General features: G+C 39.3%; 2 protein-coding genes across 2 annotated transcripts; one reads left to right on the forward strand and one right to left on the reverse strand.

Moving 5' to 3' along the window:
• Window positions 1-10,513: 10,513 nt before the first annotated feature.
• On the reverse strand, window positions 10,514-11,740 carry LOC138893910 (uncharacterized). Its single transcript, XM_070178576.1, has one exon. It carries the CDS (start codon window positions 11,738-11,740, stop codon window positions 10,514-10,516), a length of 1,227 nt encoding a protein of 408 aa, XP_070034677.1.
• A 22,374-nt stretch (window positions 11,741-34,114) lies between these two features.
• LOC138893911 (uncharacterized) lies at window positions 34,115-41,875 on the forward strand. The gene is made up of 6 exons (XM_070178577.1): window positions 34,115-34,493; window positions 34,610-34,694; window positions 36,010-36,349; window positions 36,472-36,926; window positions 40,595-40,687; window positions 41,809-41,875. Exons 1-6 carry the CDS (start codon window positions 34,115-34,117, stop codon window positions 41,873-41,875), a joined length of 1,419 nt encoding a protein of 472 aa, XP_070034678.1.
• The last annotated feature ends 30,214 nt before the right edge of the window (window positions 41,876-72,089 follow it).

Consider the following 72,089-nt stretch of genomic DNA (forward strand, 5'->3'; position numbering starts at 1 on the left):
GAAAACTAAGGGTCTCGTGGCCAGCTGTGGCATCGATCATACGGTCGATGTTGGGCAAAGGAAAAGAGTCTTTGGGGCATGCTTTATTCAAAATTTATAGTCTACACATTCTTAATTTATTCCCTTTCTAGGGACTACCACTACGTTTACTAACCAATCCGGGTATTTGACCTCCCGAATAAACCCTATTTTGAAGAAGTTTAGATACCTTATCCTTGATGAAAACATGTTTGATCTCTGACTGAGGTCTCCTCTTTTGTTTGACCGGATGAAACTTCGGGTCCAGGCTCAGCTTGTGAGTGGTTATCTCCGGTGGGATACCTTTCATATCGAGGTGGGACCAAGCGAAATAGTCTTCGTTAGTTATAAAAATTGAATGAGCTTTTCCCTGAGCTCGGAGCTTAGCTCCGTGCCCAGGTATACCTTTCAATCGGGAAAGTGTTCTCGCAATATAACTTGTTGCAGTTCCTCGACCGTAGATTTAGTGGCGTCGAAATCATCGGGGGCTATAAAAGATCTGGGAATCCCATAATCATCATCCTCGACTTCCTCTTGTTTGTCCGAATCTGCTGAAGATGGTATCTGTGATTGCTATTTTTCCCCGTTTTGGACCACTTGGTTTGGGCCCTTCGATGTTGAAACTGTAGATGTCGGTGTCACTTTTTCAACCGCGAACATTTCTTTTGCAGCCGGTTGTTCCCCGTAGACTGTTTTAACTCTGTCAGGTGTTGGGAATTTTAATTCTTGGTGCAGCGTCGAAGGCACCACCCTCATGTTGTGGATCCATGGCCTTCCCAATAGAGCGTGGTATCTCATGTCCCCTTCGCACATAAAATTTGGTCTCCTGGATGGTCCTGGCGGTGTTTACTGGTAATGTTATTTCGCCTTTAGTGGTCTCACAAGCCATGTTGAATCCGTTTAGAACTGGAACTGCAGACATGACTTGGTCTTGCAAACCTAGCTGTTCCACGACCCTTGATCGAATGATGTTGGCCGAGCTACCTGGATCAATTAACACACGTTTAACTCGAATTTTATTTATGAGTACAGATATTACCAGTGCATCATTGTGGGGTTGCACGATCCCTTCCGCATCTTCATCGTTGAAAGATAAAGTTCCTTCCGGTATATAGTCCCGAATTCGTTTCTCCATAGTGATGGATACTTTGGTGCGTTTCAACATCGGCCCCTGTGGGATATTGATATTTGGATATAATTATGTATTTTTAGTGCATTACTTACCTTACATTTTGGGGCTTTAATACTAAACTATACTATATTTATGCTTAATTGAGTTTATTTTATGTGTAGGTACGTTGAAGACGAAATTGGGAGCAAAGTAGAAATATTATGTGTATTTTATGCACTATAAGAATGACTTGTGATTATTTGATGATGGAAAATATTATGATATCATGATTATATAATGATTGAAGACAAAATTTTAAAGGATAATGTGTGCAAATTGACGTGAGATGAAATTGGAAAGCAAAGGAAAGAAATGAGAGTGTTAGGCAACTAGCACTAACAAAAGACCTCAAAATTGAATTGAAGCAGAGAAGCATCAGGCGAAGCGAGCTAACAAGCTCGCGTTAGAGCAGGCGAAGCAAGGGATTTTGCTCGCGACAGAGCTCACGCCGCACGGTCTGTAGCGAGGGTGTTCCGAGTTTTAAAGACTATTTTGTCTCCTTTTTGGTTTTGGACTTGGTTATTTCGTCTAGGCTTTTTCCCTACACATATAAATAGTCATTAAACATCATTTTTAAGGGAGATAGACTTTGAGACCGAGATTAGACCTAGGGAGAGCACGGAGCCACCATGGAGGCTGAAATCTATCAGATTCCATCTTTCTTCCATCAAACTGAGCAGTCTTTACTTTTTCTCGATGTTTTGTTATTTTGCTACCATGTCTATGTGGAGCTAAACTTTATGTTTTAGGGTTGTGGTTGTCATGAATATTGAAGCTTATTAATTATATTACCGTTAATTCGAGTTATCATCTTTGATTGTTTCTCTAATTCTGTGCATAATTGCTTAATTGTTTGGTCAGCAGTTGAGTTCTATTTACTATCTATGCTATGCTTGGGAAAGTCGTGCTTAGATTAGAGTAGAATTAGAGAGAGCTTGTTTCTGAACTCGTGGCTCGGGAAAAGATTTTGCGGTTAGGATAAGAATATACCTAATAGTCTTGCTTAGTTGAATACCGTATTATATTTATTCATGATAGATTAAAGACCATAGGAATATATGGTTGATATATTATGGATAAACAGATAGTATTGTGGGAACATGCTATTTATATAAACGATCTGGTCAACTAGCAATCATAGATAATTTGGATTAATAGGTGTAATTACGAACTCAATAGGATTGATAAACCGACCACAACCTTGGAATCTATATCTCCCTTGGTTACGTGTTTGAATTTCGCAATAGTAGTTATAATAGAAAAGTTAAACTTTTGATCATCTTGGACAGTAAGTTGATTTTAGTTTGCTTAGCTGACCATTGATCTAAGTCTCTGTGGGTTCGGCATCTGACTTTCGAGTCACTTTATTACTTGACGACCACGTATACTTGCGTATACTTGGGGAACCAACAAGTTTTTGGCGTTGTTGCCGGGGACTTAGTTATTGATTGTTTATCTAAGTTAAGCTTTTAATTAATTTCTGTTCAAGTTTTTAATTTTCCTATTTAGTTATTTTTCTAGATTAGACTTTTTTTTGGCAAATTATACTACTAGGCGTGCCCAGTAATTATTTTATTAATAATAGAAAAGAAAAGCGCAACACATAGGAAAAGTACAAATAAGGGGGACAATAGCACCAGTAGTGTTGCCTGTATGCTTTGGCTATATAATCACTCATCTGCGCCTCACATTACCTTATGATGGCAGCCTCATGTAGAGGATCATGGATCTGCCGACAAAGTCTCACGAGGGCATATAATCTCATAGCCAATTGGATGTCTTTCCAAAGGCATAGGACATGAGCAACCACATACTGGGCCTAACCTTACCTTACTAATCCTATTGAGGCATAAATATCCCCGCCTACTAACAAGCATGTAAAAAGAAAGAGCTAGATAGCACTAAATATTCTATGATCATCACAGAGTTTATAACATACTCCGTGATGATATTACAAATGACTATACTAATAAAATGGTTAAAATAAGATGTAGTAGGAATTTGTTTCTTGTCTCTTGTTGCCCAAACTTGTAACTTCTTCAATTTGTAGTTCTTGATCATCTTCATCAAACCTCTTCAGAATGTCTTCAAAATTCATGACTTTTTTATTGAACGTTTGGACCTTGTAGATGTAGTTGGGGTTGCCTGTTTTTGTTTGGCAACTCTCATTTGGAGTCACCTATCGTTTACTTCTAGGAATGAACTCTGGAGCATCCAAATTAAGCTTGCTCTTTAGTTTTTCAGTCGAAGTACTTTTAGTTTTTGGCATCAGATGGGCATCCTTGATAATTTCTTGTCCTACCCTGTTAGCAGCAGTAGGTTTAGAAGCTACTTGAGTAACCTGTTGATATTTAGCTTTTCCTTGGCCATTAGAAGTTTGGCCAACACCTTCAACACCTGATCCAATAACAACAGCAGTATCTAAACGAGCTGCTTGCACAGTTGTGTTTGCTTGTTGGTTGTTGCCCGTTGACAGTAGCTGCTGTCCAAAATCATCTGCATGCTCACCAAAAGACGCCATCAATTGGGAGGGGACCTCAAAGACTAAAGTATTCAGCGTGACAAGAGGTGCCTTAATCTTTGGAGTTGTATTCATCAACATGGCTGCCTGGGCATCCTTTACCATTTTAGATAATTCCGGATTGGAGATATGTAGTGTTGGTGTGGCTTCAGTAGCTGGCGCTGCATTTTGATCATCCATAAGAACAATGTCCTTTGAGACGTATGCGGAAACTCCTGTGTGTTTGGGTAATTGCTGTTATTTTCCGTCACTTGGTAATTGCCCAGATTTTTGTTCTGCCTCAAGACTACCCTGCTGCCACTTCTTCCCAGAATCCTCCTCATATTCATTCATCAATGCATCAAAGGAATTAGAAACTCTAAAGTTCTTGATTCACTATTCTGATTTTTGTTAACTGGAGCCTTCTTGTTGCTAGTTGACTGCTGTGCAAGATTAACTACTGTCCAGTCCCCATCTTTATTATTTTTCACTCCTTTAGAACGTGATTCATTACCCCCAAGAGAATCCAAACGATCTGTTTGCGCGCCTGCTTCAATCTTACCAATTGCATCAGATTGTACACCTGCTTGATGAGCTAATCCTACATCTGCCACCCTTTATTGATTAGCATCTGTACCACCTGTATTATCCATAGTTTGTTGCTGCACAACATTAGTTTGTATAGGTGAATTCAAAGCTTTACACAACCTCCCCAAAGCTGTTGTTGCAGGTACATCATAAGTATCTTTCATTGCTGGTTTGTCACCTAAATTAATTGGTACAGCAGTAGGTTCGACAACCATAGCAGTAGGTCGATCACCAGCTGCAGTCTATGCAATATTAGGCTCCAACTCCGAACCTACAGCAATCGGTATAACAGGTTTTTCAAACACTGCTACTGCTGCATGGTTCTTAACTGTTGTTGCTCGTTCAATCCCAATTATTGAACTGTCATCCACCCTATACTGAAGATTGGCAGCTTCATTAGTTTGCCTAACATCTGAACCTTTAGGATCTCCATCTGAAACTCGATCACCCACAGGATTAGCAACCTTTAGCTCCTGATCAACCCTAGCTGCTGCAACTGGAACATCAACAACACCAGTAACACCTGCTGTAAGTTTGACCTTAACAGCATCTGATCGTGGACAATCAACATGAGATTTTCCACCATTATTTTCTGATAAGTCCAAGCCCATTCCACCTGCACCTTGTTGCTCAGTCACACGATCACCTCCATTAGAAGAAGATGACACATCAACAGCCTTTTTCTTTTCATCCAACAACTTCCTCAAATCACCTTGATACTTCTCAATTGTTTGGCCATCATCCAGTTCTTCTTCCTGCTGCATATTGCCGTTCCCTCTAGTTCTTTTGATCAATGAACGACACTCATCATCAGCATGTCCTTGTCTTTTGCAAATTTTGCAGTATAATGGAAGATTATCAAAGACAAACTCTTGTACATGTTCAATAACTTTTCCAGATCGTTCATCTATAAATTGTAACTTCATATTATTGGGCTGCTTGTCAAGAAGATCAAGTATTACCTTAACCCTAGCTGTGCTAGGTCTTGTCCTAGCCTGTGTGGCTTTGTCTATAGCAATAGGTTTCCCAACAGCCGAAGCGATTGACAGTAAAGGTTTCTTGGCGAACAGGTTCGTCGGCAAATCTGGAAACGATACCCATGCCACTGTTTTTGACGTTTCCACCTTAGGGTTGTAATCTTGAGTCCATGGGAATGTACGATATTGATGTTGTTGCCCTTTGTACTTCAAATATCCAACCTGCTTTGAGAGGACAGTAACAAAATCCTCATACGCGTCACAACGAACCAGAAGCTGTCTAAAGGCGAGCACACCAATTAAACAGCGACCTTTGATTCCAATCTGTGCTGGAATCATATTCCGCAGTTCTTGCACATCTGGCGCTTCATATGAAAGCTTCATCACCATAGCTTGATGAAGACCTTCTTCAATAGCATACTCCTCCAGTTCTTTAAACGTAAACTGTATCGCAAGTTCACCATGAATGTACTGGATTGGTTTTAGGACAGTTTTGGTTACTAGTCGTGATTTTGACGTGATTAATGAAGCATAAGTACTGGTTTTATGGGTAGGGTTCATCTCTCCCACAGCTTGAAGCTGGGGAGAGGGCTGCACGTCCATGGCAGCAACTAAGTCGCCATATCGCCCTAGAGAGGAGAGAGAACAGAGCAAAAACAGAGAGGCGGCTCTTAGATTAGACTTTTACTTTTATCTTTATAGGTTTTGTTTATCTTTTTTTCTTTTTGTAATTTTTTTTATTTTTATAACAATTTGATCTTTCTCTTAATGTGTTCATAGTTCTCTCAACATAACATCAGGGGATGAAATATCCGGAGGTAAGGCTATTGATGAAGACGCTTGGTTGACGAAAGACTTTTATGGCCCGTCTTTTTGGGCTTGTCATGACCTGAACTCTGGGAGGTCTGAATTTGAATATGGGAGTAAGAGTTGGTATTGGAACGAATATTCACAATTAAGGGAATATGAGAAACGATGTTATCTTCTAACAAAGTTGGTGAATGACTGGTCGAAGGAGAGAGTTGATCTTGCACAAGAAATTGACAAGTTTGGCTTGACTTTGCACAACTTGGATGCAGATTTGAGTGCAAAGGTTGATGCGTTCAACGCCCAACAATTTAATGATGAGTTGTGTGAAACTGAAAAAAATCTTCTAGACCAAATTGAGGAGATAAAACGAGAATACCAAGCATTAGACCATATTTTTCTTGAGGATGCCAATGTTGAGAGGAGTGTTCTAGAGTCATGTGAGAAAGTAGATAATATTATATTTGAAGACTCTAGTGTGTGTACATATGAGGATGTAAAGAGTAATGCAATTCTAGAGTTATGGCGTGTTGGTCCTCATTCCATACATTTTTCAACATTGTTTTTGGATGATGACATGGAAATCGAGTCATCTGAGCCTTTGGAGGAGCCAATGGACGAGGAACGGGGTGCCTATATTCTTGAATTTGTTGTGCCAAAAAGCAAAAATTACATTCCTCATCTAAAAGTCAAGAGGTGTAGAGCAAAAATTTTATTGCTTGGCTTGGTTTTCTTTGTAGCCCCACCGAAGGAGCATAGCCACAGACTGGATGCCCTATTGGGGGCTCAATTCATAAGTTCGAGATGGAGATAAAAAGTGCTTCAGGTCGTGCCGCGACGTTAAATCAGGTGCTTGTTGGGAGGCAACCCAGCTTTACTGCTTCCTTTTATTTTTATTTTTATCTTATTATTGTTGTAGTGTCTGTTTTTATTTTATAGGATTATAAGCATAGGAGGCAAAACTATTGGAAGAGTGCAAAAGCGAGCTAGATGGTGAGAACTAAGTGTGGGGCGACCACACAAAGGACCATGCTTGGGGGAAGTCTGAGTACCCATGAGACTCTATTGCTTCGGCCTTTGTCCTTTCAGGGAGTTTCTTTTCCTCCCTCGTTATTGTTTTGCTTTATTTATGCATTGGGGACACTGCGCTCTTTTAAGTGTGGGGTGGGAGAATTCTCTAAATAATTAGTAGTAGGATGTTAGAAAAATGTTAACTTCGTATTTTTGTTTTCGTAGTTGTGTAGTATTTTAGTAGCTATGAAAAATCGAAAAAAAAAGGTAAAAAAATTAGATTTTTCCCGACAACGGATCTCCCAGATAGTTTTCTTGAGGGATTTAAGTCTAAAAAAAAAAGGACAAAAAGATGTTCTTTGTAGGTAGTGTAGTAATTCCTCCTTGGTTTTTCTTTGTGCGATTCTTTTCCAAAGGTTTTGTTTGAACCGTGTAGTAGTTTTTCTTTTTATTTTTTTCTATTTTTAGAGTAGATTAGAAATTAGGAAATAAATGGAGGAAGAAAGATGAGATTCCTAGGCGCCTTTGACTTGTTTGATAGTGGCATATTTAGGCCTTGACATGCGTAGTATCTTCCCTATGTGCTAAAAGTGCTTATGATGCCTTGGTTATTTGGATAGCATATTTTGTGACGCCTATGTCTCATTTTCTTGACTTATGTTCATTTTGTGCTTAATGCTTAACATCTCATGGCTCCGTGAATACTTGCATTAGTTTGAGAGTCGGAATGAAACCGTCCTTAGTGAGTCATGTGCCATGTGTGGTGAGATTTTTGTATAGTACATGTTATTGTGCTTGTGTCTAGAACTTGCCCGGTATGAGAGTCGAAGGGAAATTTTAGGTGATACTCGGTTTGAAAAATAATTTTAGGCTATCTTTGTTCTTTTTGAGTCTAATGCTTATCACAAATAAAATATATCTCTAGTTAATCATTTTGAGCTTATACACTTTTATTTGGCACCCACATTACAAGCCTAAACCTTTTTTGTTCTAAATTGATATTGTTTTGATCCTTTTACCTCTTAAAGCACTTTAATTATGAAATGAGCGCTAAAAGGAGTAAAAAGGGACTGAGTGTGGGGTAGCTTTTGAGTTGAACCAGTGAAAGGAAGAAAGGTGCACTTATTTTGTAAAAGAATACACTAAGTGAAAATTGCAAAAGAGAAAAAATAAATTTAGATGAATAAATTGATATTTTGTTCTTGCTAGTGAGAATGAATTAAAGTAGTGCTTAAAGAAAGAGGGAACATTGTTAGGGATGATTTTAGTTGTGAAATTAAAATTGCGATTGAAGAATTTGCGCTTACAGTTGATTATGTGATGTGTTAAAGTATTTAGGAGGGTTATAGCCACTATTCATAAATATATCCTTCCTGTCCCTCAGCTCACATTACAACCATAAAAAAAGGCCTAATTGATTTAAGACTGAGTGAGCCTACATTAGTAGAGATTTACATTAAGGGCAAGCCTATGGTGCCAATTGCATGCATGTGATTTCTTTTGTGAGAGTGAGAGATTTTCTTTGATATATATGTGTCCTTAAAATATATTTGAGCATTTGATTTGAATATATGGATTCAACTTACTCTCTTGTTCTTGTTGTAACGGCACATGGTTTCACAAGGGATATGTAACATTATTAGATTTATCTCTATGATGTTGGGTGTTCAAGCCATGAGTGCATTGTGACATTGAGTTGGTTTTTGAGGCTAGTATTGTTAGGAGCATGTTGTCTTTGTTGTGAATATTAGTGAAGTATGGCATAAGAAAAGGAAAGTATGTATATGATTGTATATGCTCTAGTTTAATTGTTGCTATAAATCATGGTAATTGGTGTAGTGTGCCTCAATTGTGTAAAAACAAAGTGCTCAAGGGTAGTGTGAATTCTTGGTTGACTCGAGGACGAGCAACATTTAAGTATGAGGTAGTGATATTTGGCTATAATTATATATTTTTAGTGCATTACTTACCTTATATTTTGGGATTTTAATGCTAAACTATACTATATTTATGCTTAATTGAGTTTATTTTATGTGTAGGTACTTTGAAGATGAAATTGGGAGCAAAATAGAGATTTTATGTGTATTTTATGCACTACAAGAATAAATTGTGATTATTTGATGATGGAAAATATTATGATATCATGATTAGAATATGATTGAAGACAAATTTGTTAAAGGATAATGTGTGCAAATTGACGTGAGATAAAATTGGAAAGCAAAGGAAAGAAATGAGAGTGTTAGGCAACTACCACGAACAAAAGACCTCAAAATTGAATTGAAGCAGAGAAGCATCAGGCGAAGCGAGCCAACAAGCTCGCATTAGAACATGCGAAGTGAGGGATTTTGCTCGCGCCGCACGGTCTGTAGCGAGGGTGTTTCGGGTTTTAAAGCCTATTTTGTCTCCTTTTTGGTTTTGGACTTGGTTATTTCGTCTAGGCTTTTTTCCTATACATATAAATAGTCATTAAACACCATTTTAAGGGAGACGGACTTTGAGACCGAGATTAGACCTAGGGAGAGAACGGAGCCGCCGTGGAGGCCGAAATTCATCAGATTCCATCTTTCTTCCATCAAACTGAGTAGTCTTTACTTTTTCTTGATGATTTGTTATTTTGCTACCATGTCTATGTAGAGATAAACTTAACGTTCTAGGGTTGTGGTTGTCATGAATATTAAAATTTATTAATTATATTACCGTTAATTCGAGTTATCATCTTTGGTTGTTTCTCTAATTCTGTGCATAATTGCTTAATTGTTTGGTCAGCAGTTGAGTTCTATTTACTATCTATGCTATGCTTGGGAAAGCCGTGCTTAGATTAGAGTAGAATTAGAGAGATCTTGTTTCTAAACCCGTGGCTCGGGAAAAGATTTCACGGTTAGGATAGGAATATACCTAACAATCTTGCTTAGTTGAATACCGTATTATATTCATTCATGATAGATTAAAAACCATAGGAATATATGGTTGATATATTATGGATAGACGGATAGAATTGTGGGAACATGCTATTTATATAAACAATCCGGTCAACTAGAAATTATAGATAATTTGGATTAATAGGTGTAATTACGAACTCAATAGGATTATTAAACCGACCACAACCCTGGAATCTATATCTCCCTTGGTTACGTGTTTGAATTTCACAAAAGTAGTTGTAATAGAAAAGTTAAACTTTTGATCTTCTTGGACAGTAAGTTGATTTTAGTTTGCTTAGTTGACCATTGATCTAAGTCTCTGTGGGTTCGAAATCCGACTTTCGAGTCTCTGGGGTTGCACGATCCCTTCCTCATCTTCATCGTTGAAAGATAAAGTTCCTTCCGGTATGTTGTCCCGAATTCGTTCCTCCCTAGTGATGGATACTTTGGTGCGTTTCAACATCGGCCCCTGTGGGATATCAACTCCTCCGATGATCATGTTAATGACGTGTTGAGGTTATTCTTATTCTGCATATTTGTTAGAATCCATGTTCCTGAAATAATTCTTGGCTAGGTCGCTCAAGAACTCCCGAAGGTGCCAATTGTTGAATAGACGAGCTACTTCCTCTCTCAACTGTCGACAATCCTCCGTTCTGTGACCATGAGTGCCATGATATTTGCATATCTGGTTAGGATCCCTTTGGGTTGGATCGAACTGTAGGGGTCGATGACATTTGGTATTTTTGATGCGCCCGATAACCAATACAATAGCGGCAACATCGACATTAAAGTTGTATTTCGATAGCCTTGGTGCGTCTTTAGACCTGTGGAGGCCATTTTTGGTCATAAGTCCCCAGATTCTTTGACCTCGGTCGTTCCTCCTTTCGTTTTCCATGGGGTTTCGCCCGGACCTGCTGCTTTTTCGATCTTCGTTATATAGTTGATACCTATCCCTAGTTTGCCTCGGTTCACGATCAATCTCTCTCTTGACGCTGTCGAAGGTTCTGACCGGATAAACAAACCCCGAAGGTCCCCTGAGTTGATCATCTTCGACTCTAATTTTCGACTGATACCGGTTATGCACGTTAGCCCATGTAACAACCGGATGTTCTATTAAGTTCTGCTTCAGCTGCTGTGAAGCCACTGAGCTTTGAATATTAAGTCCCTGAGTAAAAGCTTGAACAACCCAATCATCAGCGATCGGTGGCAGGTCCATCCGTTCCATTTGAAATCGAGATACAAATTCTTTGAGCATTTCATTATCATTTTGCCTCACTTTGAAGAGGTTCGATTTCCTGGTTTCGACCTTGATAGCCCCAGCGTGTTCTTTCACAAAAGAGTCCACAGGCATAACAAATGAGTTAATAGAATTAGGGGGTAAGTTGTGATACCATATCATGGCTCTCTTTGACAAGGTTTCTCCAAATTTCTTCAGTAAGACGGACTCGATCTCATTATCCTCCAAGTCGTTTCCTTTGATAGCGCATGTGTATGTAGTGATTTGCTCGTTTGGGTCAGTCGTTTTATTGTACTTAGGAATCTCAAGCATGCAGAATATTTTGGGGATCGGCTTCGGAGCTGCACTCGGAGGAAAGGGTTTTTGTACGAACTTCCTAGAATCCAGACCCTTCAATATCGGAGGTGCTCTTGGGATTTGGTCTACCCTGGAATTGTAAGTTTTCACCTTTTTGTCGTTAGCCTCGATCTTCTTCTCCCCTGATTCTATCTGTTTTGTCAGCTCCTCAAGCATCTTTATAATTTTGTAGCTAGCCCCTGATTCATGTCCGTTTGACCTTTCTACAACCGATTCATCCTTGCACGTGACTTCCCGGGGAGGATCGGGTGCATGGCTTTGGTTCTGTAACTGAGCTATCGCCGCATGTTAAGCCTGCAACATTTCAAAGATTATTCGTAGGTTGATCCCGTCTCCTTCAACATTTTGTGTGTTCCGAGTTGCCGATCGGGCTCCACCACGAACGCTATTTTCGGGGTCGGTAGGCAAATTTGCATCGATAGCCACATACGAATTAGAGTCAATCGGATCTGCGATCGGAAATCCAGCGGGATCCGCAGGCGGTATCTCGTTACCGGGCGCTATGTTGTTATTTTTACCTTGGTGACCAGACTCGTTGTCAACATGCAGAGGTGCGGATTGAGAGTTTGATATTTTTGTATTTTAGCGTGGAATCAAATACACTTCAAAGAACAAGTGAAAAATAGTGTGTGTTATGCAAATTTGTATCAAATAACCACTATTATCCTTAGCCCCACGGTGGGCGCCGAACTGTTTACCCTCAAAATTGCATAAGAATTGAATTTATAAGTGCTTTTAAGGATAGGTGGATTAATTTGTCACAAAGCGATAGATTGAACTATAAGTAAAGTAAATAATAATAAAGTAAATTCAAACCGTGTGACTTGAACAGTTATATCCTTGAGAAATAGACCTCACTCGAACTGAATATGATCCAAATAATGTCAAATACAGAAGAACATTAGCTTGCAGAAAGAAAATAATATTATAACGCTTTTAGGATGCGTGTTACCATGTGTTTTACAAATAATCAGACTCCCTTTATATAGTAGGGGAGTCCTACTTTAGGTGCAACTCTATATAAGGTAAAAAATCTCATGATTTGCTAATTAAGAGGTTTTATTGATACGTGCTGAGATTCCCGCCGTGATGCGCGACCGGTTACAGATATTTTGGCCTTCTGTTATTTTGGTTTGATGATATTTTCTCGAGCTAATTCGGAGTCGGAGTTAGTTCCGGGGTCACGGACTCGGTAATCTTTGAAGGCGCATGTTCTAACCTCGTACCTAGGTTCAATGGAATCCAGGGTCAATCTTCAATCCATTATGTTTTACCCCCGGTCAGTCATGCAATAGGCGAGCTCGGTTTCTACCGTATACAGGATTCAAAGACAAAATTCACAAACTTAAATGGCTAAAGCAAGTAATTCTCTTTTAAGAAACGAAAAGAAAAAAGTAACCAAAAAAATATAATCTAATCATAAATCAGTGTAATGCCAAAAAAAGGAAAAAAAAACTTTTAATAAGAAATCAAATTTTCTTCAAATAAAAAACTAACAAATGCCCACTAAAAAGGAATTAAATGGTTCAGTCCAAAAATTCATTAAATATATGAGGAAAATACCTTTTTAATAAATATTCAAATTATCTTCCATTCCTAAAATTCACAATATAAGTAAAAAAAATCATCTTAAAGAGAAATCAGATTATCTTCCATTCTTAAAAATATATATATAATATTGTCACGACCCAAAATCCACTATAGGTCGTGATTGCGCCCAATGTCGCCGTTAGGTAAGCCAACGGTGAACTACCAACTTAATTATTTATTTTATTAATTTTGAAATCATGAATCTTATTAGATAAATAAATTAATGCATTAAAAATTGTAGATACATACAATTTAAATAAAATATAAAGTAAAAGTGTGTTAATGTTAAGCAAAACCATAAATGAATTCAAGAACATCCCAAAAACCCGGTGTCACGAGTGCATGAGCGTCTACTAAAAAGTGCAATAATAATACAACATATGTCTAGAATATAAAATAGATAGGATAAAGTAAATAAATAAGATGAAGACTCTGAGGGCTGCAGTGCGTAGCATAGGAAGCAACTCACCATAAAGTCCCCTCAGAAGTTGCGCCTACGCGCCATGATGACCACCAAATGAATCTGTCAGATCCTGCATGTGTAGTGCATAAATGTAGCATGAGTACGTAAATCAACGCGTACACAGTAAGTATCTAGCCTAACTCCGGAGAAGTAGTAATGAGGGGTCAACATCGACACTTACTAGTGGTCCAATAAATAAAATGCAGGAATCGTAAGTAGTCATGAAATACAACAGGATCAATAGGACAAGGAACAGTAGATAACGAAATTCGTTAGCAAAATATCATCAGTTTAAAAATCCCCAAGTACCACATGCCATCTCAATAGTTAAGAACCATCAACTAAATATCCGATCATAGGTTATAAAGAGAGTATTATGAAATTTTCAAGTTCAACCAAGAGGGTAATCTCATGGGTATTCGGACTCCTAGCGATTTTACGCACGAATTATGCCGAGGTCGTTCGGCCCGATCTATATAGTCGTGTACATACACTGCCGAGGTCATATGACCCGATCCATGGATGCATCTCATATATACATATATTGCTGAGGCATTCGGCTCGATCCCAAGGAAGAGAAGAAACTTATCGAATTACGGGCTACGTGTTTGCAATATAAGAACGGGAACGTAAAGTAATCATGACTTTTACCAATTTTTGAATATCTTGCCAACAACTCAAGGTAATGAGATTCGATCAAAACATGATCTCTAATAACATTTCATTTATAAGTCTTAGGTAATTAAACTAACAAGTTGAATTCAGATAATACAAATATTGCATGATAAAATTCTAAATCTACCCGGACATAAACATGATAATAGCTACGTACGAACTCTCGTTACCTCGTGCGTACATGGCCCCTACAATAAGTAGTACATAACAAATACACACCTACGGGGTAGCAAAATTTGCACATCCATGGCTACCAATCATACTATTAGTGTGATGCAAATCAAGAATCTGTAAATAAACACACAATGCCTATTCCACAGAACACCATTCTCAGGAAAGACAAAAATAATGCCAGCATACTCTAAACATCTGAAATCTCTCCCCAACTCTTCCGAGCTCGTGACATTCCTGTCAAAGCTGGGTCGCAACCTTGGATCCTCAATTCCAATCCCATACCGCTCACTGCACTTATCATGCTGCTAGACGAGAGTTCAAGAATTTCATCATATCTCCGGAACCACCAGTAGAATAAACACTTCATTGGCTAGAGCCTTTCACTTAACTCATCTCAATATAAGAATTGCAACACACAACCAACTCCCCATATCCGCAAAAGACGCGGAACTCAAGTTGTGGTCTGAACTGCCATAACTCTTCTGAGACCCATTTACACATGACAGAACCATAAGAATCAAATACCTCCAAATCAATCAAATCACGGAGGCTGTCAAGAGCACACGTACAGCCACAAATCATCTCTGTAGTCTTACCACACCGAAGGAACTGACCATTCCCTTAACCATGCGGATTCAAACCACTACTAACTGACTCAACTTTTTTCCAATTTACACTTGACTTGATTTTGAAATAATAATTCTATTCAAACACATAACAGACCTCAAATAACACTCATCCCGAGTGACCCAAATCACAAGACCACATCGTCTCAATACCCATAAGCCATCTCATACCCTCCTCGTGCACTCAATAGTACCCCCAACTGATACACCCATTCTGAAGGACCTCCTGCGACTCCGTAGCTGTTTCTCCCTTTTCTCCAATACTGCACCGCAAACCCAATGATAACATAGAATTCCCCAAGTATCCTTCACACTCTGCTGTAAAACCAATCCTCACCCTTAGACACCCTACTTTAATTCTTGAACCCACTAGAACCATTTTTGAAAGTCACCCACTCTGACCTGGTCCCGAATATAACCAAACTCTAGTGTTCTGTTAGCACATGAACACTCCTAAAGAAGTAAACAAATGCATTCTTTTCCTTGTATATCACATCCTCAAAAAGCATAAACTCCGAGTCATCCCAACATCTGCACATGAACCGATAAGGTGAAATGTAGCACACGTACATCAAATTTCCTGCCCGAAATACCCTATATGTTTCTCCCTTTAGTCATAACTGATCCACCAACGTACCGATAACCAAAACTGTAAGGCACATAACCACGTGACCCATTCATAGGCGGTAGACTCCCCCTCTTAGCTTTATGCTACAATCACACAAATCAAGAACCCACATTAACTCCTCCTTCTCAGTTACCATGATCTTGCACCGTCAAGCTGCCAAATTTCTCGCATTCTCCTGTCAAACTTTTCATAAAACATTCCGAGTTATTAGCCACAATCTCACATTCGACCTCCTGACAGTCGTACCATCTTCTTCAAGTGATCCAAGCTCATATCACAGTACATGCCTCCCACTGGGTAGCAAGTAAAACTTTTTGTAGAAACTTCATCAAAATCACGCAACCGCTAACCTGCTTAAAAAAGATAGCCCATATGTGTAATTCCACATCGACATCTTCCAACGACATTGCTCTTGTTACAACTACAAAAAAATCAGAAAACCCTCTTGAGCCCATGCCCGTCCACCAGCTGTAAGAGTCCATTCATTCCCCATTAGCATCAACTGCAGGTCCAACAATACGTTCCAAAACTCGATGTCATGTTGCATCCCAAAACGGTAATCAAGCTTTCACACCCCTCTTTATTCAACACAAACTCCTTTATGTCATATTCAACCTCCCTCAGTACAGTAGCCACCATCCAAAATAACATTTATAGACTTAGTCATCGTCCACCATGATCCCCAAATCTCTCTAATCTTTCTCGAAACATGTGGCTATCCAACCACAGAATCCATACGCTACTCAGCCACTCCTATTTCGATTAAACCATGTCCTTAAGCAACTTCTCGACCTCTATTTCTCATACTTGACATGCTAAAATAATAATGATTATTACCAATTTTCGAATATCTTGCCAACCACTCAAGGTAACGAGATTCTATCTAACATGATCTCTAATCACATTTAATTTATAAGTCTTAGGTAATTAAACTAACAAGTTAAATTCCAGATAATACAAATATTGCATGATAAAGTCCTAAGTCTACCCGAACATAAACATGATATTAGCTACGTACGGAATCTCGTCACCTCATGCGTACATGGCCCCCACAATAAGTAGCACATAACAAATACACACCTATGAGGTAGTTTCCCCCACACAAGGTTATACAGGAGACTTTCCTCGCTCTGAAGTTCCATAACTGGCTCCAATGCCCCTCTAACACCTCAAACCAATGCCCGTCAATCCCAAACTAGTCAATCAATGTGAAATCAATCAAAATATACTCCAAATGCTTATGATTTAACAATTTATAACAATTTCCAACTCTACTCGAAAAGTCAACATAATCAACACTCGGGCCCACGTGCCCGGATTCCAAAAATATTCGAGAATAAATATTACCCATAACAGTACTAACTCAAATATATAATTTATTCTTAATTCCATGGCCAATTTCGTGGTCAAAATCCCAAAATACCAAATTCTAGGTTTTCTTTCAAAATCTCACAATTTCTACCAATTTCCATGTTTAAATCCTTGTAGAATCCATGTAATGTAACTTACAATATGTGGGAATTACTTACCTTGCCATAGATGATGAAAATCTACCCTTGAAGAGCTTCAAAAATTGCCCAAACCATGTGAGAAGGGGAAGAAATGAGCCAAAACCCGAAATAAATTGAACTTTGCCCAGGCAATCGCGATCTCGGAAGCCCCATCGCGATCGCGAAGTTTAAAATTACTGCTGCCCAAATTTAATCTATGTGTTCCGACAACCAGGTCGCGTTTGCTAAGCCTTCAGATCCTACTGCTTTGCATTCGCGGTAAAAGCGCCGCATTTGCGAAGAATTAACGGCTCCAGGTCCCCTGGCTTCCTATATTTCTATGCGTTCGCGACTCCCTGTTGCGTTCGCAAAGGGTAACCCAACTCTTTCTCCGTGTTCGCGACCTCTTCGTCGCGTTCACAATGAACACTTCCCAACAGACCAAAAATTCTTCTTCGCGATCGCGAAGCACGACGCCAGCACAAGCAACCATCAACATCAAAACACCCAAACTTGGTCCGAAACCACCCCGAATCACACCTGAGGCCCCCGGGACCCCGTCCAATCACATCAACAAGTCCCAATACCCTATACAAACTTATCCATAGGCTCGAAACACACGAATAAAATCAAAATCATGAATCGACGATCAAAGTCCTTCTTTCAACTTTTAAATATTCAAACTTCGACGAACGCGTTCGAATCATATCTAAACATTGCAGAATGACGCCAAACTTTACGTACAAGTCATAAATCATGATACAAACCTATTACAAGGCTCGAAATCCCATAAGCATTGCAACACACGACCAACTCCCCATATCCGAAAAAGACGCGGAACTCAAGTTGTGGTCTAAACTGCCATAACTCTTCCGGGACTCATTTACACATGACGGAACATCAGAATAAAATACCTCCTAATCAATCAAATCATGAAGGCTGTCAAGCCCGCACGTAGCCACAAATCATCTGTATAGTGTTAGCACACTGAAGGAACTGACCCTTCCCTTAACAATGCTAATTCAAACCACTACTAACTAACTCAACTTCTTCCAATTTACTCTTGACTTGCCTTTGAAATAATAAATCTATTCAAACACATAACGGACCTCAAAAAACACTCATCCCGAGTGACCCATATCACAAGACCACATCGTCTCAATAGCCATAAGCCATCTTATACCCTCCTTGTGCACTCAATAGTACCCCCAACTAATACACCCGTTCTGAAGGACCTCGTGCGAATCCGAAGCTGTTTCTCCCATTTCTCCAATACCGCACCATAACCCCGATAATAACATAGAAATTCCCCAAGTATCCTTCACACTCTGCTGTAAACCCAGTCCTCACCCTTAGAAACCGCACTTTAATTCTTGAACCCTCTAGAACCATTTTTGAGAGTCACCCACTCTGACCTGGTCCCGAATATAACCAAACTCTAGCGCTTTGTTAGCACATGAACACTCCCAAAGAAGCAACCAGATGCATTCTTTTTCTTGTACATCACATCCCCAAGAAGCATAAACTCTGAGTCATCCCAACATCTCCACACGAACCAATAAGGTGAAATGTAGCACACGTACATCAAATTTCCTGCCCGAAATACCCTTGATGTTTCTCCCCTTAGTCATAACTGATCCACCAATGTACCGATAATCGAAACTGCAAGGCACATAACCATGTGACACATTCATAGGAGGTAGACTCCCCCACTTAGGTTTACACTACAATCACACAAATCTAGAACCCATATTAACTCCTCCTTCTCAGTTACCATGATCTAGAACCGTTAACCCACCAAATTTCTCGCAATCTCCTATCAAACTTTTCATAAAACATTATGAGTTATTAGCCACAATCGCACATTAGACCTCCTGGTAGTCGTACCATCTTCTTTAAGCGATCAAAGCTCACATCACAGTACATGCCTCCCACCGGGTAGAAAGTAGAACTCTTCGTAGGAACTTTATCAAAATCACGCAACCGCTAACCTGCTCACAGGAGATATCCCACCTGTGTAATTCCACATCGACATCTTACAACGACATTGCTCTGGTTACAACTACCACAAAATCAGTAAACCCTCTTGAGCCCATGCTCGTCCACTAGCTGTAAGAGTCCATTCATTCCTCATTAGCATCAACTGCAGGTCCAGCAATACGTTCCAAAACTCAAAGTCATGTTGCATCCCAAAATGGTAATCAAGCTTTCACACCCCTCTTTATTCCAAGCAAACTCCTTTCCGTCATATTCAACCTCCCTCAGTACAGTAGCCACCATCCAAAATGAGATTTACAGACTTAGTCATTGTCCACCATGATCCCCAAATCGCTTTAAACTTTCTCAAAGCACGTGGCTATCCTACCATAAAATCCATACGCTACTTTGTCACTCCCACTACGGTTAAACCATCTCCTTAAGCAACTTCTCGGCCTCTACTGCTCATACTTGACTTGCTAGCAATTCAACCACCGCGAGACACCTCCCACCATGTCCCTCCTACTCCTTCGCTGCCAAAATACTACCTCAATTCATAATTCATCTTTGTAGCTCCTGAATGGATAAACTGCCACCAACTCTGAGCCTCCATAAAGATCATCTCTCTCAAGCCATGAACATTAGAAACAACAATTTGACTCTGAAGCTGCCCTATACCGCCATCTCTAATAACCGCTGCTCAGGCACCATCCCATAACACCCTGCCCCAGAGGTAATTCAAAGAAGACCATAACACCAAGGAGACTTAATGCGTTCCAACAAGGACGATGACACTACATCACAAATGAGAATTCCGCAATGTCCGAAAATATCAAGTCTCACTACATCGTCAAACAAGGCCTGAACACCCATAGTCCGATTGCCTTTCCTCCACTGGAATTAAATGCCGAACCTCTAAACCATGAACCGAATAATCCTCCTTTCGAGTCATTCATTGCTGTGGCACGTAAATAAGCACTCTACCATATACACCAATACTGCGCGATAACAACGCATGAGCATCATAATACACTATGCATAGCCTCAAAACCGTAGGCAACACTAACAGTAGGCTGAAACAACTGAACACTCTTCCATAAGGCGACGATAATAGCCTTCCCGAATATACAAGGAGAAATATCCTGCACCACATCTGCAGTACCACTACCACTACCACTCCTCGATACCCAATTGATAACAAGCACTCATCATCGTATAAGAATGAGTAGGAAAGAAATGAAGGTATAAGCTTCAATGGAATCAAATTACACGACGAGGAATCAAAAAGGGAAGTGCTCCTAATAGCCTTGTAGCCTCTCGAAGATAAGTACAGACGTCTCCGTACTGATTCGCAAGACTCTACTAGACTCGCTCATGACTCGTGAGACCCAAGTGAATCTAGAACTCTGATACTAAGCTGTCACGATTCAAAACCCACTATAGGTCCTGATGGCACCCAACGCCGTCGTTATGCAAGCCAACGGTGAACTGCCAACTTAATTATTCATTTTATTAATTTTGATATCATGAATCTTATTAGATAAAGAAGTTAATGCATTAAAAATCATAGATACATACAATTTAAATAAAATATAAAGTAAAAGCGTGTCAATGTTAAGCAAAATCATAAACGAATTCTAGAATAACCCCAAAACCTGGTGTTACTAGTGCATGATCGTCTACTAAAAAGTGCAATAATAATACAACATCTATTTGGAATATAAAATAGACATGATAAAGGAAATAAATAAAATGAAGACTCTGAGGACTGCGGTGTGTAGCATAGGAAGCAACTCACTGTAAATTCCCCTCAGTAGTTGCGCCTACACGCCGGGTTGACCACCAAATGAATCTGTCAGATCCTGCACGTGTAGTGCAGAAGTGTAGCATGAATAAGTAAATTAATACGTAACCAGTAAGTATCTAGCCTAACTCCGGAGAAGTAGTGATGAGGGGTCGACATCGACACTTACTAGTGGTCCAATAAATAAAATGTAAAAATCGTAAGCAGGCATTAAATACAATAGGATCAATAGGATAAGCAACAATGGATAACGAAATCCGTTAGCAAACTATCATTAGTTTAAAAAATTCCAAGTGCCACATGCCATCTCAACGAGTAAGAACCATCAACTAGATATCCAATCTTAGGTTATAAAGAGAGAATCATGAAATTTCCAAGTTCAACCAAGGGGTTAATCTCGTGGGTATTCAAACTCCTAGCTATTTTACGCACGAATTATGCCTAGGTCGTTCGGCCCGATCTATATAGTTGTGTACATAAACTGCCGAGGTCTTATGACCCGATCCATGGATGCATCTCATATATACATACATTGCCGAGGCGTTCGGCCTGATCCCCAGGAAGAGAAGAAACTTATTGAATTACGAATTACGTGTTTGCAATATAAGAACGGGAACGTAAAGTAATCATGACTTTTACCAATTTTCGCATATATTGCCAACAACTCAAGGTAATGAGATTCGATCTAATATGATCTCTAATCACATTTCATTTATAAGTCTTAGATAATTAAACTAACAAGTTGAATTTAGATAATACAAATAATGCATGATAAAGTCCTAAGTCTACCCGGACATAAACATGATATTAGCTACGTACGGACTTTCGTCACCTCGTGCGTATATGACCCCCACAACAAGTAGCACATAACAAATACACACCTACGGGGTAGTTGCCCCCTCACAAGGTTATACATGAGATTTACTTCGTTCCGAAGTTTCATATCCGGCTCCAAAGCCCCTCTAACACCTCAAACCAATGCCCGTAGATCCGAAACTACTCAATCAATGTGAAATCAATCAAAATATACTCCAAATGCTTATAATTTAACAATTTATAATAATTCCCAACTTCGCTCAAAAAGCCAACAAAGTCAACCCTTGGGCCCACATGCCCGGATTCCGAAACATTTCAAAAATAAATATTACTCATAATACCACGAATTCAAATATATAATTTATTCCCAATTTCATGGCCAATTTCATGGTCAAAATCCGAAAATATCAAATTCTAGGTTTTCTTTCAAAATCTCACAATTTCTACCAATTTCCATGTTTAAATCCTTGTTGAATCCATGTAATTAACTTACAATATGTGAGAATTACTTACCTTGCCATAGATGATGAAAATCTCCCCTTGAAGAGCTCCAAAAATCGCCCAAAAAGCATGTGAGAAGGGGAAGAAATGAGCCAAAACCCGAAATAAATTGAAGTGTGCCACGCTTTTCCTCTTCACGATTGCGGAAGCCCCATCGCGATCGCGAAGGCCAAAAATACTATTGCTCAAATTTACTCTACGCGTTCGCGACCACCAGGTTGCATTTGCGAAGCCTTTAGATTCTATTGCTTCGCGTTTGCGGTAAAAGCGCCGCGTTCGCGAAGGCTTAACGGCTACAAGTCCCCCGACTCCCCATCCTTCTACGCGTTCGCGACTCTCTGTCGGGTTCGCGAAGGGTAACCCAGCTCCTTCTCCGCGTTGCGACCTCTTCATCGCGTTCGCGATGAACACTTCCCAATTGACCAAAAATCCTTCTTCGTGATCGCGAAGCACGACACCAGCAGCATCAAAACACTCAAACTTGGTCCGAAACCACCCTGAATCACACTCGAGGCCCCCGGGACCCTGTCCAATCATACCAACAAGTCCCAATACTTTATCCAAACTTATCGAAAGGCTCGAAACACCATGAATAGCATCAAAATCATGAATTGACGATCAAAATCCTTCTTTCAACGTTCAAACATTCAAACTTCGACGAACGCATCCGAATCATATCTAACCATTCCGGAATGACGCCAAACTTTACTTATAAGTCATCAATCACGATACAAACCTATTTCAAGGCCCGGAATCCCAAATGGACATCAATAACATCAAATTTCACTTCAAATCAAACTTAGGAGCTTCTAAAACTTTCAAAATGCCAACTTTCCATAATAAGCGTCGAAATGTTCCCGGATCACCCGATACTCATCCTAAACAAACGCCCAAATCCGAAATCATCATACGAACCTATTGGAACCTTCAAATCCTGATTTCGAGGTTGTTTACTCAAAAGTCAAACCTTGGTCAACTCTTCCAACTTAAATCTTCCGAATTGAGAATTTTCCTTACGAATGAACTCCGAACTTCCCGAAATTCAATTTCGACCACACGTACAAGTATGTCACAACCCAAATCTTCCTCCGTAGGATGTCGTGATGACACCTAGTCTCTAAGACTAGGTAAGCCTAACACTTACTGAATTAATAGAAGAGTGTGACCAGCAATTAATAATTATGAAATAGAACCTTATTACACAACTTACAATTCCCAAAATCGGTAGTACAAGTCATAAGCTCTACTGAGTTTACTACAAAAACCTCTAAATACAACTGTTTTGAAATAGAGATAAACAATGCAAGTACAATATATAAGGTGACTCTGAGGCCTGTGAACGCAACATCAAGTTTACTTGAGTCTCCACAGCAAGATCCGTACAACTAGCTAGTGATTGACTGACTCCGAATTACCTGGATCTGCACAAAAATGTACAGAAGTGTGGTATGAGTACACTACAGTTGCACTCAGTAAGTATCAAGACTAACCTCAGTGGAGTAGTGACGAGGGATAGCCAAGACACCTACTGGACTAGATAACCTGAACAAGTATACGTATAGGATTAACAGAGTATGATATATCTACAGAACTACGCATAATGACAACAATAATACGGTGCTTGCAATAGTAAATATAAGCAACAATTTGCAACGGGACACCACAAGTAATAACACAGTAGAGTAAGCTGGACACAGTTTAAATCCGGTGAAAAACAAATAAAGGAAAGACAAGTAGCAACTTGATAAGAATAACCGCTTTTGCACCAGGTTTATTCAATAATCCCCACGAGGTACCGAACCTCAAAACTCACACAATTCACGGGTCCCAATTCATGAACCCTAATCACTTGGCATCTTGTGCCCTCATTACAACTGATAACTACACAAACGACTCACGTGCCAATAGAACAAATCTCACATATAAGACAGGTAGACGGAGTACGTACAAATGATTGGTAACATCAGTGTTCATCTTCTTAAACTGATAGGGTGATAAAGTACGTATATGCTTGTGCAAGTGTTCTATCGTAGTTTGGGCCAACGAATAAGAGTAGAGAAAAATGAACGTTACATAAGGAACGATCCCCACAATTTGCACCAAGTAAAACTCATAGAGGTTAGGCATGCCACTACAAAATATCAACAACAACAATGCCCCCAGGCCATCACAAGTCATCACAAATCAATCCCCGACATAGCCCACTTTGTCTCGCCACGTGCGCAATAATAAAGTAAATGCCCGCCTTGTCTCGCCGCACGCGCATAATAATATTCCCACCTTGTCTCGCCACATGCGCCTTGTCACGCCGCATGTGAATATATCAATAGTAACAATAGCATGGCAGAAATCTCGTGCAAACACCCGAACAAACCTCCCAACAATAACACGTGCCAAAAACACAATATCACGATAGAATGACTTTCACAACATGTACCCATATACCATAATATTTCATCTAAGTAGTGTCAATACCACAACCGTGCATAGCCCTCGACTCAACAAACTGAGTACAACAACAACAACAATAACAATAACACGAGACTATGGCAAGTAAATCACTCAAGAGCTTTGGATCACAACGAAGCAGTAGAACGAGCTCACAAAGAATAAACACAATAGGAAATACTAGTTTCAATAAGAATAGCTCAACAAGGGAGAAATGATATGTAACAGATGATTCCACAAAAGTACAATCCGACATCAAGGGAGATAACATGAGTCAATAATTCCAAATAAGGACGAGGCCACTACGATCAAGGATGACTAACTTCATTTAGGGTTGAGCAATTACGAAAGAGGTACAACAAATTCAATTAAGGATAAGCAATTAGGAAAGGATAGCGTGGCAATCGAGGAGACAACAACTACAATTAAGGCACACAAGAGTCAAGTAGAGGTGAAACTAGTAAATGGGGAACATAACAAAACAACTTCATATATAATGAACATAAGAACCTAAGAGCCCTAAAAGGTCAACTTTTCACACATAAGCCCGAGCACGTACTCGTCACCTAGTATACACGGACTTCACATGACACAATTAGCATCGAAAATTCAATACCTAAGGGGTAGTTTTCCCCACACAAAGTTAGGCAAGATACTTACCTCAAACCACACTTAATCAATTAATTAGTAGGCCTTTTCCCTCAATTTCCAACTCCGAACGACTTGAATCTAGCCAAAATAATTTCATACTATAATTATAACTATAGGAAACTAATTTAAATAATGAAATAATGATCTTAGCTAAGAATTAAAAAATTACTCCAAAAAGTCGACTCGGGCTCGCGTCTCGGAACCCGACCAAAAATTACAAAAACCGAACACCTATTCGATAACGAGTCAAACCATGCAAGAATTACCAAATTCCGTCGACCTCCAAATCTTAAATTTTCGTTTTTGAAGAGTTTTACAAAAATCCCAATTTCTTCCGTTAAAACTTGAATTAAACGATGAATATAACCGTGGATTTATAAAATATAATCACTTTCGAATATAGGACACTTACCCAAGTCGAAGTTGTAAAACAATCCTCAAAATCGCCCAAGAACCGAGCTCCTAAAATCCCAATCGAAAATGAAGAAATGACCATTTTTGGGTCGTTATGTTTCTGCCCAGTTTTCGCTTCTGCGAAGCCACTTTTGCGAGACCTATCTCGCTTCTGTGAAAGACCATTGCCAGGTGAAGCCTCGCACCTACGGACATGGCTCCGCTTATGCTCAACCGCAGGTGCGGCTGGAGTTGTGCTTCTGCGCTGCTGTCCACTTCTGCAGTCACGCAGGTGCGGGAAATTCTTCGCACCTGCGACCTCTGCCCAGTCCAGCCATCCTCGCTTCTGCGACGTCACTTCTGCGGAGCGCAAAAGCGATTGCACCATCAATCAAAATTTCAGCATTTCCTTAAGTTCAAAAATAGATCCGTTAACCATTCAAAATCGAGGCCCAAAATATACCAACACGTCCCAAAATACAATACGAACTTAGTCGAGGCCTCAAACCGCATTATACAACGTCGAAACTACGAATCTTACCTCGAATCGAACTTATAAAATTCCAAGTCTTCCAACTGCCAAACTCGTACCGAAACATACCAAATCAACCCGGAATGACATTAAATTTTTTATGCAAGTTCCAAATGACATAACAGAGCTAATCCAACTCTCATAGATCAAAATTCGACCCCGATATCACCCAAGTCAACTCTCGGTCAAACCCCTCAACTTTTCAAAAACTTCAACTTTCTAATTTTCGCTGAAATACTTCAAATTACCTTACGGACCTCCAAATCCAAATCCGGATGCACACCTAAGTCCATAATCGCCATACAAAACTATTAGAACCATAAAAATTTTATTCCGGAGTCATCTACATAAAAGTCAAATTCCTGTCAACTCTTACCGCTTAAGCTTCTAAAACACGAATCCTTCTTCCACATCAATCCCGAATCACCCGAAGTCTGAACTCGACTACGCACGCACGTCATAACATTTAATACGGAGCTGCTCGAAACCTTATGCTGCCGAACGGGACCTTAAATTCTCAAAACGACCGGTCGGGTCGTTACAAGGTCATAAAATATGAAGTGAAGCTATTCAAGGCCTCATACCGCCGAACGACTCGCTAGAGCTTAAAACGACTGGTCGGGTCGTTACAAATATCACATAAATACAAAAGTAAAATATCTTTCAAGTAGCAATCGATAGTGAGCAAGATGTATAATATATGATCATTAATTTCAATAAAAACCAAGACATTATCTACAAGTAAGGTATTCCCTAATTTTTGATAGACATGATTATTCTATCAAAAGAGCTAAAAACTCTCAAATATCTAGGCCAAATAAGCACATTAGGTTTAGAGATAGGTCACTGAACTCTCCATTCTGTTCGGTGAATAAAATTTATTTATGAATAGTGAACACTGTGGACGAAATCATGAAAATCAGGTGCAAGATTCAACAAATTGTAATTAACTATATAGTTCTGTGTCCATAAGTTAAAAAAGCAACGCTATTGATAATATTGCTAAAACCTTTGTTACACGAAGCAGATTCTTACTCTGATTTTTTTATTGCAATGTTACTTTCTTTTATTTTTTTCTTGCAGATCAAGGTGAGTTCAAGTGCTTTTCACATGACAATTTTTTTATTTTTTATTTTACATGTAAATGGGGCTATTCTGTAAGGTGGAAAGAAAATTGAAATGTTGAACATGTTGTTTAGAGTTTATGGAGAATGACTGAATCATGCTCACTATAAGAGAAATCTAGGATTTTCATTTAGTTTGGGACCTGTAAAAAATTAGTAGGTGTGTGTGTTTGACTATATTGGATTATTCAATCTTACTTATTTGTTCTAATACTTTTTTTATTGTTTTAATGAAAAATAAATAATGTGCTTTTCTTATGGCTTTTCGCTTTTAGTCCCATCATTGTTTTTTCCAATCCGCTAAACTATAAGCATCATAGCAACACTGGTAATACTTTGCTATCTCTTTATTTTAGATTTTTGTTGTTTAACATTCAATATTTTATTCATTGTTTGATATTACTTTTTTATTTATATACTTCTATTTTTCTTCCTTTATCACATTTTATTTTCTTGACTCTAATATAAAAACATATTTAAGTTTCATTTATAATGTTATGGAGGAATGGTATAAAGTATTAGATACTTCCAACTACAGTTTTATATGGCTTGGGCTTGAAAAACTCTTTACATGGTTTTTTAACTGAAAGAAAATTGTGACGACCAGATAAGTCGTTTTGATTACTACCCTTAATTTTCGTGTTTCGAGACCTCATAGCTTTATTTGATATTTATTGGTTTGCGTGCGTGGTCCGTGTTATTTTTTGAAAAGCTTTTACATAAAATTTTGAAAAATGTGATTTTTGACTTGAGGTTTGAGTTGACCATTGTCAACGTTTTTGGTAAATGACCTCGGATCGGTATTTTAATAATTCCAGTAGGTTCGCATGATATTTTTGAACATGTACATATGCTTGATTAGGGTTACGGGTGACCCGAGCGCGTTTCAGTGCATTATGTGAAAGATTGTAAAAAAGCATTTTTAAGTTGAAATCTTGAGTTTTGATGATCAATTCTTGTTATTTGATATTTTTTTTGATGATTTGAGGTATAGAGCAAGTTGGTATGATATCATTTCACTTGTGTGCATGTTCGGATTGGAGCCCGAGGGGCGCAGGTGAGTTTCAAACAAGTTTTGGATGGTTTTGGGACTGCTGGTGCAGGTTGTTGTTGGTGTCAAGTTGCAGGTCTCGCATTTGTGAGAACTTGATCGCATTTGCGAGCCTCACATTTGCGATGTCAGGCTCGCAAATGCGAAGAGGGAGTTGGGTATCGCTGTTGCAATAAATTATTCGTATTTATGGACTGGGATGGTTTCGCATTTTCGATCCTTTTGTCGCTTTTGCGATGATCGGGCTTCTAGGACTTTTTTGCAAATGCGAAGCATGCACCGCATTTGTGATGGCTCGGAACTTTGAAAATGCTAGTGATATGTCGCATTTGCGACTTCTGAGGGTCTGATGCACTTATCGCATTTGCAATCCATATTTTGCAATTGCGGAAATCGCATTTGCGAACAAGAGTTCGCAATTGCGACGTATGCACCTGGGTAAAAGATGAGAAAGTGAGATTTAGCTCATTTTTGTCACGACCCAAAATTCCAACCTGTCGTGATGGCGCCTAACACACTGGCTAGGCAAGCCGAATCTTAACAATAAAGAGTTACAACAACAGAAATTATAGAAATAGCATAAGTTTGAAACCTATATGTAACAAAATACTGCCAATACAAGATAATTTGCCCAGTTAACTGGTAAATACGGAGTCATGAGCTCTACTACGGAATACAAGTCTGAAAAACTAAATAATAATACTGTTTGAACTGAAACAACAATACATAAGAAAAGACTAGTCAAACTGCGGCCAAGGATGCAACTCTACCTCGCCTCTCGATGATCAGTCCAACAAGCAAATCTACGACTAATAACTGGTCCCCACACCTGGATTTGCATAATTAAGTGCAGAGTGTAATATGAGTACAACCGACTCAATGTACTCAATAAGTATCGCAGTTAAGCTCCGCGAGGTAAAAGAAGTGAGAACTATAAATGATACTAGTTATAACCTGTACAGTTCCATCATTTTTAACAAGTACATACAATAATGAAATCAAGTCATAAAGTACAGGAAGAAGCATCTCTATGTGTATGTTTACAATTACTCAAATACTCTGCTCAGTTAATATTCAGCATATAGAGATGATATGCAGTTAAATCAGGTATTAATCATGGAAATTGCAAGCAAAGATGAAATGCAAAATCCAAACAAACACTGGCCAGATTTCCTCAACCTTTCCATATTTGTACCAGACCACTGATCAATTTTCGTCAATATCCGCCTGTACACCATCAAGAGAGAAACATGAGAGGGTGACCCTAGGAAGATGGATCCATATCCACACGCAAGCACGACCAATTCAATGTGCTACCAGCTCGGCGTGGTCATATGCTCAATAACATAATCCATCCGGTGTGGTCACATGCATAACAGTACAATCCGCCCGGCGTGGTCACATGCATAACAACATAATCCGCCTGGCGTGTTCACAGGCATAGTAACATACTCTACGGCGTGGTCACATGCATAACAACACAATCTGCCCGGCGTGGTCACATTCATCCAGTCCAAATCATATCACACAAAAGCAAATATACAAGAATACATGTATATGATGAATGAATAACAGATCTCATGCTCCTGGACTGATATAAGTGACATTATTCGCATTGAATTATGTGTAAATACCTCCGTAAATATCTAGTGAGGTATTTGCGAATCATTGGAGTCTCCAACACTAGTTCAAACAAAAGGATCTAAATTTGAGTTGACCACGGTTAACGTTCTTAGTAAATAAGATCTGACTTGTCGGGGTAGCTAGTTTGGTTTTGAGGATGTTTCGGAATGAATTGGGACACTTAATCCCAAGGTTGGAAGCCTAAGTTAAAAGAGTTGACCGGATGTTGACTTATGTGTAAATGGATCCGAAATGGAGTTTTAATGGTTCCGATAGCTCTGTATGATGATTTTGGACTTAGGGGTGTGTCCGGATATTGATTTGGAGGTCCGTAGGAGATTTCAGGTTGAAATGGAAAAAATTGGAAAATTGGAAGTTAGGAGAGTTGAGAGGTTTGACCGAAAGTAAGCTTTGTGGTTACCGGGCTCAGATTTTGGTTTCAGAAGTTGGAATAGGTATGTTGTGTCATTTATGACTTGTGTGCAAAATTTGAGGTTAATCGGAGTTGATTTGATAGGTTTCGACATCGATTGTAGAAGTTGGAATTTATTAGTTTTCAGTAGGCTTGAATTGAGGTGCGATTCATGTTTTTAATGTTGATTGATGTGATTTGAGGCCTCGACTAAGTTTGTATCGTGTTTTATAACTTTTTGGTATGTTTGGTTGATGTACCGGGGGCCTCGGGGGTGATTCGGGTTGAAACCAGATTGGAATTTGAACTTAGGCAAAAGCTGAAGAGAGCTGGTCTGGTGCAATCACACCTGCGAGGCATTTGGTCGCAGGTGCAAGACCGCAGGAGCGAGGTTGGCATCACAGAAGCAAATTTTGGCTGGGCTAAGGGAGTGCGCAGGTGCGAGGTATTTGTTGCACCTGCGAGAGCGCATATGCGAGAAGGGGAGCACAAGTGCGAAGGGCGAGAGACAGGCGTGTTTCCGCAGAAGCGGTGCTCAGATCGCAGGTGCGACTCCACATATGCGGAGTCTGGTCCGCAGAAGCGAAGCCAGGGCCTTTAGGGGGAAACCATAGGAGCAGAATTTGGCCACACCTGCAGAACCGCAGAAGCAGTTAAATGAACTGCGAGATGCCTGGTAGAACGTAAGTTTGAGGGTTAAGTTAATTTTCTCATTTTTAGACTTTGGAAGCTTGGCTGGAGATGATTTTTAAGAGGGCTTTCACAAGATTTCTTGAGGTCAGCCACTTTTGATCATTTTTATCTAATTATATTGATTACCCATTGAATTTCCCCCATAGATTTGGTGTTTTTGAAGTGAAAAATTCGGGATTTTGACCCATGTATTGGAGAGTAAGATTTGTAGACTTGAGTGACGATTTGGTGTCGAATTTGATAAATTTGGTATGGATGGACTCGTGGTTGAACAGGTATCCGGATTTTGTAACTTTTGTCAGATTCCGAGGCGTAGGCTCGGGGGTTGACTTTTTGAGTGGACTTTTTGATTATGAACTTAGCATTTTCATATGGAATTGATTCCTACATCTTGTGTTGATTGTATCGAGTTGTTTGTGGATAGATTCGAGGCGTTCGGAGGCCAATTCGTGAGGCAAGGGCTTATTGGAGTAGAGATTTGCATGGTTCGAGGTAAGTAACACATCTAAAGTTGGTTATGAGAGTATGAATCCCTGAATTACATGATATGTGGTTAGTTTTGGGGTAATGCACATACTAGGTGATGGGCGTGTGTGCGTGTATCATAGAAATTATGATCCGGTTGATTATCGTAGTACTGTGTAGTCATCAGACCTTGTAGCTATTCATGTGATCTCTACGTGTTAGAGTAACTGAGCTGCAAATTCATGTTAGGATTCATGTTAGGCTATATGCTTATCCTGTTGAGACCCACTGTGGTCATTTTTGCTATTGAATTATTTGCTTAAATGGCAATGTTGTACTCAGTTACATCCATTATTTGCATATCATATCTCAGTCTTTGCTACCATTTATTATTGCGTTGTATATCATTGTTTGGGCTAATTAGCATGAGATTTGTGAGCCCGAGACATTGGAGAGAGATTGATGACTGAGTTGGGGCCTGAGATCCATGTGGTGAGTAAGATTTGTGGATCGGGATGCACGCCGCAACATGACTTATGGCTTATACGTGGATCGGGCTGCACGCCGCAACAAGCCTTTTATGGTTAATTACTATAGGATCGGGTTGCACGCCGCAATAGGCCATATTGGCTTATTATTAGCACTTGGGCTAGATCCGCGCACCTGGAGCCTGACATACTAGCAGTGAGCGTAGGTACCGTACAATGCTGAGTGACTGAGTAACTGAGTGTGATGAGCGGGAATTGAGACAGTCAGATTAAGTACTCTGAGAGTGTGAGTACATGGGGTTTTCATTGTGTTGCATCACGTGTGATATGCACATTGGCATGTAGATATAGAGATGTAATATTCCTCATATCAGTCATGGCATATTTTATCTGTATTGAGCTTAACTATTAAACCTGGAAGCATGTCTACATTCCTGTACTGTGTACTTACAGATTATGAGTTTCTCTAAGATATTATTGTCATATTTCATATCATTTCCATACTATTAAACTTTGTACGTGGGGTTTCTCTATTGTACTCATACTACACTCTGCACTTCGTGTGCAAATCCAGGTATTTTCGGGCACGGTGGTTGCTGATTTATGGAGCTTTATGAGTTGGGAGATTATCGAGGTAGCTGCTTTGGCGTCCACAGACCTTGACTCTCATCCTTTATCTTTTAGTTTTGTTTATACTGTTCTACCTTTATAGATAGTGTTTCAGTTGTCAGACCGTGTTATTGTATATATGCTCATGTACTCAATGACACTCGAATTTTGGAAAAACATTCTATATTGAGTTGCGGTGTTTTCATCTAGTTTTTATGAGATTTTAGTTACTTAAATCTATTTCAGCATATTTTGAATTAAAGATGTCTGTATTTGTGAGTTGTCAGCTTGCCTAGTATCGCAACACACGTGATTTGGGACCGTGACAAGTTGGTAAAAGAGCCTAGGCTAAATAGGTCTCACGAGTCATGAGTAGGTTTAGTAGAGTCTTGCGGATCGGTACAGAGACATTTGTACCTATCTTCAAGAGGTTGCCGAACCCTTAGGAAAACTTCATATTCTTGTATTTTTGTCGTGTGAATTTATTGATTTCGGGAACTAAACTTTTGTTATTCTATTCTCTCACAGACGGTGAGAACACGTGCTACTGGATCAAGCAGACGACCACCAATACCACCAGCTAGGGCCACGAGAGGCCGGGGCCGCGGTAGATGCCGAGGTGCAGCTCGTATAGCAGCTAGAGTAGCACATGTAGACCCACCAGTTGCTCCAGCACCAGAGCAGATCCCAGATGTGGTTGATCCAGTGGGGCCATCTCAGGCACCAGTTGTGCCTATTGTGATTCCAGGCCTTTAGGAGGCTTTGGCCCAGATATTGACTGTTTACACTAGCCTTGCTCAGGCGGTTTCAGTTCAGGCCACACCAGCCACTTCTCAGGCTGGGGGGAGGTGCTCAGACTCCCGAAGCCCGTACTCCAGAGCAGGTGGTGCAGGGACTCCAGACACCGGAGGTACTACCAACCCAGCCGGTTATAGCTGCTCAGGCCCAGGTGGGTCCCGTTATGATTGTTGAGAAGCAGAAGAGACTAGAGAGATTTGGGAGGCTCAAGCCTCCATCATTCAGTGGGGCTGAGTCGGAGGATGATCAGGATTTCTTGGATAGGTGCCAGCGGATTCTTTGCACGGCGGGTATTTTGGAGCTTAGTGGGGTCTTATTTATTACTTTTTAGTTGTCGGGGGCTGCCATCAGATGGTGGGAGACTTATGAACGGAGCAGGCCAGTCGGTGCTGCACCACTTTCGTGGCACGAGTTCTCCGTTCTCTTCTTGGAGAAGTTTGTGCCACGGACCCGCGGGGAGGAATTACGTAGGCAGTTTGAGTAGCTATGCCAAGAGGGCATGTCTGTGACTCAGTACGAGATAAAATTTTCAGAGTTGGCTTGTCACGCAGTTTGGTTAGTTCCCACAGAGAGGGAGAGGATTAGGAGGTTCATTGATGACCTCAACTATGGATTGTGCTTTGTAATGACTCGAGAGAATGTATCAGGTGCTATGTTCAACGGGGTTGTTGATATTTCTAGGTGGCTAGAGCTTGTTCGTAGTCAGGAGCATGAGGAGAGGGAGGCCAAGAGGCCTCGTGGATCAGGTGGTTTTGGCGGTGTTTCTTCTAGGGGTCAGTCCCACCATGGCAGGGGTCGTCCTTATAGGCACGCTCAAATGGCTCGCCCGGTTCATCGTGGAGCATCAACTAGCCATAGTTCATACAGTGCTTGCCCGGGTAAGTCATCTCTCAGTGCACTCCCAGCTCAGATCTGATCTCGTGTTTCATCAGTTTAGGGTTCATCTGTATCGGGTTCTTCTAGCAGTTATTCTGTTTCTCGGGGTCTGATTCAGTCCCCACCATCATTGACGGATCAGGGTTGCTACGAGTGTGGGGAGCTTGGACATGTGAGGAGGTATTGTCTCCATATCTTGGGAGGTCCAGTTCAGCAGAGGGATCATGCTATGACTTCTGCACTAGTTACTTCACCACCCGCACAGCTATCTCAGGGTGGGGCTTAGGTAGCTATAGGTCGCCCTAGAGGGAGAGGCCGATCAGATGGCAGTCAGGCTCGATTCTATGCTATTCCTGCCAGGCCAGAAGCCGTTGCTTCATACACAGTGATCACATGTATTATCTCAGTATGCCACAAGGATGCTTCTATATTATTTGACCCTGGTTCTACTTATTCTTATGCATCATCATATTTTGCTCGTTATTTGGATATGTCTTGTGAGTCCTTAGTTTCACCTGTTCATATATCTACGCTGATGGGCGATACTATTATTGTGGACCATGTGTAGTGACTATCGGGGGATTTGAGATGATGGTTGATCTCTTATTTCTTAGTATGGTTGTCTCCATGTCATGCTATTATGGATTGTCACACTAAGATCGTGACGTTGGCGATGCCGGGGTTTCCAAGGATCGAGTAGAGAGGTTCTCTAAATTATGTTCCCAGCAGGGTGATTTCTTATCTAAAGGCCAACGGATGGTTGGGAAGGGGTGTTTGTCGTATTTGGCCTTTTTTAGGGATGTTGGTGCTGATACTCATACTATTGATTCTGTTCCGGTAGTGTGAGACTTTCCAGATGTGTTTCCTGCAAACCTACCGGGCATGCCACTTGATAGAGATATTGATTTTGGTATTGACTTGGTGTCGAAAACTCAACCCATTTCTATTTCTCTGTATCTTATGGCACCAATAGAGTTGAAGGAATTGAAGGAGTAGCTTCAGGAGATCCTTGATAAGGGGTTTATTCGGCCTAGTGTGTAGCCTTGGGGTGCACCGGTTCTATTTGTGAAGAAGAAGGATGGTACTATGTGGATGTGCATCGACTATAGGCAGTTTAAAAATGTTACGATCAAGAACAAGTATCCTTTGCCGCGCATTGATGATTTACTTGACCAGCTTCAGGGAGTGAGGTGTTCTCTAAGATTGATTTGAGGTCTGGGTATCACCAGTTGAAGATTCAGGATCTATATATTCTGAAGATGGCATTCTGGACCCGCTATGGTCACTTTGAGTTCCTTGTGATGTTTTTTGGGCTGACCAACACCCCAGCAACATTCATGCATATGATGAATAGTGTATTCTAGCCATATCTTGATTTGTTTGTCATAGTATTTATTGATGATATCCTGGTGTACTAACGTAGCCAGGAGGAGCATGCACATCATTTTAGGATTGTACTACATCGATTGAGGGGGAGAAGCTTTATGCCAAGTTCTCCAAGTGTGACTTTTGGCTCAGTTCGGTGGAGTTCTTAGGACACGTGGTGTCCAGTGAGGGGATTAAGGTGGATTTGAAGAAGATAGAGGCAGTTCAGAGTTGGCCCAGACCGTCTTTAGCTACTGAGATTCAGAGTTTTCTTGGTCTGGCCAGATATTATTGTCGCTTTGTGGAGGATTTCTCGTCCATTGCAGCAACTGCCTTGACCACAACTCTAGTTCTAATTTTGCCTTCAGCGTCAGGTTCTTATACTATGTATTGTGATGCTTCTCGGATTGGTATTGGGTGTATCTTGATGCTGGAGTGTAGAGTAATTGCTTATGCTTCGCGCCAGTTGAAGCCCTATGAGAAGAACTACCTTGTTCATGATTTGGAGTTGGCAGCCATCGTTCATGCATTGAAGATTTAGAGGCATTACCTTTATGGAGATGGTTGGAGCTTCTAAAGGACTATGATATTACCATTTTGTATCATCCCGATAAGGCCAATGTGGTGACCGATGCCTTGAGTAGAAAGACGGTGAGTATGGGTAGCCTTGCATTTATTCCTGTTGGTGATAGACCTCTTGCAACAGATGTTCAGTCCTTGGCCAATCAGTTTGTGAGGCTAGACATTTCGGAGCCCAGTCGGGTTCTAGCTTGTGTGGTTTCTCTGTCTTTCTTGTATGATCACATCAGAGAGCATCAGTATGATGATCCGCATTTGCTTGCTCTTAAGGATACAGTTCAGCATAGTGATGTTAAGGAGGTTACTATCGGGGATGATGGGGTGTTAAGGATGGAGGGTCGGATTTGTGTGCCCAACGTGGATAGGCTACATGAGTTGATTCTTGAAGAGGCCCACAGTTCGAGGTATTCCATTCATCCGGGTGCCACAGAGATGTATCAGAACTTGAGGCAGCACTATTGGTGGAGAAGGATGAAGAAAGACATAGTGAGGTTTATAGCTCGGTCCCTAAATTGTCATTAGGTGAAGTACGAGCATCAGAGACCGGGCGCATTGCTTCAGAGGCTTGATATTCCAGAGTGGAAATGGGAGAGTATCACCATCGATTTTGTAGTTAGGCTCCCATGGATTTTGAGAAAGTTTGATGTTATTTGGGTGATTGTTGATCGGTTGACCAAGTCCGCACATTTCATTCCAGTCGGGACTACTTATTCTTTAGAGCGGTTGGCTGAGATCTACATCCGCGAGATTGTTCGCCTTCACGGTGTGCCGGTGTCCATCATTTCAGATCAGGGCACACAGTCTACATTGCAGTTTTGGAGAGCAGTGCAACGGGAGTTAGGCACACGGGTTGAGTTGAGTACAACATTCCACCCTCAGACAGACAGGCAGTTCGAGCACACTATTCAGATGTTGTAGGTTATGCTACGCTCTTGTGTCATAGATTTTAGGGGTTCTTGGGATCGGCTTCTGCCGCTTGTAGAGTTTACTACAACAACTACTACCAATCGAGCATTCAGATGGCTCCGTATGAGGCTTTGTATGGGAGATGATGTCGGTCTCCGGTGGGTTGGTTTGAGTCGAGTGAGGCTAGGCTATTGGGTACTGACTTGGTTCAGGATGCTTTGGACAAGGTTAAGTTGATTTAGGACCGGCTTCGCACGGTGCAGTTCAGACAGAAGAGCTACACCGATCGGAAGGTTCGCAATGTTGCCTACATGGTGGGAGAGAAGGTATTACTCAGAGTTTCACCCATGAATGGTGTTATGAGGTTCGGGAAGAAGGGCAAGTTGAGCCCTCGGTATATTGGGCCTTTTGAGGTTCTTGAGAGGATTGGAGAGGTGGCTTATAGGCTTGCATTGCCACCTAGTCTATCGAGTGTTCATACAGTGTTTCGTGTTTCCATGCTACAGAAGTATGCCAGTGATCCATTTTATATTTTGGACTTCAACACGGTACAGTTGGATGGTGATTTGACTTATGATGTGGAGCCGGTGGCCATTTTGGATCGACATATTCTAAAGTTGAGGTCAAAGAACATAACTTCAGTGAAGGTGCAATGGAGAGGTCAGCCAGTTTAGGAGGCTACTTGGGAGACCGTGCGGGATATGTGGAGTAGATATCCACACCTATTTGAGACTCCGAGTATGATTCTAGACCCATTCGAGGACGAATGTTTGTTTAAGAAGGAGATGATGTAACGATAAAGCCGGTCGTTTTGAGTATTGTAGCCCCGTTCCCCGATTTACTGCTTATTCTATGCTCAATTGTTGTTATGTGACTTGTCAGGGTAGCTGGTTTGGTTCCGGGGATATTTCAGAATGAATTGGGATACTTAGTCCCAAGGTTGGAAGCCGAAGTTGAAAGAGTTGATCGGATATTAACTTATGTGTAAATGGCTATGTAATGGAGTTTTGATGGTTCCAATAGCTCTGTATGGTGATTTTGGACTTAGGGGTGTGTCCGGATATTGATTTGGAGGTCTGTAGGAGATTTCGACTTGAAATGATGAAAATTGGAAAATTGGAAGTTTGGAGAGTTGAGAAGTTTGACTGAGAGTTGACTTTGTGGTTACTGGGCTCGGATTTTTTTTCTGGAAGTTAGAATAGGTTCGTTGTGTCATTTGTGACTTGTGTGGAAAGTTTGAGGTTAATCGGAGTTGATTTGATAGGTTTCGGCATAGATTATAGAAGTTGGAATTAATTAGTTTTTAGTAAGCTTGAATTAGGGTGCGATTCGTATTTTTGATGTTGATTGATGTGATTTGAGGCCTTGACTAAGTTCGTATCATGTGTTGGTATGTTTTCGTAGTACTGTGTAGTCATCAGACCTTATAGCTATTCATGTGATCTCTATGTGTTAGAGTAATTGAGCTGCAAATTCATGTTAGGCTATATGCTTATCCTGTTGAGACCCACTGTGGTCATTTCTGTTGTTGAATTATTTGTTTAGATGGCAATGTTGTACACAGTCACATCCATTATTTGCATATCATATCTCAGTCTCTGTTACCATTTATTGTTGCATTGTTTGGGCTAATTTGGCATGAGATTTGTGAGCCCGAGAGACTAGAGAGAGATTAATGACTGAGTTGGGGCCTGAGAGCCGTGTTGTGAGTGAGATTTGTGGATCGGGCTACATGGCGCAGCATGCCTTATGGCTTGGGTAGCACGCCGCAGCAGGTCTTTTAGGCTTAATTATTATGGGATCGGGTAGCACGCCGCAGCAGGCCAGATTGGCTTATTATTAGCGCTTGGAGAGGATCCGCCCCTCCGGAGTCTGACATACCAGCAGTGAGTGCAGGTACCGTACAATGTTGAGTGACTGAGTGTGATGAGCGAGAATTGAAACAGTCAGATTGAGTACTCTGAGAGTGTGAGTACGCGGTGTTTTCATTGCGTTGCATCACATGTGATATGCACATTGGCATGTAGATATAAAGATGTAATATTCCTCATATCAGTCATGGCATATTTTATCTGTATTGAGCTTAACTGTTAAACCTGGAAGCATGTCTACATTCCTGTACTATGTACTTACAGATTATGAGTTTCTCTAAGATATTATTGTCATATTTCCTGTCATTTCCGTACTGTTAAACTATGTATTTGGACTCTATTGGTTGAGCTCGTCACTGCTTTCAGTCCAAAGGTTAGTTTTTGTTACTTATTGAGTTGGTTGTAATCATACTATACTCTGCACTTCGTGTGCAAATCCAAGTATTTTCGGGCACGGTGGTTGCTGATTTCTGGAGATTTATCAGTTCGGAGATTATCGAGGTAGATGCCTTGGCATTCGCAGACCTTGACTCTCCTCCTTTATCTTTTAATTTTGTTTATACTGTTCTACCTTCCTAGACAGTGTTTCAGTTGTCAGACCATGTTATTGTATAGATGTTGATGTACTCAGTGACATCTGGATTTTTGAAAACAATTCTGTAATGGGTTACAGTGTTTTCATCCAGTTTTATGAGATTTTAGTTACTTAAACCTATTTCAACATATTTTGAATTAAAGATGTATGTATTTGTGAGTAGTCGACTTGCCTAGTATCGTGATAGGCGCCATCACGGCACATGTGATTTGGGGTCATGACAGACTTGTTCGCATGTCTGGTTGGGGTCTTGAGTGACCCGAGCGCGTTTTGGCGCATTATGTGAAAGAGTTTGGAAAATGAGTTTTTAAGTTGAAATTTTGAGTATTGGTGATCGATTCTTGATTGTTTGATGTTATTTTGGTGATTTGAGGTAGCGAGCGATTTTGTAGGATATTATTACACTTGTGTGCATATTTGGTTTGGATCCCAATGGGCTCGGGTGAGTTATGTATTCATTGCGGATTGATCCAGAATAGTTGGTGTAGTCCTGTTTCTGGTGTTGACCTGCAGGTCTCGCATTTGCGAGGATCTGTTCGTAAATGCGAACTCCACTTTTGCAAAGTCGAGCTCGCATTTGCGATAAAGGGATAGGCAGGGGAACTTCGCATTTGCGAAGAAGTGTTTGCAATTGCGGATAGGCTAGGATCGCTTTTGCGAGGCATTAGTCACTTTTGCGACTAGACACTAGAATAGGCAGATTCGCAAATATGAATCTTTGACCGCTTTTAGGATGGAAGGGGGCCTTGCAAATATGAGGTTTTTGTCATATTTGTGACTTATGTAGGCTGGGGCAATGTTTGCATTTGCGACCAGTGTTTCGCATTTGCGATTGTCGCAATTGCAAACAAGAGTTCACAATTGCAATGCCTGCATCTGGGTAAGAGATGGAAAAGTGGGGACTTAGCTCATTTTACACAATTTTTCAACCTTAGACTCCATAAAGGTGATTTCTTGAGAGCGTTTTCTTCCCAAGTTCATTGGTAAGCACCTTTAACTAATTTTCAATCAATTTCAACTACTTGTCATGAATTTCTAACATCAAATCTATGAATTTCAAGGTAGAAATTATGTGTTTTGGGTAGAATTTAAGGAATTTATAAAATTGAGATTTCGACCTCAAATTAAGGTCGTATTTTGAAAAAATCATATAACCTGGCTCGGGGGTGAATGGATAATCGGGATTTGGTCCGAATCTCGAATTTTGACCAAGCGAGCCCAGAGTTGACTTTTGTTGTCTTTTTCAATTTAGCTAAAGATTGAGTATTTTTCATTTGCGGGTAGTTTCTAAAGTTTATTTTGAATTGTTTGAATGATAATTGGCTAGATTCGGTAGGTTTAGAGGCTTGTTCGAAAGGAAAAGTCATGATTGATTGTTGATTTAGTTACGGAAAGAGGTAAGTATCGTGTTTAACTTTGACTTGAGGGAATTAGGACTTGTTTATTCTATTTGCTATGTGAACTATGTGTGGGGATGATATATATGTGAGGTGACGAGTGTATATGCGTTGTCAAAACTTGGTCCTCGACCCCCGAACGTGATCCCGACTTAATTTCTTGGGCTTCTACTCAGACTTCAAAGCTCCAACTTATTTGATTTAGCTCCAAATTACCATAATAGCTCGTGATCATTTCCTGCAAGGCATAAAATTCATAATAAGTGTAATTCACTATCATTTAAGCTCAAACATACGTAAAATGCAGTAATTAGAGTGCAATACTAAAGCTAAAATACGAGTTTCTAGCCTACACTCAGTTTCTAGTCTAAGTAGAGATATGGTTGGGTTTTTGAGTGGAACTATTGAAAAAGGAGAAAGGTGCATTGTTTGAAATCAATTGTGAGAGTCACTTGTAGGGAATTAGAAAAGAAAAAAGAGAGAATTTCTTGAAAGAAAACAAAATCAGAAGATTAAAAAAAGGGGGGGTCTAGTGTTTGTATGTATTTCATGGAAAAAACATATTCCTTGCTAGTGGTAGCTCTTGTTATGTCTGTGCTTAAAGATATGGGGAGCTTGATGCTGTTATGTGTGAAGGTTGGGATTTAGTTCAAAATAAGTATGGGGTTTAGATCGCTAATGTATATGTATTAAAGTGATCAGGGAGGTGTAGTCACTATATCCAAATCTATCCTACCCGTCCCGCAACCTACATTACAACCAATTAAAGTCCTACTTGATCCTTGTATGAATAAACTCAATTAGTAGAGTATTACACTACGGGCAAGCATATGGTGCGTCTTCTATGGCACATGAATTTTATTTCTGAGAATGAGTGAATTCTTTCTATCTTGAGTTCCTATTTGTTCTTGAATCTTATTGTGTGTGGAACTACTCTCTATTGTTTGTGTGAGGGCATATGACTTGTGAAGGTAAGGTAAAGTCTTTGACCTATGTTTAGAGTAAGTGAGCAGGTTGTGAAAAATGCGTGGTGCTTTTGAGTCGAGTCTTGAGGCTAGGATGTAATGATATGGTGCTTAGTCTATTTTAAATATTCTTGGCATGATGTATTTGGGAAGTTGTTTAATGAAGAAGTCATCCCTATGTGAAGTGTAGTTTGATTGCTCGAGTACGAGCAATGGTCTAAGTGTAGGGTGTTGATGGTAGGCTAGAAACCCGTATTTTAGCCGTAGTATTGCATTCTAAATACTGCATTTTACGTGTGATTGAGCTTAAATGATAGTGAATTACACTTATTACGTATTTTATGCCTTGCAGAAAATGATCCCGAGCTATTAAGGTAATTTGGAGCTAAATCGAACAAGTTGGAGCTTTGAAGTCAGAGTAGAAGCCCAAGAAATTAAGCCGGGATCACATTTGGGGATCGAGGACCAAGTTTGGATGTCAAAACGTGGATGAAAGATTTTACTCTGAGAAAACATCACAGCAGCGCCGCGAGGCGCCGCGCGACAGTGCAAAGTGGAATGTCCGACAAAAATCTGCTCTTTGAAAATTTACACTAGCGCGAGGCATTGGTGTATTTTCACGGTCCAATTTTCCCACTTTGACTTGGAAAGGGTAGTTTCGCCCGGACTTGTTTCTACATGGTATAAATACACCAAAAACATAATTTTTAGAGGACTTTTGACCTTGCAAGCTTTGGGGAGAGCATTGGAGGCTACAAAACACAGGAATTTATCATCTTTTCATCAATTCAATAAAGGAGTTTGGATTGTAACGTTAGATTTATGCTTTCTCACTCCTTAATTATATTTGTTATGACTTCCTCCATAATTATGGAGTAGTTTACCTTAGAGTGTGACATGATTTGGGGATTTGGTTGTTGTTTATGGATTTGATTACTGTTATATTTCACTCTTGAGGTTCTATCGATTCTCACGAATTCTGATGAGAAGGTCGTGCCTATGTGAAGGTCGTCACTACAACGGTGCCCAAATTTGACGAGCGCAAAACACAACACAAAATTGATGCTCGCTAGCCAAAGATAGTATAGTATGATTATCGTCTCCACAGGGATTGGATTTAAACAATACTCTAGTAATTTATGATTTAACTGCTATTCAGGATTATCAAAACTGAGTGGAATGATTACGAAATACGATTAACTACTAAAGTAAAGAAATTGACAATTGACTGCAAAGAACTAGAGATTCGCAAAGTTGGTTTCTTATAAATGTGAGAAATAAGGGTGTTGACATGATAGGTGCAAGGTTGTTATTCTGGATATGATACTATTATATTTCACTCTTGAGGTTCTATCGATTCTCACGAATTCAATAGGTGATTAGCTTATACTTCCGATTCAGACTCCTCTCTCGATTAAATCTAAATCATTCAAATAAACTAATGTGAAGTGTGGTGAAACTTGCAAGAATCTATTGGTAGGAATGATCTAAGAGAAACTTCTCACGAATATTTCTCAATCTAAAATTAAGCGGTAACTCAAAAAGATCTCTCAATTACTTCAAAAAATTAACAAAATAAACTAAGGCATACGCTGCAATGATATTCAATAAGATGTTCCTCTTTCGATTAAGCACTATAAAGAATAAAATCACAACTCTATTAATGCTCCTTCAATAAATTCAAGCAATTAAACAGTAATCAAATCCATAAACAACAACCAAATCACCAAATCATGTCAAACCCTAAGGTGAACTACTCCATAATTATGGAGGAAGTCATCACAAATATAATTAAAGAGTGAGAAAGTATCAATCTAACGTTACAATCCAAACTCCCGTATTGAATTGATGAAAAGATGATGAAATCCCGTGTCTTGTAGCCTCCAATGCTCTCCTCAAAGCTTCCAAGGTCAAAAGTCCTTTAAAAATTATGTTTTTGGTGTATTTATACCATATAGGAATGGTCCCGGACGAAACTATCCTTTTCAAGTCGAAGTGGGAAAATTGGACCGCGAAAATACACTAATGCATCGCGCTATGCGTCACGCTCGTGTAAATTTTCAGAGAGCAGAGTTTTGTCAGACATGCCACTTTGCACTGTCGCGCCGTGCCTCGCGGCGCCCCATGCAGTGCGAATGTGATGTTTTCTCAGAGTAAATTGTTTTCTCCACTTTTTGATATCTAGACTTGGCTCCCGACCCCCGAACGTGACCTCGACTTAATTTGTTGGGCTTTTACTCAGACTTCAAAGCTCCAACTTGTTCAATTTAGCTCCACATTATCTTAATAGCTCAGAATCATTTCCTGCATGCCATAAAACACATAATAAGTGCAATTCACTATCATTTGAGCTTAGACACATGTAAAATGCAGTAATTAGAGTGAAAACTATGACTAAAATATGTGTTTCTAGCCTACCATCAACACCCCACACTTAAACCATTGCTCGTCCTCGAGCAATCAAACTACACTTCACATAAAGACAACCTTCTCATCAAACAACCCTAACATATCATGCCAAAATATTTTAAAGCAGACTAAGCACCCTATCATAACATCCTAGCCTCAAAACTCGACTTAAAAGCACCACGTATTTTTCACAACATGCTCACTTACTCTAACATAGAGGTCAAAGATGTTACCTTACCTTCACAAATCATGTGCCCTCACACAAACAATAAAGAGTAGTTCCACACACAATAAATTTCAAGAACACTTAGGCACTCAATATAGAAGTAATTCACTCACTCTCAGAATTAAAATTCATGTGCCATAGAAGATGCACCATATGCTTGCCCGTAGTGTAATACTCTACTAATTGAGCTCATTCAGTCAAGGATCAAGTAGGACTTTAATTGGTTGTAATGTAGGCTGCGGGACGGGCATGATAGATTTGGATATAGTGACTACACCTCCCTTAGAACTTTAATACATATACATTAGCGATCTAAACCCCACACTTATTTTGAACAAAATTCCAACCTTCACACATAACAACATCAAAGTTCCATATCTTTAAGCACAGACAACACGAGAACTACCACTACCAAGGAATCCATTTTTTTTCTTTTCTAAGTTCAGATTTGTTTTCTTTTCAAGAAAACTCTTTTTTTTTCTTTCAATTCTCTATAAGTGGCTCTCAAAATATTTTTCAAACAATGCACCTTTCTCCTATTTCAATAGTTCCACTCAAAAACCCGATCATACCTCACTTAGCTTTTACAAGCTCATAACATAATTAATTACTCAAGAGAGGTAAAAGGTTTAAACAGATAATCAATTCAAACAAAGTGGATCAGGCTTGCAGTGTGGTTGCCAAAGAAGTAGGATTACAAGCTCGATGAAGCTAACTAGGATACACAACAATCAGGTTGGTCATAAACATATAATTGGCTCAATAAAAAAATGCCTATATAACTTCCTAAACCGAATGAGACTGCTATTTCACTTTGCGAACACATGGGGAAAGTTCTAGACATCAACTGACATGCACAGAATATCAACAACAACCTCACACACACATTGGCACATAACTCACTTAGGACCAGATTTATCTCGACTCTCTAGTCAAAGCAGTTAAGAAAAGTCACAATCAACTAATTTAAGGCACTTATCTATGAGTCAAGAACTGAGCCTAGGCGTCATAACTAAGGCACTCACTACTCTCAAGGCACAACAACATCAAGAAAAGTCATCTCCATTTAATACATAGCACAATACTTCACTATTTCTAATATATAAAAAAAAACTAACTATACCCGATTCAAACAAAACCCTTGGAAAAGAATCGCAACAGAAAGAAAATTCAAGGGAAAATTATTACACTACCTAAGAAAAACAATTTTTTTTGTCTTCGACTTTGATCCCTCAAGAAGACAGTCGAGGAAATCCATCATCGGGAAAATTCAAATTTTTTTCCAATCAAAAGAAACGCAAACAAACACACATGTACATATTTACATCCTCCACCCCACACTTTAAATTGTGGCATGTCCCCATGACAAACAAGTAAAAAGTAAGAGGTTAAGGAACTCCTTTGAATTTTTTTCGTTTTTGAGAACTTATGAACTTTACCCCTAATTCTGAATTCATTCCTCGTTTTCGCTCCTTGGGATTATTTATGGAGCTCATAAGAACAAAGTCATCTGAATATATCTGCAAGACCCGCTCTTTTATTTCTTTCTTGGCCTCTTTTTGAGCGGTGGGTTGTTTTTGTAGAAGCATCCTCAACTTGTTCCTGCATTCTTTTATAGGATCAATCCATGCATCTTCCTGCAAATATCCCAAAATAAAATCTACATGATTAAGGTTAAAATAAGAAAACAAATAAGAAAGTTCATGTGAATATTCCTTTTGTTATGTCCAAAACCAATTCTTTCTCATTCTCTTCTACTAAAGGTGGTAAATGTGGAAAGGTGGATGAGGGTTTGAACTCTTCTTGTATTGCTTCACACTCAACCAAAACCTTATTTTCAATCATTTCAGTTGAATCAGAGTGTTCTTAGAGTGGCAGGTTCTCTCTGTTGATGCTCACCCTCTTGGGTAGGCTCATTCTCACAAGGTATCTCCTCCATATATTAACTATCACAATGCAATGAGCTTTCTGAATGTATACTTACTATTTGACTCACTTGCGTTGTTAGGTTCTTAATGGCTTAATCATTTTGTATAAATCTCTCTTCAATACTGTTCATGAACTTATACGTAAGCTCTTCTAAACTACCATTCTCCTCTTGAGGTGGTTGTATCACTTTGCTTTTGTTCCAGTCATAATCAGAGTATTCATTCCATCCAGAGTTAAGATTGTGGCCATATGAAACCTCATACCTATAGGACTAGAAACAGAGTGAGACTTTTCAAAAGATAAACCATAGGAAGAATACTTACCTGTTTGACAGTCAACCCATAGGTGATTTCCCCTACATTTAAAGCAAATAGCAGACTTGTGATAATTTTCAGCTGCTAACTCTGCAACCGTTTTCTTAGATTGGCTGTGCTCCATCTTCACAGTTCTTGAGTTCAGTATCAGGACTATTTTCTTCAAGCTTTCTCCCTAGAACTTGTCAGGTGCTACAAAAACAAATCTTGAAGACAAGTTAACAAATTAAAAAAAATTAATAAGAAAAAAATTCCCGAGTTAGCACCAAAAATTATTTTGAGCACTATTGATTGCCAATCCCCTTCAACGGTGCCAAATTTTGATGAGCGCAAAACACAACAAAAAATTGATGCTCGCTAGCCAAAGATAGTATAGTATGATTATTGTCTCCACATGGATTGGATTTAAACAATGCTCTAGTAACTCCTAGTTTAACTGCTATTCAGGATGATCAAAACTGAGTGGAATGATTACGAACTACGATTAACTACTAAAGTAAAGCAATTAAAAATTGACTGCAAAGAACTAGAGATTCGCAGAGTTGGTTTCTTATGAATGTGAGAAATAAGGGTGTTGGCATGATATGTGCAAGGTTGTTATTTTGGATATGATACTATTATATTTCACTCTTGAGGTTCTATTGATTCTCACGAATTCAATAGGTGATTAGCTTATACTTCCAATTCAGACTCCTCTCTCGATTAAATCTAAATCTATCAAATAAACTAATGTGAAGTGCGGTTAAACTTGCAAGAACTTATTGGTAGGAATGACTTAAGAGAAACTTCTCGCGAATATTTCTCAATCTTAATTTAAAAGGTAACTCAAAAAGATATCTCGATTACTTCAAAGAATTACCAAAATAAACTAAGGCATAAGCTGCAATGATATTCAATAAGATGTTCCTCTTTTAATTAAACACTATAAAGAATAAAATTACAACTCTATTAAAGCTCCTCCAATAAATTCAAGCAATTAAACAGTAATCAAATCCATAAACAATAACCAAATCACCAAATCATGTCAAACCCTAAGGTAAACTACTCCATAATTATGGAGGAAGCATCACAAATATAATTAAATAGTGAAAAAGTATCAATCTAACGTTACAATCCAAACTCTCTTATGTAATTGATGGAAAAATGATGAAATCCCGTGTCTTGTAGCCTCCAATGCTCTCCTCAAAGCTTCCAAGGTCAAAAGTCTTCTAAAAATTATGTTTCTGGTGTAATTATACCATATAGGTGTTTCTGGTGTATTTATACCATATAGGAATGGGCCCGGATAAAACTATCCTTTCCAAGTCGAAGTGGAAAAATTATATCGCGAAAATACACCAATGCGTTGCGATAGTGTAGATTTTTAGAGAGCAGAATTTTGTCAGACATGCCACTTTGCACTGCCGTGCGGCGCCCCATGCGATGCGGCTGTGATGTTTTCTCAGAGTAAATTGTTTTTTCCGATTTTTGATATCCAGACTTGGCTCCCGACCCCCGAACGTGATCCCGACTTAATTTCTTGGGCATTTACTCAGACTTCAAGGCTCCAACTTATTCAATTTAGCTCTGCGTTATCTTAATAACTCAAAATCATTTCCTGCTAGGCATAAAACACGTAATAAATATAATTCACTATCATTTGAGCTCAAACACTTGTAAAATGCAGTAATTAGAGTGCAAACTATGATTAAAATATGGGTTTCTAGCCAACCATCATAGGGCAACGGTCAGAGTCAAACACCAATAGACAACAACAGATCATAACAATATAATAAAAACAGTACAAGGAATAACTCCAAGATATGATGCTCAACTCGTTCACAGTTACGAAAATAGGCATGTTTTTCAGGTACAACAACAAAACCCAAATCTTTCATCGATATTACCAAAATATGAGTAAATCAGAAAACTGTGATTTTTACCAAAAACATTCAACAATAAATAAGATATTTCATTCTCAGATAGCATGAAAATAGTACGTCTTTATGCCTATATGTCAATGTGCATATGAAATCATGAATGTCACAAAACCGTGTAGCATGAGGAAATGCATCTCTATGCCTGTATGTCAAGTATGCATGTGATATTCAATGCATCACAGTGGTGAACTCATGTACTACACTCTCAGAATACTCAATCTCATTGTCTCGCACTCCCACTCATCACGTGCAATGACTCAGCACACTTAGTCACTCAGCACTGTACGGAACCTGATGCGGCACGTAGCCTGATCCCATCATGAATCAATAAAACTACGATCACCGCTGGTATGTCAAACTCAGGAGGGGCGGATCCTGCCCAAACGCTTATATAAGCCATCATGGCCTGCTGCGGTGTGCATCCCGAACCCATCAATAATATTTATAAAGCCCATAGAGCCTGTTGCGGCATGCAAGCCAATCCATATAATAATAATAATACTTATAAAGAGAATGTGGCCTATTACGGCGTGCAACCCGATCCCATCAATAATATATATAAAGCCCATAGGGCCAACTGCAGCGTGCATCCCGATCCTATCAATAATATATATAAAGCCCATAGGGCCTGCTGCGGCGTGCATCCCTATCCCATTAATATCACTCACAATCCGGCCCTCAGGCCCCAACGTAGTCATCAATCTCTCCAGTCTCTCGGGCTCACAAATCTCATGCCGATCAGCCGAAACAATGATAACATGAGGTGATAACAAACGATAACAGAGACTATGATATGCAAATGAATGAATGTGACTGAGTATGTAATTGCGATTTAGGCAAAGAACTCAATAGCATAAATGACCTCAGTGGGTCCCAACAGGATAAGCATATAGCTTAAACATGATTTCTAACATGGATAACTACTTAATTACTCTAGCACGTAGAAATTTCATGGATACAAATATGATTAGGTAACTACACAGTACCACAGAGTCAACCAAGTCATAATTCACACGGTGCATGCCCACACGCTTGTTACCTAGCATGTGCATCAACTCAACACCAAACACATAACATGTATATTCAGGGGTTCATACCCTCAGCACCAAGTTTAGAAATGTCACTTACCTCGAACAAGCCGAATCCAATACCGAGCAAGCCAAACAATACTCTAGAAATGCCATCCCGTGCGTACCGACCTCCAAACAGCTTGAAACTAACCACAAGCAACTCAAGAACAGCAACTAATGCCAAAAGGAAACAAACCCAATCGATAAAGGTCGAATCTTTAATCAAAAGACCAAAGTCAACCAAAAAGTCAAACCCAGGCCCGCACTTCGGAATCCAAAAAAAATCACAAAAATCGACAACCCATTCAATTACAAGTTTAACCATACTAGTTTCTCTCAAATCCGACTCTGAATCAATGTTCAAAACTCAAAATTCACTTTATGAAATTTTAGACAAACACCCAAAATTTCTCTTTGAAATTCATAATCCAAATGGCAAACAAAATAAGATAGATTCATGAAATATAATCAAAACCGAGTAGAAAACACTTACCCCATTCCATGTTGTGAAAATAGCCTCCAAAATCGCTCAAATCCGAAGTCTATAGCTCAATATATGATAAAAGAAAATGGACAACCCTCGATTTTATAGCTACTGCCTAGCCATTTCGCAAACGCGAATAAATTGTCAGACCTGCGACCACCGCTTTTGCGGATAAAAGACTCGCACCTGCGAGAAAGCCTCAACCCACCAGTTGTCGCTTATGCGACACCAATAAACGCTTCTGGGATTGCTCTTCTGTGCAAACGTTGCCGTACCTGCGGCCTCGCAGATGCGTCTCCATTCCGCATCTGTGACATTCTCGCCCTCCGTCCATTTCGCTTCTGCGATCACAATGTCCGCCTCTGCGGACGCGCTTCAGCGCCTTAACTTCCGCACCTGCGGACTCTGCTCCCAGGCAACACCTTCTGCTTTTACGACTCTCTAGCTACTTTTGCGGCTCCGCACCTACGCCCATAGCCCCGCAGTTGCGGTCACACCAGAATCCTTGCCAACCAGCATAGCCAAAATGATCCATAACGATCCGAACCTCGTCCGACACTCATCCGAACCCCTCGAGACCCCGTCCAAATATACCAACAAGTCCCAAAACATAACACGGACTTACTCGAGGCCTCAAATCACACATAACAACACTAAAACCATGAATCACACCTCAAATCAAACATAAATGAACCTTTGAACTTTCATCTTTCAAAACTCATGCCGAACCATATCAAATCAACTCGGAATGAACTCAAATTTTTCATACAAGTCCCAAATGACATAACGAAGCTATTCCAATAACCCTAACCACAATCTGAATCCGATATCATCATAGTCAACTCCCGATCAAACTTATGAACATTCCAAACCTTTAAATTTTCAACTTTTGCCAAATAGTGCCGAAACCTTCTAGAAATATCCAAATGTAAATCTGGGCATACGCCCAAGTCCAAAATCACCATGAAGACCTAACGGAACCATCAAAACTCTGATCCGAGCTCAAATACTAAAAAGTCAAACTTGGTCAACTCCTCCAACTTAAAGCTTCATAGTTGAGAATCATTCTTCCAAATCAATCCCGAATCACCTGAAAACCAAAACTGACGATTCACTCAAGTCATAAAATATCATACAGAGCTACTCAAGACTTCAAATAGCTGAACGGAATGCAAATGCTCAAAACAGCTGGTCGGGTCGTTACATTCTCCCCCACATAAACATACGTTAGTCCTCGAACATGCCCAGTTTTGTTCCAAAGCCCTCAAATCGCCATTTAACCTTACCATGCACATACCCGGGGGTGATCCTATGTCACCCTATTCCATATAGGCTCGATAACATAACATAACCGAAGATCATTACTTTAACCTTAGTCGGTAAACCTCAGAATCCAATTTCCAACATCCGAAATTTCCTATAAGACCCGAATCTCGCATCTATACACTGTATAAGTCTAAACAAGCTATATTGAGTCATAACCATAACCCAAGATGTAATCACATGATATACCACACAACTCGCATACTCGTAGCAATAGTTCCCCATCATAGTAGCTACTCAAAATAAACCCAATAGGGGTAATAAACCTCATATCAAATAAAACCTTATTCAAAACCTTCGTACATTGCCGATAATGAAAGAAACACGCAAAAACTCATAACTACTCATCAGATCAACAAGTCATGGAGCTCTCTCGCCTAACCAGAACTATAGCCCAAATTCTAAGTTGACCTCCGATATTACTCTTCCAGACACACCGTAATCAAATTCGATAACAATCGCTTCAGGCCCAAGGACTTCATCTCATCAAATACAAGCTACTCTACTGACATGTCACACCAATACTACCTAGAGCCACAAACTATGCAATCAATTCAAATGTATTCAAACATGTAAAATGATTCGAATGATAGAACCGTCCCGCAAGTTCAACAAGTATCACCATAATTCAATGCTAAGTACCCATCACACATAGTAGAACCAAAATACACGAATCTATCACAAAGGATCATATCCCGTCATAACCTTGCTGCAATACGTGACCCATCCAAACATTGATCCGTATGAAATACCTCAAGCCCCAATGCTCAAAATCAACAACCACAGGCAATTCGACATCAAGTACACAAGTGCATGACCACAACCATGGAGAAGCAAATAACACAATATACCACGGCCCGAAAAGAGCATAACCAAGGTGCAATCAACCATTCAACACCCAATTAACCATTTCGCTCGAATTCCGCTGCAAGGCCCAAACAGAACCGCATCATGTACATATATAACCAATAAATCACAACCCTTCGTAGCATAGAAGAGTAAAACATAGAACCTATCAGAACACAAATAAGCTCGACTCTAACCGAATGCCACACCCCTCAACACTAACAGTTCTGAGACAACAAATCCGACCAGGTGTAGAATACATATCCTTATTGGGCCTACCAATGCCCCCCCAAATCAACTCCGGTCATCCCCAAATGGATAAATAGCCCTCCAAAAGTCTACAATGATCTAACCATAATGCGTACCACCATCTAGCTAACTTTGGCCACATCTTCACAGTCCGTAACTCCAAAACAATCTGCTTTTGAGAACTCTTAGTCTCCAAATCCACAGAACACGTGAATCACCATAGCCGATCCCAACTCTACCACTCGAATGACTAACACATCTCTCATACATAATCATCCTATGAGAAAATACCTCTATAATTCTTCCGTGCCACATAGCAAAAACCTGAACATCAGCAGCCGATCAACCAGGTAAGTGCCACAATACCAATGAAGCATCCATAAGTCAAAACACAGTGTGCCTTCGGAAACGCTTACCCTTCTCAGGCAATACCAAGTAGTAATAGCATTCATCTAGTCATATGAGACCGTCCATGTTGTCTAATAATTCATGACCTTCCCTTCAAATTTGAACCGTGGCCTTGCACATGCAAATCTCAATCCCACGCGACATGCCACATCTATCATACCATCATGTGAAAAGCATGGGAATATAATTAACAACTCTAAGTCACAAGCAGAATACATACCCGATCAGTCAGAAAACTTCAACTTGGTCCCATCCAGGAGAAAATCACAATACGCAACATGCTCCTCACGCCGGTAGGAAATATCCATCTCAAACCGTGGTAGAAACCATCGAGAACTCTCGAAACCCATTTGCACATAACCAAGCCATCAGAACTGAATCTCTCTAACTTAACCAAGACATGCAGGTCGGCAAACCCAAGAGTATTGCCACAAAACACCTGTAGAGACTCACAATATCATAAGTACACAAAGAACCGATCATACCATTACTATGCTGATCTATCCTACTACCAAGTTGTCCTATTTCTCGGAGTTCCTTCCGAATTACTCTCAAGTTGATACTTCTCCTTGTCAGAACACCATGATCCTTACCAAAAGTTCACCACAAGAGATCCAAGCATAAAACCACACCGCCATAAGGCCCATAAGCCATTGTATTCCCTCTTAAACACCCCAAAAATACCACAACCGAGACACCCACTTTGAAGAGACCTTCTATGAATCTAAAGCCATTTTCTTCACCTTCCTGATACTAAAATGTAGAATCCATAATGATATAGAAATACCGCAAGTCTCGACACCATCCAATGTAAATCTCAGATTCTAGCCATATACAAATCCGAAAAATTCTCAATTGCTACATATAAATCTTGAATCCATTAGAATCTTCTTGAGAGTCATCCGCTCTCCTCAAATCTCTATTGCACCGCCCAAACGGGCCGAACAACCTGTGCCCCATTAACACGATAACACCCAAATAAGTAACCCCGCCTTAATGCAACCGAGCAAAATCCTACTCCATGCACACTACATCCTTCAAGAATAGCAACTCAATCATTCCATGATTCCTATATAGCCATAAAGTGTAATACACCATGCATCCATAAATTTTCTTGCTTAAGTCATCCTCAAAACCAGCCTCTGCAAGTCATAACTAATCTACAAGTACGCCTCAAACCGAAACCAATACAATGCGTAACCATGCAATCAAATCGTCGATAGTAGATTCCCCACTTGGCTCAAAGACATAAATCAAAACACTCGATAGCTCACAATGCCAATACTCTATTACTGCCATAATACCGCAGTGAGATTCACCTAAATCCTTCATAAGCTCATGCAACACAAACCATCTAATACCTCAAGTCATCTGCAAATCTCGCATTCATCCTTGTAATGGTCAGGTCAACTTTCTCAACCAATCCAAACTCAAATTGCAACACCTATAACTCACTGGTAGAAAAAGAAACCCTCCACACAACATCATAAGGATCACATATCCGTAGACCATCCCGCAGGAGATAACTCACCTGCTTAGCCTCAAATTGGCATTTCACCATGCCCTACCATGGCCACAACCATCATGCAATCACTTAATCTTCCCGAGTCTAAACTTGTCAATATGACATAAGAAGCTACTTAATCCCATAACTGGACAACATGAAAGATCCCTCAATACGATCATAACTCGAGAATGTACGACACATCAAGACAAAAATCAAGCATCCAATAGTTGTTGTTGACGGCCAATTTTGACCCTCCCTTTTAAATTAATTTACTCATACTTAATAATTAACAATAAATATTTTAAGAGTATTTTCTAGTAATAAATATCTATTTTTACAAATTAATTAAGTATTAGTTTTAAAATTCATCACGTAGTATTAACATTATGTAATTACAAATACACTTACTATTTTAAGATTATTAAAATATTTCTTATATATACATTACATAGGTTCTATAATTAATTTAATTAATTACTCTTTAATTTATAGTAAATTAGACTATTATGTGGAATTGGAAATTAGTGTTGCAAATTTAGGAAAACAAAGTATTTTTATAAATAATTAATTAAAATAATTAGTAGTGTATATAGTAATTATAATTTTACCACATTTATTAAAAATTATTAAGTTTATTTAAATTAAATTTAAAAAGGGATTGAAAGACAAAAGGGCTACAATTGCAATTCTCGATCAAATGTAAAATGGCCATTTATTAAATTTATTTTAGCCTAATTAGCAGGCCCAATCTGAAATGTACCCGGTCCAAACACTCCTCTCGTTCCACTGTGGCTATCCGTGCCATCTCTTGTGCACCAATCACTGCGTGCCACGTCACACTCCCTCACCACTCACAGAACAAACACACTCGCATTTGAGCCGTTGGTCCATCTGATCAACGGCTCACATTTATTCTCCAATTCTTTTTTTGATTTTAATACTCGCCCCCCAGAGATCTCATCCCCACTGTCCAAAATCTCTTAATCCAACGGCCACCAAAAATTCCCAAAAAAATCCTAAATGATCGAATTATCAGGGTTGTTGATCATTAGATCCAACGGCCCGGGCTCAATCTCTTGTCTTTAACCTAGAAGCTAACCCTATTCCCCCCAAAACCCTAATCATTTCTCAAAGACTCAACTGCCCTCATTTCCTTAAACTCTCTCTTTTCTCTCATCTCCATCGACCATCAATCTCAGAAACCTTGAACAAATTTGTGCTAGGTCACTCGAAAACACTCATAATCATCTCTTCTGTCTCTTTATCCGTGAATCCAGTCGGCTATTTTCCTCTTTCATCACTCAAACTTCAAATGCCCAGTTCTGAAACCCTAAGCTTAAACCCCATTAATCCGATTTCTTCCTTGTTCTTTCAAATCAACATACATAACACTCATCTTGTCCCTGGGCTTGAAACCTGTTGTTTTTGTTTTTTTCTGTTTCACCGATGAAATTTCAAAATCCCCAATTATGAAATCACAGAAAAAAATGTGAAACTTCAAATCTCTGAATTTTCTTCATATTCTGTTAAATCGAAGCATGCATGTGCACGTTTTAGAGCCTCATCATGATTATTCGAAGTCTAGAGGTAAAATGCAATGACCTCTAAACATTGGAGCTTTGACTGATGGATTTTGCCTTCAACGGTTAGCTTTCTTCACTCAGGTAACTTGTTCACCATTTTTTCCCCTCCGTCTCTCATAGTTTCACTTGATTTTGCTATCATCATCAATATTTTGTCACTTTCCACTCATAATTTTGAATTCGATTGAAACCCTAGAGCCTTAATGGCACTATAAAAGGGGGCTTTTAATGTTCTCATCTACCACCACCTAACACTGAAAAAATAACCTAACACCAACTACTACAACCTAGAATCACCAACTAGAACAATTGTCTAAGAGCAATTCTAAGATTCCAAAACCTAGGGTTTCTTACTGATTTCCTTTTCTTTTGCTTCCTGATACTTTCACTGCTTCGGGCTTGAAATCTTTGGTCTAGGCGATTAAGAAGGATCCCCGTTTGGTCTGCTGTCCTAAAAAAAGTCGGTGTACCTCTAACTTTTTGTTTTGTCTTATCTGAATAATATGAATATGCTTGTTGTCTTTTGTGAACTATAGTCGTTTATGATGCTTATAACCAATATAGAAATGTTATTCTTTGTTCATGATAACATGTTGTCTAGTTTTGATCATTTGTCATGCCTCTTAAGTTTTTAATTAATGGTGGTCAAGTTATTATGTGATTCTTGATGACTTTCATTTCTAAATCTAAACAGTCTGCATGATTAAGTTGTAATGTGCTTTGAATGACTGCTCATGTTTAACTAAACTCCATAGTCTTTCATTGATGGTTGTGTTGTGATTTCTACCTCTACATATTGTTTCCATGCATTCTGTTTTTCTTATGGTCGAGTTTATTATTTAGTAATCCTAACTGAGATGAATATGAAAGTTCATAAATTCATATTATTTAAATAAAGCATGAAAATCTAAGTGTTTAGATATTTTCCTTCTCTATACCTGTATTTGCTAACTCTGAAGGCAACTTCTGTGTTATCACTATGGCATTCTAGTGATTTCATCTAGTTATTGGTTGTATCTGTTGAAACAGTCTTGTTGAGGTGAACGTTTATGAATATCAATGACTATACTGTATATATTCTACTAAGATTAAGTCATCTCCTTCTCATAAAAAGTAAGTCATAATCATGTTTGTTATAGTTGACTTGTAGTTGCTGTTAAGTTAAATTTAGCTGTCTCATGTTTAGATGTAACCCTCAGTTTCATATTTAAGTCAAAACCTATTTAGGTGTAGTGTTTTCTTGTCTTTAATCTCTTTTGTGACCCTGCTGACCATGTAAAGCTTATATCTAGTTATCATTAAGTTATCTTCCATAAAAGGAGGACCTAATCATTCTAGTTATAAATCAAGTGATAATTTTTATAGCTGAGTATGATTACTTCATATCTAGATACAATTTAAGCTATACACCTGAGTTAAACTTGTTTTAGTATAATACGTACTTTGTCTATAACTCACTTCATGACATGTTTAACTTGATTCTGTAACATGCAAAGCTCCCCTATCTGTATAAGACCACAACCCCACTTGAAATGTCTATGTATAACTGACTAAATATTGCATATATCCCTGTTTGTCTTCATGACTTCATGATCCCATTTTCTTGTTTTAAACTATACTCAGTCCTCTCCTCATTTTCAATTTGAATTGAACCTGGTCTCTAAATCTTATGAGAAGTTCTTTGTTGATACTGTCTGAACATGATGGCTTGTTTAAGATTAATAATGTTAGGAATATGACCCTGTTGAGCCCTTAAGGATTCCATGTTCAAATTTGTGAACCTGTAGTCATGTTGAGAGTTTGATCATGTTTCTAATATCTCTGATAACTTTTGTAAAAGTGGTTAATTATAACTATTTCGTCTGAGCCATTATTCATGTCCTTTAAAAGTTCCAAGTAGTGTTACTGATTCATGCATGTGCTAATGGTAAGAGCTAAGCTAACCAATCTATAATTAGTCTATCAAAGTAGAAATATTTACATCTTATGGGTTGCTGCACACCTGAATTCTGTACTCTTTGCCTTTCCTTTGAAGGTATTTCCCTAGTGTTGGGCATTTAACAACATATTATGATGTTTCTGTTTCTCTCCTATATGTGCTCGAAGTCTGGCTTTTAGATTTACCTGATATGTATGCTTTTATTTGGTATCAAATGTAGTCTGTGTTCCCTTATGATATTCTGTTAAAAGGGAAAGTATACTTTTGTGGTAAGGGATACTATAGCATTTAGTTTACATTGAAAGGGCATCATTGGAATTTAAACCCATAAGGAAAAATATGTTATTAGTGGTTAGGGGTATTTGGGGGAGGAGTTTAACTCTAGGTTGGGCTACTCTCCCCGGCACAAGCATTGTCCTTGGCCTTGAGTCCCTTGGGAACTTTGAAGTGTTGGGGGATTCAAAGGGGGCATCGACCTTGAGTAGAACTCCCTCCTTAGCCCTTAATTCATTGACACTTTTGGTTCTTTAGGGGGTTTGGTGTTTAATGACAACAAAAGGTTTCAATGTAAATTATTTATCATGTATTACCACCACATTAGTATAATTTCTCATAGTATTAGAGTATTGATGTTTTAATATGTTATGTTCCAGTCGTTTATCTATATATTTCGTACATGGTTGAATATGTTGGATATATGGAGCATGTATCTAATGACTTTTTTTTTTCTTTTGGGCATGTACATCCATTTGGGCCTACAGGCCCAATTCCAGCCTTGTTGCAATTTTCTGGAGAGTCCAAAATCAGCTGTAGCCACATCTCTTTACTGCTGGGCCTGCCTTCTTGAGGCTCAATTACTAGAGTCCAGTCTTCTTTCCATCAACTCCCTTTATTATTATTTGTTGCTTCGCTAATCTAGTTTACTGCTTCATTACCTTTTATCTACTACCTTGCTGCTTTGTCGCATCTTTATTCCATGTATATAACACTCATATATTAAATTACATACTTTATTTTCATGCTTTAACATCATATGAAACGTAGGCAAGCTTTGAATAATATGGGATTTAAAAGGAATTAGTTAGTAACTAATCCCCATTTCGCTAATTATGATTTTCTCATATCGTTACTATGTTATCACTCACCTTCCCTTTTCTTAAAAGATTTTTGAAGCCCAGAACTTAGTAAAAACAACATCCTCATTTTTTCGAGAAAGAAATCAGATCTGAATCGCAAGCTTTACTATCAAGAGGCAAATCAAAATTTTGCAAACACATGAAGAACTGTCGCCTTAAAGGATTTTCAATGAAATGATCTTTCTTTAAATCTTCAAATCAAGGTATATCTTAGGCTTACTTTTATAAACACCTCTTAGAATTACACCCATCCTCTAAATCAAGTGTTTTATAACTCAAACTCTGTTTTCGCATGCTTTTACAAATATGGACCATTTACATACGTATTTCAAAACTCTTTCAACATATCTTTAAACTCCTTTATAAATTCACACTCCTCTTAAGTCTCACATCCCTTTTATATTATCCCTTTGATATATAGTAAGCCGTATTCTTTAATAGTAATTAAGTATATTACAAATAACTGATCCCTTAAAATTAGTCTAAGTCCTATGGAGCTACCTCAGATAGATTTTAAGGGGTGCCTAACACCTTCCCCTTAGAAGAACAAGAACTCTTACCCATAATCTCACCGGTTAGCGGACTAATAATGAATATGACTTAGTAATTAAATAGGTACCCTAGTATGCCTTTAAATATTAGGCGGCGACTCTCTTTTACCAACAACAAAGAAACCACAAGTTGAATCTTGTTTGACTAGTACAAAATAGGGTGCAACAGTCCTTTTTTACATCATAAGCAAACTCTTCTCGTCACATTCAAACCATCTGAACACATCCTGTAGTCATATCATACTCATCATGTAGCCATCCAACCGCTCATCGAGCCACAAATTCCACTCATAGGGACACTACTGGACATATAAGTCCAAAAGCATGTGCTCACACAACCGGAACTACCGAGCCTAAGCTGTGGTCCAAACCCGCCCTCAAGTCCTTTAGACTGGCCCGTGACCAAAGCATAGAAGGCACATCTCGCACCTCATCCATGGAATTCCACAAGCCGTCAATGTACAATTGATATGAATGTTCACATGCACATACAAGTGAGAGGAATGAATTCAAAGAGATACGTTCCAAGCTGAATCAACGCCATTTGATAAGGAAAGAAATATGGGAAGTTTATAATAAATGCCTTGTAGCCTCTCGAAGATAGGCATGGACGTCATCATACCGATCTGCAAGACTCTATAAGACACTTGCTCATGACTCGGAGAACCTGTGAATCTAGAGCTCTGATACCAACTTGTCACGACCCAAAAATGAAACTAGTCGTGATGGCACCTAACCCATCCTGCTAGGTAAGCCAGTTAACAATAAAATAATTCAAATGAGATTTGTGGAGGAAATAGTGATGAGATAACTGAACTTCTATACAACTTCCCAAGGACTGGTAGTACAAATCATGAGCTTATAAGATTTAGAGTTTACAAAACTGATACGAAATAAATACAACATCTGTTTGAAATATACATAAACAAATTTTCATAAATCTAAGCTACCACGGATAAGAGGCAGCTACAACCGGAACGCTGGTACATCTTCAATGCCAGCTCCCGCCATATACAACAACATCAACTCCAAAATCTGCACGTAAGGTGCAGAAGTGTAGTATGAGTACAACTGACCCCATGTACTCAATAACTAACAAACCTAACCTTAGGTTGAAAGCAGTGATGAGCTAGGGCAACAGTCAGAGTCCAACACCAATAGCCAACAACAGTTTATAACAATATAATAAAAACAATACAAGAAATAATACAAAGATATCATGCTCAGCTCGTTCATAGTTACAAAAATAGGCATGTATTTCAGGTACTTTCACTGAAATCAACAAATTGTGAGTAAATCAGAAAAATGTGATTTTTCCCAAAAACTTTCAACAACAGATAAGATATTTCATTCTCAGATAGTATAAGGAAAGTACGTCTCTATGCCTACATGTCAATGTGCATGTGAAATCATGAATGTCACAAAACCGTGTAGCATGAGGAAATGCATCTCTATGCCTGTATGTCAAGTATGCATGTTAAATGCAATGCATCACAATGGTGAACTCATGTACTCACACTCTCAGAATACTCAATCTCACTGTCTCGCACTCCCACTCATAACGCGCAATCACTCAGCACACTCAGTCACTCAGCACTTTATGGTACCTGCTGCGGCACGCAGCCCGATCCCATCATGAATCAATAAAAACTGCGCTCAATGCTGGTATGTCAGACTCTGAAGGGGCGGATCCTACCCCAATTGCTAATATAAGCCATTATGGTCTGCTGCGGCGTGCAGCCCGATCCTATCAATAATATATATAAAGCCCAAAGGGCATGCTGCGATGTGCAGCCCGATCCATATAATAATAATACATATAAAGCCAATATGGTCTACTGCGACGTGCAACCCGATCCCATCAATAATATATATAAAGCCCATAGGACCTGTTGCGCCGTGCAGACCGATCTCATCAATGTCACACACAATCCGACCTTCAGTCCCCAACTCAATCATTTGTCTCTCGGGCTCACAAATCTCATGCCAATCAGCCCAAACAATGATAACCATGATGTGACAATAAACGATAACAGAGACTGAGGTATGATATGCAAATAAATTAATATGACTGAATATGTAATTGCGATTTAAGCAAAGAACTCAACATAAAAAATGACCTAAGTGGATCCCAACAGGATAAGCATATAGCTTAAACATGGTTTCTAATATGGATCACAACTCAATTAATCTAGCACGTAGTAATTTCATGGATACAAATAAGATTAGGTAACTACACAGTACCACGGAGTCAACCAAGTCATAATTCACGCGGTGCATGTTCACATGTCCGTCACCTAGCATGTGCGTCACCTCAACACCAAACACATAACACGTATATTCAGGGGTTCATACCCTCAGCACCAAGTTTAGAAGTGTTACTTACCTCGAACAAGCCGAATCCAATACCGAGCAAGCCAAACAATACTATAGAAATGCCATCACGCGCGTACCGACCTCCGAAAAACTTGAAACTAGCCACAAGCAACTCAAGAACATCAAATAATGCCAAAGAAAACAAACCCATTCGATAAATGTCGAATCTATAATCAAAAGCCCAAAGTCAACCAAAAAGTCAAACTCGGGCCCGCAATCCGACGAAACTTACAAAATCCAACAACACATTCAATTATGAGTCCAACCATACTAGTTTTACTCAAATCCGACTCCGAATCGATTTTCAAAACAAAAAAATTCACTTTATGAAATTTTAGACAAACACCTCAAATTTCTCTTTGAAATTCATAATCCAAATACCAAAAAAATAAAGATAGATTCATGAAATATAATCAAAACTGAGTAGAAAATACTTACCCCAATCCATGTGGTGAAAATCGCCTCCAAAATCGCCCTAATCCGAAGTCTATAGCCCAATATATGATTAAAACAAATGGACAACCCTCGATTTTATAGCTTCTGCCTAGCCATTTCGCAAATGCGAACAAATAGTCACACCTGCGATCACCGCTTCTGCAAAAGACTGGCGTATGCGAGAAAGCCTCAACCCAAAAGTTGTCACTTCTCCGACACTAATAAACGCTTCTACGATTGCGCTTCTGCGCGAAAGTTGTCGCGCCTGCGGCCTCAGAGATGCGTTTGCACTCCACATCTCCGACCTTCTCGCCCTCCGTCCATTTCGCTTCTGCGATCACAATGTCCGCCTCTGTGGATGCGCTTCGACGCCCAAACCTCCACACCTGCGGACTCTGCTCCCACGCAACACCTTCCGCTTCTGCGACTCTCTCGCCACTTTTAGGCTCTGCACCTACTCCCAGAGCTCCGCATGTGCGGTCACACCAGAATCCATGCCAACCAACATAGCCAAAATGATCCACATCGATCTGAACCTCGTCCGACACTCATCCGATCCCCTCGGGACTCCGCCCGAATATACCAACAAGTCCCAAAATATAACACGGACTTACTCGAGGCCTCAAATCATGCATAACAACACCAAAACCACGAATCGCACCTCAAATCAAACTTAAATGAACCTTTGAACTTTCAACTTCCAAAACTCTTGACGAACCATATCAAATCAACTCGAAATGAACTCAAATTTTGCATACAAGTCCCAAATTACATAACGAAGCTATTCCAATATCCGTAACAATAATTCGAATCCTATATCATCAAAGTCAACTCTCGGTCAAACTTATGAACATTCCAAACCTTCAAATTTTTAACTTTCGCCAATTAGTGCCGAAACCTTGTAGAAATATCCAAATGCAAATCCGGGCATACGTCTAAGTTCAAAATCACCATCCGAACCTAACAGAACCATCAAAACTCCGATCCGAGGTCAAATACTAAAAAGTCAAACTTGATCAACTCCTCCAACTTAAAGCTTCCTAGTTGAGAATCATTCTTCCAAATCAATCCCGAATCACCTGAAAACGAAAACCGGCAATTCACACAAGTCATAAAACATCATTCGGAGCTACTCAAGACTTCAAATAGCTGAACGGCATGCAAATGCACAATATGACCGGTCGGGTCGTTACATAAATTTCCACCCCATGCTCAATTTTCTTAGGCACTTCTTATATTCTCTCTCTTCCTCTTTATTAATCCAACTACTCCTAAATGTGGTCTTATTTGATAAGAGACTTGCATAAACACAAAATACATACGGATAAATGGAATTACCACGGATGTTGCAGCTCTCTCACGTTCTTCTCTTGTTGAGACCCATACTCATGCCCTTTTCTTTTTCAACTCTCGAATTTTCTATTCACACAATATTATTTGAAATGCCCAAAAACGAAGAAGAAAGAAAATTTCATTACACTTTATTCAGTTCTAAAAAATCGAATATCCCATTTTCCTTTTCCTCGGTTACTCTGTTTTTGGAGGTTTCAACCTAGAAAATAAGGAAAGGAGCTCTGACTAAGTTTTCTGAACATAACTTTTTGTTTTCTCCAAAACATGATGAGGCTGAACTGATTTCTCTAAATTTAAGATAAAAATATTGTTAGCTAATTTATAACAATATCACATTAGTAACTTTTTTGTGGATAAATTGAAGCTTGTTTATAATGAAAATGCTAAAAAAAGCCCCCGGAGTAGGAGTGGTAACGTAAAAAATGGTTGTTTCGCCGGCAAATGGAAGAAAATGACGAACTTGGTTGTCACTTCTTTAAAGTAAAAGTATATATTTTAACGAGAGTGGGTTGCTCTAGTGGAACATCCTCCACTTCCAACCAAGAGGTTGTGAGTTCGAATCATCCCAAAAGCATAGTGGAGAGTTTTTGGAGGGGGGAGCTGAGGGTCTAGCGGAAACAGCCTCTTTACCCAGAGTAGGGGTAAGGTCTGCGTACAAACTACACCTACTAGTGGGATTATACTTTGTTGTTGTTATTATAGTATATGTATATTTCCTTGAAAGAAGGACAAATATACTTTAACGCCTACTTGCTAAGTGGGGGTGTGCCCAATTCTTATGCTTATGCAAATTTAGTTTACTAATTGTTTTTTCATAAAATTAAATTTAGTAATATACTTTCCCATTCTTTATACGTTTTACATTTTTAATGATTTGTAATCAAAGTAGCAAAAAATATTTCAGCATTTTAAAGAGAGATAAAATGATACCAAGATTGCATATTTGTTTGTATTACTGTAGTTAATATATTATTTCACTTGTTAATAAAAGATTTTATTATGTTATCAAACATTTTCTTAATTTTAAATGATATTCTCAATCTCTTATATAGTATACTACATATTATATTATGATCACTGGTGAATCATGTTATAATTTGTTTGAATATATTAAATGATATTCATAATATTCTTTGGTATACTAAATAGTATACTAGGTATACTATATAATATACTTTGATTACGTTTAAATTACAATCCAACATAGCTCAATGGTATTTTCATTCTTCCTGGTAAACCGGGATACAACAATCATGATAGCCCAAGTACTCTTGGTATACTACTTGTTGGTATACCATAATTACTATTGAATCATAGTATACTTTGTTAGAGTATGTTAAATGATAGCTGCAATATTCTTGGTATACTACACGTTAGTATACCATGATTATTGTTAAATTATGGTATTTTTAATATACTACAAAGTATACCATAGTTACTGTTGAATTATAGTATACTTTATTTGAGTATATTAATGGTATTCTTGATATTTTTGGTATACTACAAAGTATATCATGATTACTATTGAATTGTGATATACTTTTTTTGAATATGTAAAATAATATTTCCGATACACCTGGTATACTACAAATTGGTATACCATGATTAATGTTGAATCATGGTATACTTTATTTGAGTATATTAAATGGTATACTTAATATCCTTAGTATATAACACGTTGGTATGATTAGTCTTGAATTATGATATTCTCAATATTCTTGGTATACTACACTTTGGTATAGCATGTTTAATGTTGAATCATCGTATACTTTGTTTGAGTAAGTTAAATGATAAATCTAATATTCTTGGTATACTATATATTGGTATACCATGATTACCATTGAATCATGCTATTTTCAGTATTCTTGGTATATTACACATTGTATACCTTCATTATTATAGTATATCAAATTTTTAATATTCTTGGTATACTGCATATTGATATCATGATTACTGTTGAATCATGGTATACTTATTTGACTATGTTAAATAGTATACCAAATATTCTTGGTATACCATGATTAGTGTTAAATTCTAGTATTCTCAATATTCTTTGGTATAATGTACATTGGTATACCATGATTAGTATTAAATCATGATATACTTTGTTAGAGTATAGTAAATGGTATACCCAGTATTCTTGGTGTACTACATATTGGTATACCATAATTACTGTTGAATCATGTTACTCTTTGTCACGACCCATTTCCCACTATAGGTCGTGATGGCGCCCAACGTCGCCGTTAGGCAAGCCAATAGTGAACTAATCCATTTAATTATTTATTTTATTATTTTTAAAGTCATGAATTTTATTTAATAAGGAAAACAAGTATAAAAGGCCATGGTGGTTTAAAGCATAAAAATAAAACATAAGAGTAAAATGGTGCTATTAACAGGCAAAAACCACAAATATCTACTAGAATTTTCCAAAATCCGATGTCATAAGTGCACGAGCAATCTAGTAGAATATACAAACTACTACAACTACTGTCTGAAGTAAAATAGACAGGAATATAAAATATAACAGGAAGGAGACTTTGGGTGCTGCAGATCGGAGCAAGGGGGAGCAGCTCACCACTAGGCCTCCCGGTAATATGGATGCGCGCCCGAACGGGTACTAGATGTACCAACCTCAGAACCTGCTCTATTTGTGCAGAAGTGTAGCATGAGTACGTAACGTGTACCCAAAGAATATTTAGTCTAACCTTAAAGAAGTAATGACGATGGGTCAACAACGACACTTAATACTGGTCGATAAATAAAGAGCATGAATTATAAATAGGTATAAAATACAACAATAACAATGGAATGGGAAAACAATAAATAAATGATTCCTTAATAAAATATCAATTTAAAATCTCAATTATCACATGCCAATTTCAACAAATAGGAGCCATCAAGTAATTATCAATTCTCAAGTCATGAAGAAAATATCAAATATAATCGGACTCTTGGCGATATTACGCACGAGTTATGCCGAGGTCATATGGCTCAATCCAGAATAATCATGTACACTGCTGAGGGTCGACCGATGCAAACCATAGATGCATCTTATATATACTGCCGAGGCGTTGGGCCCGATCCACAAGAAATGAGAAACTCTACAACCTACGGTCAATGACTACAACACAAGAATAGTACTCAAGAAGGCATAATTTCCACCAACAATTCAAGTATTCTGCCAAAACTCAAGATAATGTAGCTCGGTCTCACAAAATTTCAAAATTAAATTTCAATTATAAATTCAAGTAATTAAACTAACAAGTTGGGTTCAAATAATACGAGTATGGTATGGTAAAGTCCTAAGTCTACCCGGACATAAGCATGATTTTAGCTACATACGGACTCTTGTCACTTTGTCCGTACGTAGCACCCGCAATTATTAACAAATAACAATTAATAGACCTACGGGAATATTTTTCTCTTACAAGGTTAGGTAAGAGACTTACCTCGCTTCCAAGTTCACTACTCGGCTCTTCTCTAATTGCCTCAAATCGGTGCCGAGCAATCTGAAACCAGCCAAAGGTCGTACAAGCTAATCAATATATACTCAAAAGATCATAATTTAACTATTAGAGTAACTATCTGACCCAAATTTGAAAAATTTCTAAATGTCACCTCAGGCCCACGTGCCCGGATTCCAGAAATATTTGTAGATAGATGTTACCCATAACCTTATGAACTCAAATATATAATTTATACTCAATTCCACAATCAATTTTGTGGTCTAATTCCTTTTTTTAATACCAAAACCTAGGTTTTTCATCATAATCCAATGATTTCTATAATTTCTATGTTAAAATCTATCTATAATCTATGTATTAAACTCACATTATGTAGAAATTACTTACCTCAAGATGCTAGGTAAAAATCCTTCTCTAAAAAGCTCCATAATCGGCCAAGAGTTGAGAGTAATGAAGAAAATGAGCCTAAGTCCCATGTTTTAACAATACTACTGCCCAGAGATCCTTCTTCGCGATCGCGAGTTGCCAAGGCTCATAAAAAGCCCTTCGCGAATGCGACCAGGTCTTCGCGATCGCGATGGCTAGCCAACCCAAGTTTTGTGAACACGACCTGCCCTTCACGTAATAATCCACTGACCCCCATGCCCTTTTCCCTTCTATGCGAACGTGGACGTCCTACCGCGAAAGCGAAGGCCACATGTCTTAAACCTTCGCGAACGCGACTAAGTGATCACGAATGCGAAGAACATATCACCCCTGCCCCATGCAATGACCTGACTGGTCGTTTTGAGCTCTAGCATGTCGTTCGGCTGTTTAAGGCCTTGAATAGCTTCACATCATGTTTTATGACTTGAACGTGTGGGCAGAATTGAATTTAGGAAAGTGTGGAGTTGATTCGAAAGGAAAATTCTCAATTCAGAAGCTTTAAGTTGGAAGAGTTGACCAATGTTTGACTTTTGAGTAAAAAACTTCGGAATAGGGATTTGAAGGTTCCAATAGGTTTGTACAATGATTTTGGACTTGAGCGTATGTTCAGGTTGAGTATCGGGTGATCTAGGAGCATTTTGGCGCTTATTGTGAAAAAATGGCATTTTAAAGGTTTTAGAAATTCCTAAGTTTTATATGAAGTGGACTTTGGTGTTATCGATATCTGTTTGGGATTCTGAGCCTTGGACTAGGTTCGTATCGTGATTCATGACTTGTACATAAAGTTTGGCGTCATTCCGGAATGTTTAGATATAATTCGGACGCGTTCATCGAAGTTTGAATGTTTGAAAGTTGAAAGAACAATTTTGGTCATTGATTCATGACTTTGATGTTATTCGTGGCGTTTCTAGCCTTTGGATAAGTTTGGATAAGGTAGTGGGACTTGGTGGTGTGATTGGATGGGGCCCCGAGGGCCTCAGATATGATTCGGAGTGGTTTCGCATCATTGTTCCTTGTTTTGCAACTATTGGTGCTAGTGTCTGGTTTTGTCCTTTGTAAACGCGGAGGGTCTCACGCGTTCGCAAAGAAAGATTTTGGCTTCTAGGATTTTGTGCTTCGCATTCATGACTATTGTCTCGCATTCGCGAAGGTAGGGACGACAAGGCTTCGCGTTCGCATTTCCATGATCGCGTTCGCGATAAAGAAGCTGGCCTGGTGGGAGATTTGGTCTTCGCATTCGCAATGGGCAGGCTGGTAATGCTTCACGCTCGCGGGCCCTGTCTCACATTCGCGTAGAGGAATTGGGGAGCAGAATCCGGTAGTGCTTCACGAATGCAAGGAACTTGCCACGTTCGCGAAGATGGTTGGGCTGGGCAGTATTGTTTTAAATCGGGGGTTTAGCTCATTTTCACTTCATTTCTTCCATGGGAGCCGACTTTGGAGCGATTTTAGAGCATCATTTTCATCATCAATCATGAGGTAAGTGATTTCTACGCGTTGTGAGTTAAATACACGAATTTAGGCTTGTAAATTCAAGAATTTAAGTGAAAAATGTGGAATTTTTGGTAAAAGACCTAGTTTTGGTATTTTTGGAGTTTGACCACGATATTTGACATGGAATTGGGAATAAATTATATATTTGAGTTCGTGATGGTATGGGTAATGTTTATCTTCAAAATATTTTGGAATCCATGCACGTGGGCCTGAGGGTTGACTTTGTTGACTTTTCGAGCAGAGTTGGGAACACGTCCGAATCATATCTAAGAATTCCCCAAGTATTCTTCACACTCTGCTACAAAATCCAGTCCTCGGTCACATAACGAACCCAAAATCCTTAGACACCGCACTTTAATTCTTGAACACACTAGAACCATTGTTGAAAGTCACCCATTCTGACTTGGTCCCGAATATAACCAAACTCTAGAGCTCTGTTAGCACATGAACACTCCCAAAGTAACCGGGTGAATTCTTTTATCGATTCATTTCGCCTTATCCATCCACAAAAAGCATACACTCTGAGTCACCCCAAAATCCGCACATGAATCGATAAGGCGAAATGTAGCACATATTCCTCAAGTCCTTTGCCCTAATTACCCTTGATGTTTTACTTTTCTTAGTCATAACTAATCCACCAATGTACCGATAACCAGAAAATGCACATGAACACAACCACGTGACCCAATCGTAGATGGTGGGCTCCCCCACTTAGCTTTAAGCTACAATCACATAGATCCAGAACCCACAACAACTCCTCCTTCTCACTTATCATAATCTCGCACCGGTAACCTGCAAAATTTCTCGAAATCTTTTGTCAAACTTTTCATAAAACATTCTGAATTATCAGCCACGATCGCACATTTGACCTCCCGACAATCGTACCATCTTCTTCAAGCGATCCAAGCTCGCATCGCAGTACATGCCTCCCGCTGGGTAGAAAGTAGAACTCTTTGTAGGAACTTCATCAAAAATCATGCAACCGCTATCCTGCCCACAGGAGATAGCCTACCTGTGTAATCCCATACGACATCTTCCAACGATATTGCCCTGGTTACAACTGCCACGAAATCAGTAAACCCTCCTAAGCCCATGCTCGTCTACCAGTTGTAAGGGTTCGTTCATTCCCTATTAGCATCATTCGAAGGTCCAACAATATGTTCGAACTTGAATTCATGTTGCATCCCAAAACGATAATCAAACTTTCACACCCCTCTTCATTCCAAGCAAACTCCTTTCCGTCATATTCAACCTTCCTTAGTACAGTAGCCACCATCCCAAATGATATTTATAGACTTAGTCATTGTCCACCATGATCCCCAAATCGTTCTAAACTTTCTCAAAGTAGGTGGCTATCCTACCAACGAATCCATACGCTACTCAGCCACTCCCACCTCAGTTAAACTATCTCCTTAAGTAACTTCTCGGCCTCTTCTATTCATACTTGACCTGCTATCAATTCAACCACCGCGAGATACCTCCCACCACGTACTTTCTCATTCTTCGCTGCCAAAATACTGCATCAAGTCATAATCCATCTTTGCAGCACCCGAACGGATAAATTGCCACCAACTCTAAGCCTCCATAAAGATCATCCCTCTCGATACATCAACACTAGAAGCACCGATCTGACCCCGAAGCTGCTACATATCGCCATCTCTGATAACCGCCTCTTAGGTACCATTCCACAACACCCTGCCCCGAAGGCTATTCAAAGGATACCATAACATCGATGAGACTTAATGCATTCCAACAAGGACAATGACACCACACCACAATGAGAATTCCACCACGTTCGAAAATATCAAGTCTCGCTACTCCGTCAACCAAGGTATGAACATCCATAGTCTGATTGCCTTTACTCCGACGGAATTAAATGCCGAACCTCTAAACTATGAACCGATTAATCCTCTTTTCGAGTCATTCACTGCCGCAATAGATAAATAAGCACCCTACCATTCACACCAACACTGCATGATAACAACGCATGAACCTCGAAATACAATATGCATAGCCTCAGAATCGTAGGCAACACTAGCACTAGGCTGAAACGACATAGCACACTTCCACAAGGCGACGATAATAGCCAGCTCGAATACGCAGGGAGAAACATCCTACACCACATCTGCAGTACCACTACAAATCCTCGGTGCCTAATTGATAACAAGCGCTCAACATCGTATAAGAATGAGTAGGAAGGAAATAAAAGCATAAACTTTAATGGAATCAAATTGCATGACGAGGAATCAAGAAGGGAAGTGCTCCTAACAACCCCGTAGCCTCTCAAAGATAAGTACAGACGTCTCTGTACCGATACGCAAGACTCTACTAGACTCGCTCATGACTCGTGAGACTTAAGTGAACCTAGAGCTCTGATACTAAGTTGTCACGACCCGATTTCTAGTATAGGTCGCGATGGCGCCCGACGTCGTCGTCAGGCAAGCCAACGGTGAACTACCAACTTAATTATTCATTTCAT

Source organism: Nicotiana tomentosiformis, chromosome 6, assembly GCF_000390325.3.
Source record: "Nicotiana tomentosiformis chromosome 6, ASM39032v3, whole genome shotgun sequence".
Taxonomy (NCBI): Eukaryota; Viridiplantae; Streptophyta; class Magnoliopsida; order Solanales; family Solanaceae; genus Nicotiana; species Nicotiana tomentosiformis.

Excerpts from the sequence above, each read along its gene's own strand:
- LOC138893910 (XM_070178576.1), bottom strand. The coding sequence starts at position 11,740 with ATGCTTGAGGAGCTGACAAAACAGATAGAATCAGGGGAGAAGAAGATC.
- LOC138893911 (XM_070178577.1), top strand. The coding sequence starts at position 34,115 with ATGTCTGTGACTCAGTACGAGATAAAATTTTCAGAGTTGGCTTGTCAC. Across the intron at positions 34,494-34,609 it reads TTCATACAGTGCTTGCCCGG|TCCCCACCATCATTGACGGA; the intron begins GTAAGTCATCTC and ends GGTCTGATTCAG. Across the intron at positions 36,350-36,471 it reads CCTATGAGAAGAACTACCTT|GCCAATGTGGTGACCGATGC; the intron begins GTTCATGATTTG and ends CATCCCGATAAG.